Genomic DNA, 72,089 nt, shown 5'->3' on the forward strand with positions numbered 1-72,089 from the left:
TTTTCTGTTTGTAGGAGTAGGAGTATTGAGAAACTGTATTGATCTTATATGACTCAGGATTTCATTCATCAGTAACGCGAAAATATTTAGTATGTTTCACACTAGTATAGTATTATATTATCTGTGATTACACACAAAAACGTTAGGAATTATTAGTATCGTTACTTTAATACTGTTGTAGTTATTTAGTATGACTGAAAAAAGCATCTGCCAACCGTCAATGTGGTAGATAATATAGGTGGTAGATGGGAAACCTTTTTCTCAGTAATTAGGTAATACTTAAAAAAGTTGTAGAAAAAAATCACTTTTAATATATTTTGGGCAATACCTTATTGCCATATAAGCAAAAATTGCAGCGTATTTAATTATTTTGTAATAATGAGGTATTTCTATTTAAGTTTCAGATTATTTCTATTTTAAAGCAACTGTGTACTTTGAACGTATATGACAGTTTTTAATTAAAATAAGTGAATAAAACGATGTTATAATTTAATAAAGATAATGTACGTTGACATTTGTGAAGTGAAGTGTCATAGATTAAATAAACAGAAGTGGTAAAAAAATTATAATCTGTAATGCAAGTGAAATACAACGTGTGTTTGAAGATGCAGTGGGAAGGAGGGGGGGAGAATACGACGATCTGATTGGCTGCTTGATTATGACGTCAGAGTAGTTGTCAAAAAACCGCAACCATGGATAAGATGTCGGCAGGTAAAAAATTGTTGATAAAACTATCGTTCATTTAGTTTACTTAATAATACATTGAGCTATGGTACAAGTAGAACAACATTATCTTAATCAATGCATAAATGAAATGGAGGAGTGTAGTTTGATATAACATAACTATTTTTTATAATCTTAAATATTGGCAGGATAATTTATAACTTTTTGTAATATCTTAATTTAATTTATTGAGATACTCGAAACTGCGGGTCTTCAAAGCCCACCCGCATCATTACAGATTTCGTTAATTTAAACAAACGAATATAAAGTTCCTGAATATCTTGTGAGATCTTTCAAGTTTAAACGTAACGTTAAATAAACGCTACTTTATGTTATTTGTTTGAAACAATGAGTTTCAGAATATTCTCTCCAAGACTTACAAATTAAAATCACAACTGATAAGACAAACAACCATTGTTTAGTTCTTTCGTATTTGATTTCCGACTTACAATGTACTCGTGTAGACCACGTAGACAATAAGAAATATTATTAAATCATACTTTTTATTGGTATCTTTATCGTGACAAAAATAAACATTTACGAATATTGAATCACATACTTTCCTTTCTCAATATTTTGAATATTCGTTAAAGTAAGTTCATCCATTTTGAAACGGCTAAATCAATACATTCCATCTATCACATACTCCACATGCTCCATTCCATATACGTAATATTTGTATCTTTTCAGCAGGTTCAGCGGTGGCGATGATAGGAGCCAACCTTCGATTTGGCTCCGCGGGCGCCACCAACGCATCCATAGTTAACAACACGCGGTTATGCCCACCGGGGGGCGCTGCGAGCGCTGCAGCACTTCTAGCGCTGTCAAGCCTTGGCATGTCAGCGAATATCGCGCTGATGGCGGTTATTTTGAGCAAGAAACAATTGCGCCGGTAGGTTGTTCTTATTTTTTAGTTTGTGCTATTAAGTGTCACGAAGAAATCGCATCCATAGTTAACAATACGCGGTTATGCCCACCGGGGGGAGCTGCGAGCGCTGCAGCACTTCTAGCGCTGTCAAGCCTTGGCATGTCAGCGAATATAGCGCTGATGGCGGTTATTTTGAGCAAGAAACAATTACGACGGTAGGTTGTTCTTATTTTTTAGTTTGTGCTATTAAGTGTCACGAAGAAATCGCATCCATAGTTAACAATACGCGGTTATGCCCACCGGGGGGAGCTGCGAGCGCTGCAGCACTTCTAGCGCTGTCAAGCCTTGGCATGTCAGCGAATATAGCGCTGATGGCGGTTATTTTGAGCAAGAAACAATTACGACGGTAGGTTGTTTTTATTTTTAAGTTTTTGATATTAAGTGTTACGAAGAAATCGCATCAATAGTTAACAACACGCGGTTATGCCCACCGGGGGGCGCTGCAGCACTTCTAGCGCTGTCAAGCCTTGGAATTTCAGCGAATATAGCGTTGATGGCGGTAATTTTGAGCAAGAAACAATTGCGGCGGTAGGTTGGCTTTATTTTTTTTTATTTGTTGCTATTTATTCAAACTTTAAGGAAGAATTAACATCGAATGTTAACAACACAAATTTATGTCCCTTGCATTTACCCATGCAAGAGAAACAACTAAAATTGTGGAAATAACAATTTAATCTATCACTTAAAGTGCAATATAACAACTGAACTATTATAATAATAATAAATAATAAAAGCCTTTATTTATTCCTTTTCTTACATCTAATTACATTATTTATTTTTGTTAGTATTGTTAGTATTTACATTATTCTTATTTCTATTACAATTCTATTTTTAAATATTAAATGAAGTGTTAGTAAATATTTAAAAAGTATGCAATTAAATATATTATAAAGGACCGCTTTTTGCGGTAAAAGCCTCCTCCAATTTTTTCCACTCATCTCTGTTTTTGGCTACTCTTGTCCATAGGGCACCTGCGTGATTTTTCAAATCATCACTCCATCTTGTAATTGGTCTCCCTCTTTTCCGCTTTTTATAATAAGGTGTCCAATTAATAACTGTGTGTGACCATGTGTCATCTCTCAATCTGCACAGGTGACCTGCCCACTTCCACTTCATTTTACAGACATACCTCGCTACATCTCGAGCATTCGTTCTTTTTCTTATAACAGTATGTCTTATTCTATCTCTCAGTTTGATATTCATAAAGCTTCGTTCCATACCTCTTTGACAGATGCTAATTCTATTCACATGTTTTTTTGTTAGAGTCCATGTTTGGCATGCATATGTGAGACATGGTGTTAGACATATATCCATCGCTTTAGCTTTTAATGGGATTGGTAACTGACCTTTGAAAATTTCTTTCATAGCCCAATATTTGTTCCATGTTTGTTTGACTCTTCTTTCAATTTCTTTTTCGTTGCATAATCTATCACTTAAAGTGCAATATAACAACTGAACTATTACAATACTTAATTCATAGCACGTAAATTATATTCCATCATTCAAAGGGAACATGTAGTAGGAGTAAACAACCGCAGATGCTCCATTACAATATTAATTCCGTATGAACATGCCACAAATACATCGACAGTGAACGTGCCTTATCTTGTTCTGTGTCAGCAATTTTATCCACGCTAATATGATAATGGTATCAGACTTCGATGTATTTTAATTGGCAGTGGTTTTGCCGTTTCTGCGATTGTTTAGTTTATAATGAACTCGTTTACTGTTTTGTTTGCATTCATTACATGTTTTTGTGGTTTTTCAACTTCGATTTGTAGAAAAAATTCTGGCCATGAGTTATGACCTTCTCTCTTTAAGGTTTTATATCAGGATAAATGTGAGTTTCAGAGAGGATTTCTTATGACGAATAGTTGTACTACTCAAACGTTCTATGTTTTGTGCAAATATTATTTTTTCATTCAAAGGAGTAAATTTATCGGATTATGTATAGAAAGGGGTGATGAATGATTCTGCGATCTTTCCTTATCTGCCTTTTCAAAATATTATGTTAGCGGGGATGTTGTTCCTTAACATCCATTTTTCCTGTTCATCCCTATGAACAAGAATAATAAATATTTCTCACCCTGTTTTCCAAAGTAAATATATAGAAAATATTGAACACTCCAAGTTCGTTCGTAGATAGTTAAATCATTATGTCAGAATGTCTGAATCAGAAGCAACTCCTATAGGCAATTAATGTCGTAGACTTCAAAGGCTAAATGAAGATATTGTCTATGACATAATATCGTTCAGGTAGCAGTGATAATTAAAGCTGATCGACTTCTACAACTACAGTAATACTATAAAGAGGAAATTTTGTATGTTAGTTTGTTGGTACCAAATAAGGTCTGAAATTACTTTGAAAAGTCTTTCCATCAGCACTAGATATAAGCTATATTTGAGTATCCTAGTTATTTTTGTTCGTGTTTTCATTTTGGGTTTGACCAGCAGCTAGGATCAGATAACATCAAATAGCTACAGATACTACACTATACACACATCAAGAATTTATGTCGATTAGTTGCGAATGTGCCGCCAACTTAAATGGAATTGGAGACGTTTAGTTTAAGTGATTGCCTCTCAATTTCTCAATCGTATTAATTTGGATTAAATTTTACTTCAGAGCAAACAATTTTCTTAACTACTGCGTATATACCGGAGAGTGGGACCTAGAAGAGGTAGTAAGTTGTTTTAATTGTGTTTTTGTTGATTCTTATTTAGAAATTTCTATACAATAATAGTAGTTATAGTCCTGACTATATTTTTATGGCAAGCCTATAAAAATAAGTTTAGGCACAATCATATTTTATTTGATAAATATCATTCTAAAAACAGATAGGAGAAGGTCTATCTTATTTGGGATTCCAGACGATAACTATATTCATTAAGAAAATGTAGTACTAAGACTATAATTCAAGTCTATCCAATCTAACCAGAGCCCTGTAGACCGCACGTAACACATGTCAATATCGAATTTCGACCCTGCTCGCATCTCTAAGGGCATTCCTTGATTCTATTTGAATCCGTTATTAAATTATTGTCAGAAACGTCAGGCTCGAATGGAAATGTGAGGTATTCATTTGGTTATATCTAGAGTGCTGGAAGCGACCTTTGGAGTATAGAAGGTCTGATTGTCGCTTGATAAATAAATCTTGCAGAAGAGATTCATTATTTGTATAGATAATAAATAGAAAATAAATAATATTGATGGTAAGAAGTATCGGGAGAAAATCGGTATGCCTGAAGTTTAACAGTATTTAATATCTAAACTACTACTTGATTAGCATTCATATACTTTCAGATTACGTTTGATAATTTGTCTTACTTGCACATGAACAATATACGAAGCGATTAATTTTGTGTAATAAAGAATATTCCCTCAAGTAAGAGGTATCACTTCTGGATTACTTCTCGATTGTATAAAAACGTTTTTTTATTGGCAAAGATGAGCATTTTAACTGTATGTGTGGGTGAAGCAGAAGTGAAACGCTTTTGCTAATAAATCAGTCTAAATCTTGCCACGTAAGACAAGTCGATTGCATTGAACACACTCGTCAGCAGAAGAGATCAGTCAATCAGGTGGTTTAACGATTTTGCTCTCAGGATCTTTTATGTTAAACTAGCGGTCCGCCCCGGCTTCGCCCGTGGTACATGTTTACGTTTTCTCTACATAAGAACCATCCTCGTACTTCAAGGAATATAATAAAAAAAGAATTATCGAAATCGGTTCAGCCGTTCTTGAGTTATGCGCTTACCAACACATTTTGCGATTCATTTTTATATATAAGATGTGACGTAACATCAAGGAATTGAAACGTTTCTAACATAATAAGGATAGAGGTCAGTTCATGTTGATATTTCAGAATAAACGGAACTGTGATAATTTATTTTATGCTACCACAAACTGGATAATAATAATGCCAAAAAATGACCATACAGAAGCAACAATTTAACTACATTTTTATTTGAGTTTGAGTTTTAATCCTGTACATTGGTTATTCATGAATTAACGGCTTCAGTATCAAAATGGACAAATCTAGAAGAAGAAAGGAATCTAAAGCGTATCATTGTATGACAACATACTAAATAGAATCGAGAGTTAGCTACAGATGGTGCCAATACCGATCTTATATTTACAGTGGCAGATCAATATAATAATATGAGTATCCCAAACTCAGCACACGTAGCCTTTTGTTACGTGTGAAGTGTCTCTTGACATTTATGTCCTTTCTTAACAATACTAAGGTGAGATGGCACAATTCTTCTTTTCACTCAGCCATTTGAGGAATATTTCGGCCTATATTATAGAAATATGTAATCATGAATTTTTAAGAACTTGGAACAGATAAACAATTAGATTTTTATTACAATTACCGTTTGCTGTGAAATGTTTGAATACTCAGGTATTTTATTTTAAGATGATTTGCTTATGTTTCTTTGTATGTACCTATTTTTGATACAGATGTTTAAGTCCGTGTGGTGCGATCAATTAATAATTTTGGAACAATATATACAGAATAGATTTCCATCGATAGTTCTAAGCAAATAGGTAATTTAGATATGTAAATAAATAAATTGATCTCGTTTAAATATTAACAAATAGAAATATCTCGCTGCTTATTGTACAAAAATCCTACGCCATTTCATCGGAGGTCGATTGCAACGCAAAAGCAAAAGCCACAATAAAAATTACCAAGTACGTATACGTAAAAATATTTGCACCTGACATTTAAATGGGCAATGTTAATTGGTTTTACGTATTTCGGAATACATATGAATTGAGTTTTAATGCATATTAAACGATTCAGACGCGACCTTTGGGTTTCAAACGGATTAATTTTATATTCAAATGACGCTTAACAATGTGGATTGTAAATTATGATGTTAAACCCATGTGGTCGTCGAGATATTTTCTGTAAAAAGTAAAAACCAGCCAAGTGCGAGGCGGACTCGCGCACGATGGGTTCCGCACTCTATAATAGAAAACCATTTATTGTATGGGGACCTTAATAAATCTTTAATCTTTAATATCTGTTGTAATAGCGAAAATACGTCAAATGGTGAAAATTTCAGCTTTCTAGCCGTCACGGTTTATGAGATACAGCCTGGAGACAGATAGCGGAGGCTTAGTAATAGGGTCCCGTTTTACCTTTGGGTACGAAACACTAAAATTGTGTAACAATTTTATAGAAATGTAAAGAAGGAAAATTCACTTCTTAGAACTACATTTCGTCCACGTCTTTGTTCATGTTATCTTCACGTTATATTCAAAGCAAATCAATCGGAAACTTCTGGGAAATATACCCAGGAATATTCATAACCCTTTTCCTTACTCCAAGTAGTAAATGCTCTTGGTCTTATATTATATCTTCTGTTTTATCTTGTGCGGTAAAACGGAACACAAATATATACAAGCATACATAGTAAGTGCTTTCGAGTTTATGCTATAAGTAGGCATTTAATTCTTAAATAAGGCATCTGCTAGAGTGCTCTTAGTGCAGTCTATTGCTTTTAAATTATTGGAGTAACAATGGCGTAGTAGGAAGTGCATATTATAAGTACCCAGGATGTTTCCTGTCTGTAATTTATAAAGGAAAATAATTTGGCACCTCTTCACTTTAGCTGTAGGGTTTCCTTTGAGTGCCAGAAGCTTTTTATGGCGGTTTTACATAAGGTTACATAACTTAACCCAGATTTGAGGAGTATCCTTATATATAAGTACTAGCTGTGGCGCGCGGTTTCACCTGCAGATTATCGTGCAAAATCAACTATTTCTATAGATCATGTGTTATTCTAACATTTATTCTTGTTAAGTTTCATGCAAATCCGTAAAGTAGTTTCAACGTGAAAGATTAACAGACATCCGCTGGGTTCATTTGTGTAGTTTACTTTATGAATGTATCAGTTAAATTTAAATTAAATTTATCTTGCTAAAAACATGTCAATTAACATGAAGTACTTACTAAGCTGTACGCAAAATATAATAACGTAAGAATGAATCACTTCAGTCAATAAACATTCCCATGGCGTTGCAAGTAAATTAATCATTGTCAAGATGAAGACTTCTCCCTATAATTTATCATTCACAAGTTTCGCAATGCCATTGGGAGTTCTTCTTGTAATAAGAGGAAATCGTTGTCCCGTAATAAGAATCTTATCAAATACTAGCTGTGCCGCGCGGTTTCACCCGCATTACTCCGCTCCTGTTGGTCTTAGCATGATGATATATAGCCTATATTACTCGTGGATAATGTAGCTTTCGAATGGTGAAAGAATTTTTAAAATCGGTCCAGTAGTTTATGAGCCTATTCATTACAATCAAACAAACAAACAAAGGTTTCCTCTTTATAATATTAGTGTAGATAATTGCATAGTATTGTATTACTATGATTGTCCCGGTTTTGACCTGGTTGACCTGTGATAGTAATATTGTCTCTGTTTCTCGGTAAAGATCAGTTTTTGATCGGCAGTTTTTGAGTTAAATCGTAACAAACAAGATAGATAAAGTACCTACTACTTATGTTGTATGAAAGTGAACGAGAACATGATAGATTTGGACAGGGTTAAAAGTGAAAAGATGACCTGACGAAAATAACTTCTATAATTTTAATTCTGAAGTAAACAATTTTTTATCAACTTTTACGTGATATTTTTTCGGATTGACTCCGTTCATTTTACTTAGAAGTTCGAATAAATTTATATACATCTTCCGGAATTCTGGAGAAGACATTATTGAGTTCCTCTATCATAAATCTCAGGTTATTCCCGACACAAAAGAGGGACGGAAGAAAATCGCCTCATTTTGTTTCAGACTGAAGAAAATATTCCGAAAATAATATGGCTTTCTACAGCATTCTATAAATATTAAGTAACAAATAATTAGGTATGTTCAACTTGCCCCCAGGTACATTTAGTAAAATTAACGCGTGATGTGATGTGATACGAACAGATGGTTTTTGAGTAACAAACATCCATCCTCACAAATTTTCACAATATTAATTATATAAGTAGGATAGTACAAAATGACTTATTGCGTGATCTCTAGCATTATTTCTCTTTATATAACAAAGTTTGTGTTTTCAGTTGGTTTATCAGCTTAAACAAGTATCTTATTAGCCTCCCTTCGTTAGCCAAAGGTCCAAGTCAAAGGACAGCTTAGTCAAAGTTTACTAAGTATATTTAGTGAACTAATTATTATGCAGGATTTGAACATTAGGTTCATTGACCTAAGGCTTGATTCAGGAAGCCATTTTGTCAATGTTTATTGTTTACTATTGAAGAAATTTCTATCTTCAATGAATATACAAGTTAAATAGGATATCAAACAAAATATATAAAACTAGCGGTCCGCCCCGGCTTCGCCCGTGGTACATGTTTACGTTTTCTCTCCATAAGAACCATCCTCGTACGTCAAGGAATATTATAAAAAAAAAAGAATTATCGAAATCGTATATATCACTACATAGTATAAAACAAAGTCGCTTTCTCTGTCCCTATGTCCCTATGTATGCTTAAATCTTTAAAACTACGCAACGGATTTTGATGCGGTTTTTTTTAATAGAACGAGTGATTCAAGAGGAAGGTTTTAGTATATAATTTATTAGGTTTAAGACAAAGCGGGCGAAGCCGCGGGCGGTAAGCTAGTTATATATATAGATGATCTTCGAAATTACACATAATATCTACTAAATACCATGGTGAATTCTTTTTATTGTTGTCTAAAGATATCTTTTTTGCATTTTTTAAGGATTTGGAAGTCAAAAAAGTTAAGCACTAATTTACTCTCTGAAAATATATTTTCTAACTTTATTAAACTTCGTAGCTGTTTGTTGAAAGTTCCATCATATTTTATGACTTGAAAAGTTGCGTAAATTTGGAAGTTTTGTCTTAAAATTGGTAAGCATTTACATGTTTATAAGTACTTTATTTATGCAAAGAAACGTATATTTAACTTATTATGACATCCTATAACTAATAATATAAATGCGAAAGTTTGTGAGGATGTGTGTGTCCGATTTCCGGGATAAAACCTATACTATGTGTTAATCCAAATTACACTCTATATGTGTGCTAAATTTCATTGTAATCGGTTCAATAGTTTATGCGTGAAAACCATACATACATAATTACAAACCTTTCTTCTTTATAATATTAGTATAGGTATAGATTATTTTAATTATTCAATTTGTTACTGAATTAGTAAAAACGGTTTGTTCAATATCAAAGAGATTATACTCAATAAAGCGCATTATGATTCAATAGCTGCAGGTGAATGATTAATTTGCTAATTAATATATACGATCATAATATACAACGGGGATTTCGTGAACTGCAACACGATTATGTTGTCATCGATACAGATATTCAATGTTATTTTTATAACTTACTTTTAAATATGTTTGTTAAGCCGTCTTTTTAGTGTTTTGGAAAACAAGCTTTCTATTTCTTCTTTTTACACTGGCCAAGTGCGAGTTGACGGATGCAATTGGACTTATTGGTTTAAAAACATGCTTTTTTTGAGCAAAATATATAAGGAGCAGAAAAATGCTCGTCTAGTCTTGATCTCTCGACCTTTCATTTTAAATCACAATCTGTATCAAAGCGACCACTTATCCAATCATACCCTTTTATATTTTATTCAAGGGTCACAGATTATGGAATAAAACTATAAGTGGCACTTTGATACCTTATACACGCAAAAAAAACAAACGCTTTAAACCAAACCGATACAATTATCACGCAACGCTTACTAAAACTCTTATAAAATGAAAAACCCGTTCGTTGCAAATTGGATCCCGCTAATCCGAAAATTCGCAATATCCTGTCGATGATAGTTGAAAAAAATTAAATGTATTTCGTGTAAATTCTCTTTAAATTCACGTTTTCAAATGCAATTTTGTTTCTGATTGCTCGCAGCGTTTGTAAATAGTTATTTGCATATTGTCTTTTGCCGTTTTAGGCAGAATACATTTAAAACAATCCATGTTTTATTTAAAACAATCATATTTTATTTTATAAAAATATCAATAGTTAAAAAAAAATGTTATTAAGCTATTGCATAGCTTCTATTGCGGGCCTTAAGCGCGGGGACCGAGTCGAGAAATTCCGTAACTAAAAAACCTCACGCTCCCTACTCCGACGGGCGCGGAGGTGTGGCTTGAAGGCATGCTATGCAATAGCTTTACCGCGGCAGTCCCCGAGTGCCACACGTCTTTTTTATTTATCTCAATAGTAATTGCTGTGAAAAAAAGGTTAAGATACGGATGGGAAATCGTTTAATTTTGAATGAAATGAATTAAAATGTTTGTTACTCTTTCACGGGATAACCACTGCACGGTTTTTGATAATGCTTGGCAATGATATAGCTTAAGCATCAGAATAACATATGGAAATACTTGCTTTTGTTCATGGATTCGTCCGCTGGTGAAACCGTGCGGCACAGTATAATGTAAAATGAAACAAAAAGTAAATCTTCCAGTTTTAATCAAAGAACATTCCAAAGAAACAATTCATCATAATCCCAAAAATACCACTAGTAATCTGTACAAAGATTTAGTTGTTGACTGAAGACGAGACAAATTAAAGACAGGAAAATTGTAGAGCGTGGCACAGGTGTTGGATATAGCTTAGCCCCTGAGGATTTGAGCCTCGGATTAGATTGTTATGAAATAGTGAAGTTATGTGATATGTTTAAAATGTATATTCAACTCATAGTTTTTCAATGAAATGTGCGGTCCAATAGAGCAATCTTTACTTAGTGAAAATCTAATCCAGAAAAAAGTTAAACTATATATATGTATTATATAATAATTAACAGAATTTCTTTTAGAAGCAGTTTTGAATCGCAATAATACATGAAAATTAATTTACCACCGGTTCAGATAGCAGTTTCTACAGACAAGATGCGGCAACACAGTTTGTGGATTTTAAAAGCATATCATTTCTTAAAACTTTTCCATATAAAATAATAATGATACCAAAAATCTGCGTATTTAAATTTTAATATATCCTTTTTTAATACTTTTTACTGTATACATATATACAACAATACATACATACATACAAGAAATAAGTATACACATTATACTTATTTCTTGAATTCCTTAATATTGTACTTAAACTTATTTATTAATATTTTGTTCTAGATGGTCTCACGGTCTACTCTTCCACCAAGCGGTGGTGGACTGCGCCCGCGCAGCCATCCTGCTACCACTCGGCATAGCTGTGTTTCGATGTCAGCCTGTTTATAAGTGCTCGCTAGTGGAAACTGCTTTTCTGTTATTGGTAAGTTTATTTATAATATAATAATTCCATAGTTTTTTACATAAATTTTATTAAAAATGTATGATACCTACCTATCAAGGAATTTTGTCACCTAATAATTAAATTGTTCAACCGATTATGCTATATGTTTATATTATTATATGTTTGACTACTATGTTTTAGAACGTGTTCTGCTTTATCTGAGTTTTAGGAATATCATATAAGTAACATTTGTCGACATTCGACAACGACCGTCGTTTGTTAAAATGCTATAATTATCAAAGTTATAATAGAGCAGGCTCCAAGAAGATGTTCGTTTGCAAAAATTGCGGACCTAAATCTGACTTCTGATATATATTGTATAGGTCCCAGACATCCTATAGACAGATGTTGCCAACCAGTTTTGTGGTCCCCCTGCCCGCACCCCGGTAATTAAATATGGCATACAAAGAAAAAAATAAAAATTTCCAAAACATGCCGTGTGGGGTATCAAATGAAAGAGCTTATTGAGTAGATCACGAATATATAGCATACTATATACATTTCTTACACTTTCTCTAAGATTTTTTAGAAAATTTACGAAAATGGTCCATTTTTGAGTTAACTTTAAACCACTACAGATTGAAAACTCATGAATATATTTTTTAAATTATTATTTTAAATAATTAACGATAGTCCATTGTTTATGATTCAATAGTTCGTAATATTATAATATAAGTGAGCTATGTGGTGGATTTGATGAAAATAACTATATACTATATGAACTTGAAAATATACTCGCCATCTTTGAATGCTCCCCCCACTCCCCCATGCTACTATTTCACTGTACGAAATATTGAATCGTAAACAATGGACTATTGTTAATTATTTAAAATAATAATTTAAAAAATATATTCATGAGTTTTCAATCTATAGTGGTTTAAAGTGAACTCAAAAATGGACCATTTTCGTAAATTTTCTAAAAAATCTTAGAGAAAGTGTAAGAAATGTATATAGTATGCTATATATTCGTGATCTACTCAATAAGTTCTTTCATTTGATACCCCACACGGCATGTTTTGGAAATTTTTATTTTTTTCTTTGTATGCCATATTTAATTACCGGGGTGCGGGCAGGGGGACCACAAAACTGGTTGGCAACATCTGTCTATAGGATGTCTGGGACCTATACAATATATATCAGAAGTCAGATTTAGGTCCGCGATTTTTGCAAACGAAACTCCACTGAGAGTCCGGTCTATAAAGACATTTCACAAATTTTCAAACACGGCACGATCTGATCCCATACTAAGCTTTCGCTTGTATTATGAAAACCAGATGGCTGATAAATATACATACATAATTTTTAAATAAATACTTATTTATTGATTGGTTTATTTCAGCTACTTTCATAGCATTATGTCCTATGGAATTCTACTGTGGGGCAGGGCTGCAGATATAGAAACTATATTTATCTTACAGAAAAGAGCCATTCGCTCTATATATAATTTACGTGCTCGGGACTCACTAAGAGATCATTTTAAGAATACTGGTATCCTTACTGTACCATCACAGTATGTATTTAATAATATTTTGCATGTACACAAAAGCTCTGACTTACACACAAGAGTAGGAGATAGACACGATTATGGCACAAGGAACAAGAATAGAATTGAAATGCCATTTTTCCGATTAGCTAAAGTTAAAAATTCATTTATGGGTCAAGGTATACGCTTATACAATAGAATTCCTCACAATATTAAAGAGTTTAGTAGTTCTAAATTTAAAACTTACATAAAAAATGTACTAGTTCAGAGAGCGTACTACAGTATTCAGGAATATATGGACGATAAAGACCCATGGAGGGTTGTCGCGTAAAAACCACAGGACAGTTCTTTGGCATATTATGTAGTTAGGTAGATATAAGTTACATATTATGTAAATTTATTGACATTATTTAAAAGAGCAACTATGGAGTTTCTTGCCGATTCTTCTCCATAGATACTGCTTTCCGAATCGGTGGTAAATGTTAAAAATACTATGTAATGACGATTCGAAAGTGCTACTAAATAGTAGTCTAATTGAATAAATGAATGTTTGAGTTTGAGTTTGAGTTTGAGTTTATATAGATATTTAACACCCAGACACAGAGCAAACATCTATGTTCATCACACAAATATTTGCCCCGGGTGGGAATCGAACCCACGACCTCTGGCTTGGAAAGCAGGGCCACTACCAACCAAGCCAACCGGTCAGTCAAATTCAAGGCCTCGTAATTATTGTAAAAGCGTTTTATGTAAATACTGTGATTGAGATATGTCAACATTCACATCAGTTTCAATCCATCCTACTATATATATAGTAGGATGTATATAAAAATCTTATAATATAAAAATGAATCCCAAAATGAGTTGGTAAGCGCATAACTTGAGAACGGCTGAACCGATTTCGTTAATTCTTTTTTTATTATATTCCTTGAAGTACGAGGATGGTTCTTATGTAGAGAAAACGTAAATATGTACCACGGGCGAAGCCGGGGCGGACTGCTAGTAATAAATAATCCTATCCTATCCTACTTAATATTAAAAATGCAAAAGTTTGTGAGGATGGATGTGTGTATGTATGTTTGATACTCTTTCACGGAAATACTACAGAACTGATTACAATGAAATTTAACAGACATATAGAAGGTACCTTGAATTAACAAATAGGATAGGTTTTATCCCGGAAATCCCACGGGAACTATGCGGGTTTTTCTTTGAAAACGCGGGCGAAGCTGCAGGCGGAAAGCTAGTTAGCATATTATAATTGTTTCGCATAAATTTGCTGTTTAATTAATTCCAAAATTCTGTTAAAATAAACGACCCTAATATACTGTTGTATAATGAACTTGTTTGAAAAATATCGTGCGCAGAGAGGCGGAAGCTGAAAATCTAATTTTGTGTCCACAGTTGACATATTTTCCCCGTTTTAACCGCTCTGAATTTTATGCTACTATTTTTTGGAAGTCTTGCCAAAAAATGAGGTAGTAAAAATGAATGGTTTTATCATTTTAGTTTGTGCTTGTATCTTACATTTTAAGTACAAAACTGCTGATCTTAATTTGGTTACGGATTAAACAAGTCTTGTTTGCCGAACGATGTTTTATAATATTTAAAATTGTTATACCCCAATGGGCTTTTTTTTATTCGTAAGCTAACAAGCAAATATTATAGACCATATATATAATATATTGCCTATGTACCTAGCTATGCTTAGATATTTAAAACTACGCAACAGATTTTAATGCGGTTTTTTATAGTGTTTCTCGAGGAAGGTTTTTGTATAGTATAATTCGTCAGGTTTTAGAAAAATCGAGCGAAGCCACGGATGGAAAGCTTGTAAATAAATAATCGAAGTTACAGTACCTTCTCCAAAAATAATAATGCGCATGCAAATCTTCGCTAATTGTCGTATTTCATTTGACTAAACAAATTTTACTTAATTATGCATGAAGAAAATGCATTTAACCACTACACATACATACATATCGTCTTCGGACGCTCCGGGAATATGACAGTTACCGAACTGTGACGGAGATTTCTATGCGCATTATCACTTTTGGTTTTGGAGTACTGTAATGAGTTATTAAAATTATTGCTATAGAGGTACTATTTTAAGCCTACTGTTCTTGATTGGCTATTGCCTTCTGAAAAACAAACAAAGCGGGGCTATTCTCGGAAGTTCCTCACAGACGCGATTATTATCAGCCTGAAGAGTTTTAATTAACTCAGTCAAGGCTTTATACTGTATTTTTGTTTCTTGTGTGTCGTATTTTTCTTTTAGATAGCAATGACTAAAAGTTAGTGTAAATTAAACACTATTTTTACTTAAATGTTATTTTATCAAATCAATATACTATGCTATCAATACTAATATTATAAATGTGAAAGTAACTCTGTCTGTCTGTCTGTTACTCAATCACGCCTAAACCACTGAACCAATTTGCATGAAATTTGGTATGGAGATATATTGATACCCGAGAAAAGACATAGGCTACCTTTTATTGCGAAATATGTACACACGGGCGAAGCCGGGGCGGACCTCTAGTAAAGAAATATATTGTAAAAATCTATATTTATCAATCTATGTTCAGTCCAGGAGACAGTGCCTATACAGTAATAAAATAAATTATTTTCAAAATAATATTATAATAACGATAAAATTTACAAATATATTTGTATGATTCTTCTCAAAACCTGAACATATTATCTCTATACAACTTGGTCTACAAACACTCTTACATTGTTACATTTTTCTCTCTAGTTAACCATATTTTCTGTTTACAAACGAAGGGTGATTCCAATTACGTCAGTTGGAACCGCGCCAACAAAACAAAACCTCTTGAATAACATTAAAGCAATGTATCGTGCATTCAACTTTGGACTATTATGGAATTACTGTTTTAGTTCCCCGCCTAGCATAATGGTAAATCGTTAGAGCTGATTTTCCTTTGAAATTATAAACAGGGTAAGATGATTCTTGAGATGAAATATTTTCCAAGGTTGTGTATAAATATTAAGGATAATTTTTATGTGATAATTTTTAAACAGTTTTCTAATGTCGTTTTATTTCATATTAATTAAGATTTATTGCTATTATTTTTCCTATTTATTCACAGGCTTCAACAAAATTGAATTTCAGGAATATATAAACAGTTATGAATACCTAACGTTGCTTACACGATCGAAAGACAATTTTGGTAAACGTTGAACACTTCAGCCTATACCCTATAACCTTTCTTTGTTAGATAAATTTATTTATAGAAAACCTTTTAAATTTTCAATTTGATTTTATATAAAAGTATCATGTTATATTATATTAAACGACGAATTAAAATTGCTTCATATTAAAGTAACTTTTCACATAACTCCAAGTGATCACAATTTCGAATAAAAGCTACATTTCATACTAGTATTATATCCCAAAAATTTCGACAGTTTCACACAAAGTTTTCCAAGATTAAACCCTTTTATTTCGAGTGCACTTATCTGCTATAAGATGCTGTTTAAGCTTCACAATGCGGCTGATATTGGCAACTTGCCCTGTTATCATTTTGGTCATACAATACGTGACTATTCCTGTTTGTAAAATATGACATAATACGAAATAAGGAGTAACAAATTGTTTACCGTACTAAGATGTGTTTTTAAATATTGAACTTTATGCAATGTGAAGATAAGGTTTTAATTATCAAAAAGTGATAGCAAAAAGCTTGACTAATAATTAGTCAAGCTTTTTGCTATCACACGGGTTCACATGCGAAAAGTGCTTCGTGAGGCTTCTCGCTCTGTCTGGCCCAGTTTATTGAACTCAAAATTTTAGTGTTTAAACATATATGTACATGCAGAATCAATTAAATTTCTAATCGTAGACGTTCACCTGATTTATTGTTTTTGAAACACGAGTTATTTTTATATATGAATATCGTCATATAACATATTTGTATGCACTTGTACTTGCCCCACAATATAGGAATATGATTATTGATTATTTATTATTTCTGGGAAGTGAAATTTTTAATGCGCTGCAAGATTGACCTAAAGCATCAAAATTGTAAAGGTCAAAAATCTTACTAAGATTTACATCGCATTTCCAAGTAATAAAAAGTTCATAACGCGCTTGAAAATTCTCAAGTAAAAATTTGCACACTGAAGTTAGCTCATTTTAGTGTCAATGAAATCTCAGCAGAAAACTCGAGTAAAGTAGAAATTATTTATTTCGTAAACCGCCGACGTTGAGTTATTAAAAGTTTTTAGAAACTCATAAGATTCGTTAATTCTGAAACTTGCTTTAATTAGGACGTGAGAGGAAATACTTGAGTCCAAGTATAAAGTTAATTTACTGTTTTTAATTAACTTGAAGCTAGAATTAAGTAAACGTACTTGGACGTTATTTATTTATGTTGTAAGTGCTTATCTGTTTAAATAATTGTTGAAGAAAAAATATAATTTAAAACTAGCTGTTACGCGCAGCTTCGCGTGCGTTATCAAATTAAATTTTTATGCCTTTGGGGATAGAAGTAACAAAAATGCCTTAATCGTAGTGGCTACTGCATGCCAATTTTTATCCGATCGGTTCAATAGTTTGGGCTGTGCGTTGATAGATCAGTCAGTCGTTTGCATTTTATTCTCTGTATGTATGCTTAAATCTTTAAAACTACGCAACGGATTTTGATGCGATTTTTTTAATGGATAGAGGTGACTCATAAGGAATGTTTAAGTATATAATTTATTACGTTTTAGACAAAGCGGGCGAAGCCGCGGGCGAAAAGCTAGTATATTAGTTATAATATTATTAATATTGTTGATTAATACTACTGTTTAGAATATTGATCTCTTTTCTACATTATATTCTGGTTTTTATTATAAAAACTGGAAGAGTTAGCTACGAATATAAAATAAATATCTTCGTTAAGTATAGCGTAAGAAAGTTTTTTGAAGACCCTGCAATTCTAGAATATTTTACAAAGAACTTTTTATCACAATTTGGAACTTTTGAGTTTGAGCAGCTATTTCAGTCTGACGTAATTTCGAGTTTTGCTATTTACGTAATAAAAGTGTTGCAAAGGTACTTTTTGAATTATCTCGCTTAATTTATTAACTGTATTCTGTATTGTTAACAATAAAATAAATATTAAGTAAGTGTGGTATATTACCTCTATATACTACATAATAACAACAGGGATAATTTTTTTCTAACAAAATACACAAACACAGTTTTCATCTATTCTATAGAGTGTAGTTACGATTGACATTATTTCTTTAAACCACAGTATTACAATATTGTAATACTGTGTTTAAACCTTTTTAATGCTAGTGCAAATTCAGAAATAAATTTAAATCATTTTTTTTTATTTATTTAAAGCAGTAATAACAGCAAGTCCTTGCAATCTATCATGCAATCGAGGTCATGTTAACATGCAGTGAGCGCTGTCTACGAGAGATGAGCTTCACGACACATACCCTATCATTTACAATGAAAATCTGGGTACTGTCAGCAAAACAGTCAAGATGAAAAACTGAATAATAATCTAAATTGTTGGTTTTCGCAAAATAATCATCAATCGGTAAAGTGAGCAAAATAATAAAATCAATCAATCAAATTTTAACTAAATATTGATCTTATTTATTAGTTTTACAAATAAAAATAAGTAATTTTGAAAATCTTTAGTCATCCTGTTTTCAATTATATATTTCAGTGCTTTATCAGTGTTAAACTGTAGCCTAACTTTTTTTCATAAAAAAAAATCGAGAAACGTAGATTCCTAATTTCCTATGTACCTATTATGGTATTTCTCAGATAGCATAATATAGAAAACGATAAACCTTATCAACATGCTCTCACGTATTGTGACCGGTGTCCACCATGTTAACATGTACTAAGCGCTGTCTAGATCTTCAAGACAAGATTAAGGCATATACTAAGGCACATGGTATATAGCACTACCCTTAGCCTGCGGCTTTGCCCGCTTTTAAAGTAAATTTACGTAGAAAATAATTATTTCACCGCGGTAACAAGAAGCCTATGTCACTCTCTAGCCTCCTATCTCCAGAAATCATATTATTATCATAGAATCGCTCTATTGCGAAAGAAAGATAGACAAAGTAAGGATGTAACACCACTTATTCTTCAATGCATATACAGTTAAGAAATATAAAAATGAAGTCAAAAGTAATTGAAAAGATATACAATGGGCGGCCTTATGGCTAAAAGCCATTTCTTTCAGGCAACCGTCAGTCGTCAATTGTCAGATAGTATAGGTTCCACAGATAATACTATATTAGTAGTATGCACTAAAATCTCGTTTAAAAGTTATCACATCGTAATTTAGTTTATCCAATATCCTACCAATATTATTCCAAAGTTTGCGCGCGACGTTTAGAGTACTTTGAAGTAATATTATTAAATATTTGCTCGAAAATTTGTGGGAAAATAGATTATAATATTATTATGAAAAGAATAAATTATTTTTGGGAAAACTTATTACGTCAAATACTTATAATATTTGATTTAATTTTACCCAAAATCACTAGTTGAAATTAAAATGTATATAGGGTATAATTTGGTATGGAGTTACAAAATATTATTTTATACCAAAACACCAATTGTTGTATTCTATAGAAAATTTGGCACGGCTTAATCTATTTCTTTTTAAATCAATGTTATCCTTTTACAACATAATCTCCAATATGTTATTATAGGTAAGTTTTTGATTTTCAAACGAATTTCTAAAGTACGTGACCCTGTAACTATATTTTTGTTCTATACTAGATTTGTAAACAAATATAATTGTCAAGCCAATTAAAAATTTAATGTGAAATATTAAAGGTCAATAATTTGCAATATTCTGTCTTCACTCAGAGGCATTATAAAGCGTTAATTGAGAGACTAATTAGCGAAGTGAAATTAAGATGTGTCCGTATTTCATGGACTGAGTTTAAATTTTGAGGTCAAGCAATATTGGTTAATAAATAATTGTTTTTCTGCTTTGCATGGCTTTAGCTTTTGGCAAAGGAAGGAGTTTCTGAACCATACAGTATTCTTAAATTATAGAGAACGCATGAGAAACCTAACATTTCCAAAAAAGAAAACCACTATCACCACCATAATAAAGATTAGAAATAAAAACAAATTTTAATCCCTACTAATATTATTATAAATGCGAAAGTAACTCTGTCTGTCTGTCTGTTACTCAATCACGCCTAAACTACTGAACCAATTTGCATGAAATTTGGTATGGAGATATTTTGATACCCGAGAAAGGACATAGGCTACCTTTTATTGCGAAATATGTACCAGGGGCGAAGCCGGGGCGGACCGCTAGTTTAATATATTTATGAAATGTATTTTTTGAAGTTTAGACTGTAAGTTAAAAACAACCTCATATTTAATTAATTAAATTAATTATGATGACGTATGTTCGAAAAAGAAAATCGTTTTACACCATACATTTAGTGGAGATTTTCTTATTCTACTGAATATTTCTATTTGTTATTAATTTCTTAATATAAATCAACTTCATCCCCAGGTAACGGTGTCAACGGTAAACATGCTGACAACAGTGCTGAATGACAGTCCAATTTTCCCGGAGAATGAGGAGGAACAGGCCGATTTATCCGCACCATTGCTTATGGATAGCCCTCAGGTTATACTTAAACAATAATACTTAATTTTAATTGAATTAATAGCACATTATTATAATGTGCTATTAATTCAATTAAAATTAAGTGTCAATTTGCAATAGAGCGAATCATTTATTACAATACAGTGTATTTCACAATATTAATTAATTTAATCTAATATATAAAAATGAATCGCAAAATGTGTTGGTAAGCGCATAACTCGAGAACGGCGGAACCGATTTCGATAATTCTTTTTTTATTATATTCCTTGAAGTACGAGGATGGTTCTTATGTAGAGAAAACGTAAACATGTACCACAGGCGAAGCCGGGGCGGACCGCTAGTCTTATATATAAAAATGAATCGCAAAATGTGTTGGTAAGCGCATAACTCGAGAACGGCTGAACCGATTTCGATAATTCTTTTTTTATTATATTCCTCGAAGTACGAGGATGGTTCTTATGTAGAGAAAACGTAAACATGTACCACGGGCGAAGCCGGGGCGGACCGCTAGTAATTTAATATTAATATAATTATAAAATTCATTGGTTCCATATAATATGCTCCGCGGTTTTACCCGCAGTGCTCCGCTTCTGTTGGTCTTAGCGAGATGATATAATATAGCCTATAGCCTTCCTCGATGAATGGGCTATCTAACACCGAAATAATTTTTCAAATCGGACCAGCTGTTCCCGAGATTAGCGCGCTCAAACAAACAAACACTTCAGCTTTATTAGTATAGATGAAAATTTACGCAGATTATTAATTACGGCAAACCTAAGAACCGTTATTAAGAGAGTTCATTAAGATGTTAATTATGTTGTAGTTGATTTTCTAGGAATTAAGTCTAACATAAATTTAATTACGTGATTTGAGTTTTAAATGAGGTTTAATATTTAATTATGTTATTTAAGTTCTAAAAGGTTTTGAATCTAGATTTAAATTCTTAATAAGATAGCTAATTTTTAGAGGTTTTGATATTCTAATAAACATCAATTTCATAATTTGATATACATTGTAGGTACCTATATCATGTGTACCTACATCATCAAACGGAATAATTTTGTAACTCGATATTAAACTCGTATTAGCTATGATATCAATATGATTACAGTGAATATAAACGGTTTAACAATGCTTCTTTTGTCAAATATAACCATGATTTTTATTAAAATTTATATATTTGTATAACCTACTATAAAACTAATATTTGTTTGTTGCAGTGCGTGCTTTTCGGAACGTTCATGATATGGTTTGCATCAATAACCATCAATTTAGGGCCCACGTTTCTCTCTGGGGCCCTGGCCGCCAGCGCCGGCTCGTACAGTTCGTACGGGCCCTCGCCTTCGTGTCCGCTAGTTAGGGGCCCCTTCAGGCATTATGTACTCAACGCTCTATGGATAGGTGTTAACGCTGTGTGCGTAGGTCTCACCCTGTTTCACTTGAAGAAATTACACCGTGATCTCACTAAGGTACGTATGTTGTGATCGTTTGTATGTTTGAGTGGATATTGTTCAATCAACTGGAAAATTCAGAATTTATTTTATTGGGATGAAGATTTAAAACAAATACGTGTGTGTATTGTACATATTGAATAAAAAAAATAGTGTGTGTGAAAATAATACTAAATTTGTTCAACACTAATAAAAGCAGCAATATAAAATAAATGTAAAGTCATTTGTTTGATATTTATGTAACGAATACAGAATTAAATTTGTATATCTGGAAATTGGGAACAATATAAATTTCCGATGTACAAAAAAACAGTTGATTGAACATCGTTTGAAATTCACATCACTAGTGTTGCCGAACTATCGATAGTTTGACTATCGATAGTTGACCTTGAAAATAAGTCAGGATATCGATAGCACTATCGATAGTATCGATATTATCGATACTATCGATACTATCGATAGCGCTAATCATGGAATACTATTGATGAACTGCAATAGTATCGATAAAATCGATAGTATTGATTGCCAATAGTTGATATGCTATCGATACTGTCGATAGTATCGATACTATTGCTACTGAATATTGCAACTACAATCGATACTATCGATAGTACTGATACTATCGATAGTTTTGAGCTATCGATAGTAGTAAATTGTGCAATAGTATTGTTCACGATTTCTTGGTATAATGGGTCAGTCAATGGGCTTATTGGATTACGAATTAACGAACTAAAAAAAATGGATTGTACAAAGCGCCAATAGATAACTTGAAAAGTATTATAACCAAACATCTAGTTCTCTGTCATCCACTATAATATTATTGATAAAGCAATACTATCGAGAAAAAGGTCACTATCGATGGGACGATATTATCGATAGTATCGACACTATCGATAGTATCGATAGTTCGTTCGATATTGAGCTTCGATAGTATCGACACTATCGATAGTATCGATAGTTCGTTTGATATTGAGCTTCGATAGTATCGATACTATCGATGGTATTGCTATGTGTCGATAGTATTTACGCTTATAGGACTATCGATACTATCGATAGTATCGACACTATCGATAGTATCGATAGTGAAAATGAAAATGAAAATGAAAATGAAAAATAAATTTATTTCATACACACAATTTTCAAATACAGAAAGTGGATGAGTCCTCCTAGTAAGTTTACAAAAACCTGTGTCAGGAGGACCCGCTCTTCCTTAACTAAAGTTTACAAATATAATACGTGTGCAGATGTATATGTATAAGTGAGTGAATGAGTGTGTGTGTGTGTGTGTGTGTGTTTGTGTGCGTGCGTGCGTGCGTTCGTGTGTGTGTGTGTGTGTGTGTGTGTGTGTGTGTGTGTTTGGGTATGTTTAAGCTATTACGGAATATTATAAAATGTAGTGTAGAAGCGCCTCAGTATCCTCATAGGAAAGTGTTTTTAAATAATGAATAACTGTTTTTTTAAAATCACGATGATTAAGTCTATGTATATCCAAAATATTATTAATGCTATCGATACTATACCAAAATATTAATAGTGCTATCGATACTATTGCTTTTCCCCAACTATCGATAGTTAATCGATAGACTATCGATAGTGGACTATCGAGCGGCAACACTACACATCACCCATTGCTTTCAACATGGCTGCCGATAAAATGTAGCGACGAGTGTAGCCGATGAATAAATTATCGTAGAACACACAGTGCTACGCGATTCAACCTCCACAAAACACATAAACTGGTTGTACTATAAGATTTAAATTTTGTGAACATGGTATGAGCTCCAGCCGGGAATGCTTTATTGGGTGCTGCTGGGGCGAGTTGCGTTGGATAAAATTTAAATCTTATCGCATGCAGGCTAACGTAGAGGCAGTTCGCGTAGCTGGTCTAGTGACCACGCTAGTCAGCATGGCTGGAGACAACCGCCGGATGGATTCTCTACCTAACAGCGTTGGACCAAGGGTGACTATTGCATGCACAGCATGCCCCGATATTTCGTAGCGTATTATTTGATGCACCGCTGTAGGATGTAGTCGTTTCAGATACACGGATTCCACGCCCTTTGATAACCTTCTTTACTAAATAGTTTAAATAAATAATGTGATAAATTGGATGAAAATTAATAAATCAATGTTATAAATGAATCTAAAGCAAAATTTTTGTTTGTACTTCTAGCGCTATTTGGTATTTTAGTTATAATTTTCTAAACTTTTTCTTAGTCACAAAATTTAATCTATTTTTAAATATTTTTAAAATTATTATTGGATATTTCTTTTTCCATACAAAAATAAATAGATTTTTCTAAATTAATCAAATTTTTATACTATCTTTGACTTCAATTTAGCCCCACCTCCCGAAAATCTTTAACCACCAAAACATCCACATTAACTTCACACAATTTATAGACAGTAGATGGTACGCTAGCTGACGGGCAGTGTCGGAGCGCGAACCTGCCTCTGGGTGGTGGTCGACGCCTGCGGGGGTACCTCGCCCGGGTGGAGCGGGAGGGGGTGCGCCGAGTGCGAATGTTCCTGGTGATCACGGCCGCGTATGTGCTGTTCTGGGGACCGCTGTTTATCATCACGCTACTGCATCACCCGGCTCTGACGTCACATGTGGCGTATGAGGTAGGTTACTGAGAAGCAAAATATGAATTGTATTTTTTTTTACTTTAAATGTTGACTTAGTTTTATTAGTCATAGAGTCAGATACAATATGTAGAGTATAGAAAATTTCGCTTATACTTTTCTAATAATATTTTGTCATGTGTTATTTCAGTTTTTTTTTTAAACTGCAGTATAATATATAACTAGATTTTTTGTTAAAAACGACTATTTTGATTTTTAAAAGTAATTATTCCATGTAAAGAAATATTTCTGTGCGTTTTATATACAGAAAAACAGAAATAATTAAAAACATCGATAAAATTCACATCACGCTACGCTACGTGCGTGCGTAGCACCGTAGCACCTGTAGAACATTTTTATAGCTCGTAGGCTAAAAGCTAATATAGCTAATATTAGCGTGACCTTTAATAAACTATAAATCGTTCGTTCTCTCACGAGCCTGTGAATTCATAATTCTAAAAATGCTGGAGTGATAAAAGCCTTTTTTCAGTTTATAAAAATTACTGCTACGATGCTTCGGCGAGCTACAATGATCTTTCAACGTTATGGTCACTGGACATACCAGTTTCCTCAACATATTTACCTTTATCGTACAATTAGTAATAATTAATACGTTGAGTAGGGGTTGCAAAAAGTTTATTTGCAACAGGCACATGTATAAAAATCTTGAATATCATATGCGATTTCTGGCAGTGCATAAACCTCGGAAGATACAACCTCTGAGATACCACTACCTTTTACACCACATTTAAATCAATTATCTTCTCTAGCTTTACTTCCAAATCACGCTTCACATTTCGTACGTGCACGCGGCGGTGAACCCGCTCCTGTTCATGGCTCTGCACCGAGCGCTGCGCCGCGCCGCTCTGCAGCTGTGTTGTGGATGCTGTGTTCATTGGAGCCAGTTTGTTCTTGCGCTCACTGCTGCTGGTAAGACTTAGAACATTATCATTTTCTGTTTTATCGAAATTCATCACGCTTATTGTTAATGGTAAAACTTTACGTATAACATCATTATCACTAATACCATCTGCTAGTGTTGTGTTATTTGGAGTAAGTTTGTTCTTGCGCTCACTGCTGCCGCTGAGACTTAGAACATTATCATTAACTTCTTTGTCGTAATAAATAGCGTTTAAGATTGTTAATTAATGCTAACCTTTATATAGAACATTGTCATCGTTAATACTCTGCTTGTGTTGTATTATTTGAGGTATGTTGTTTTTTGTTCCTGTGCTCACTACTGCTGTTAAGAGCTAAACCATATTTTTTATCGAAATTAATTGCACTTACAGTTGTTTAAAAGACTTAACGTAGAATAATAATGAAAATCATCATTATTATTATTAACCCTTTCATTGCTATTGTAGTAACAAAGGTTTCCTTTCAGATTTTAACATTAAAATCTACATACTGGTCAATAAAAGGTTCGGCAGATGTAAAATTTAGGGATTGACAGCTGTTTTCCCGACTTTATTAAACAGAAAATTATACCTAGTTATTTAAGTTATAATAAAAGCACAATTAGAGTTTATAGCACTGTATCAATTGCGGTTTGCGGTTTACCAAAGGTCATTTTGTTACCAAACTAGAGTCAGCGAGGCAAATCTAAATTCGATTGTTAAGTCCATTGTGATGCTGTGGTTGTTTTGAAGACATAATATTATATAGTACCTATAACAATTAGTGTCGAATTAAAGGCGACTCGATTTAACTTTGCCTTTGCAAAGTCTTTATTAACTTATTAACTTTGCCTTTGCAAAATCTTTATATGGAAAAAGATGTATTTAAACTTCTATAAATTCACTTTATTATATTTAATACTCAAATAATCAAACTTTATAATTACTCAAATCATAGACGTATATTATAACTGTATATTATGGTGTCAAAATTTTATTTTTGTATCTCATAATGACCGATTTTATTGAATAAAATACTAACAGAAAAAACGAAAACATTCAGATTAGTTTCGTTAGAAATGAAAATTTTGTATTTTAAAATAATGTTCTATTTTTATGATGTGCTATGAAATTTCGCAAGCGTGGCATGATTAAAAGAGTCGTTTAGCATTTATTTTTAAGACAAAGCCATATTCATAATATTTTAAATTAAATGTATTACATAAAAATAAATGAGTTACGGTATACAAATTACAAACATTCGCACGGTTAAGGGCACACGCAATTATCAAGGTTAAGACGTGTCAAGTGTAAAACATTTTCACGATTCACAACAAAATTCATGTTATTTTTATATTTTTTCTACATGAATCAACAAACGGTTTGTTCTATATTTCTCTTTATAAAAATTTCAGATATTTAAACGTTTGGACAATTACGAGGGTCATAAAGAAACTTTTTGATTTATAAATTTGAGTGCGGTCAGTACTACATGACTTCAATGTATCCGATTCATAATAATTTAATGAAGTATTTGTATATTTGATGACATATAATCTAATATGATGTGTTTTTTATCGACAACGTTTTCATTTATTCAATTTTATTTTATTTATTCCGAAGATAGATATATGACTTGATGACACGATGTAATAAATCGGTCCTGGCTCAAACTTGAATGAGTTTGACCAGGATTAAATTAGGAACAATGTATGTTTTGACACTATTGTTTTAATTTTTATAACATACATTTTCGTGTAAATACATTTTAAACATATTTGTTACAATGGAAAATCAATGTCCATGTTCCATGTTATATTTTCCAAATCAACGTACATAATATGAAAACCTGCAAATGTTGTAGGTAATATAAGTTAAGTAACAGCGCTGCTCTTCGGTTTCGGTGTAACATGACGACTAAAAGACGAACCAAGGAAATATAAACAATTCTCCTGGTCAAGCTTCCTCATTTCGCGCGTAATACAATTACGTTAACATAACATTTATTTGCAGCACAATCCCCGCTTGCCCCATCGTCATTCTCACCAGCGGCCGCGTCCCCAGAGCCGCCCCCCGCGCCCCCGCCCCCGCTGGCGCCCCCCGCGCCCCCCGCACCGCACCCACACACGATGATGGTAATTACCTCTTATATGTAAGTGTTCACCTCATACGTGGTTTTTTGCACCATCCTGCATCCACCCTGTAGATAACTTGAGGAATTTGTGAAGCGTTTTGATGGGATTGTAATATGGATGTGCGTGTGAAAGCCACGTAACGTAGATTTCAATAAGATGATGGATTCTCAAAGCAAATGTACTGGAACAAGATAAATTTTAAGATAAGAAAAAATTTTCAGACCACATTGAAGAATATGTAGATAATCTGACAAAGAACTTATCTAGTGTCGTCTTCGTTTGTATACCACAAGACTTTATATAAATAAAAGTTTCTAGAGAATTTAGATAAATAATTGGATAAGCTTCCATAATTCCAAGGGTTATATCTTTAAATTTTTCATCATTGAGTTCGTCATCAATCCATCGTAGAGTTTGTGTTCTTTATATTTTTATTTCATCTGAACGAAATTTCTAAAGACTGGATAACTTTTAGGAATTCCGTAATGATGTGGTAAAAATAAAGCAGATGTAGTATCAAGCGTTCATCGATAATCAACCATTTTAAAATGTATCATGTTGTCCAAAGATACCCTAGATAGTTTTTGATAAATGAAGTGTATAATCCTTGTGGGATCATTGACAAAGGGCAGCTGAAATTGATTGATATGCGAGGCGGGATTGTGGGTTACCAAATTAATCAAGGTATATCGGCTACGGTATTTGAAGATCGTGCTTACTGGCCTCACGGACAAATCAATTCTGCTGTCTTTTCATTCTTTGAGCATAGTAGTATTAGATTACCAGGGTTTGCTTATCACCCTGTAGACTTTGGCCCTCCTTTCATAGTCCTACTTTTAACCACTTATGTTTCCTCGTGCAATATACGTATTCGTTTTCTATTTATTGTTCAGGTTGCAAGAAGTTATGATTTTTTCAATGTTGGCATCACTCCTCAGCTTCCTCAAGTGCTTAGGGTTTAAACTTTTCTGTGTTGTGTAACGTGTTCCTTGTAATCTCTTATTGGTAAACTATTTTATAAGATATTATAAATTATGTCTGATAGGTATTCCTTCGTGTTGCCTTGTCCTATGCTGAAATGCTTACGCGTTCTGTGCTGCATGTATTTATATTTCTTTACAAATGTCCTTTCCTTGCTTTATTGAGCCTTTTACTTGTTTGAAATCTTTTTTTAAATGACATTCGAAACAGACCCTTCCTTTTGGTCCTATTAATTTTAATTTACTTTTACACATAATATAATGCAAAGAAGGGATAGACATATTAAATAGGTAAATTAATGTCTTCGAAGGTTTCCATGTTTACTGTAATTTATTTTTCTGATATCTGATTAATGTATCATTCAAAAAGTTCCATGTGTAACAACCAAAAACCAGGGTAATTTAATAGTTGTCAATTGTTCACAAAAACAATCCTTTCCTACCAATCCGAACCATCCTTATTGATCCTTAATCCAGCCTAGTGGATATAATATCCTCGTATCGTAAATGATATCTCGATCTCAGAGTTGGGAAGTTGAGGAGTGTGATGCTGAGAGTATCTCGAGTGCGCGTGTACAGGGAGACGAGGATATGATGGAGTGGAACGGCAACGTGCGCCGTCCGCGGTCTCCGAGCCCCCTCCTCCCCGCGATCTGAGCGCACACGCCGCTACGAGTGGACGTTAGTTGTAGTGTGCGTTAGGTTACTCGGTTATCGCGTAGTGAGTAGTGTGCGTTCACCTATCATGAAGATTATACTTTCTAAACTGAGGAGGAGACTTTCTAAATCTAGGATGATACTTTCTATCCCGAGGATGAGACTTTCTATCCCGAGGATTAAACTTTCTATCTCGCGGATTAGACGTTGTAGTGTTGCACTTGTAGATTCATTGATGTCGTGTAAAGATTTAATTATCTTGTTAAGGTTGTTTTTTGGGTTGTTAAGTGATATTTTACGATTTCTATAATCAATGTAATGTTATTTTATTGTTTAAAATTAATGTTTATCAGTACTGTATTTTATTACAATAATTTGAAATGTATACTTATTGAATTATAAGATTATCATTTTGCAATCGATATGTATGTAAATAAGAGTAATTTATAATGTAGGTAAGATATGCCAAAGAAAAAGTTAATTTCGACAATTTTCGCAATAATAAATCTTATGATTAATCGTATTCTACATAAATAATACATGTGTATTTGTATTTTTATTTCACAAGCAAAAATTGCCAATTGTATGTAAATAATGTGCCAAAATATTTCTTGATATTTTCGCAAAATTATGAACAATTTAATAAGCATTTATAACAATTATTATGAAAATAGAATAATTATTTTATTACTTTAGTAAATTTTTAATATTTTCTCATATATGTAAATATTTTGTCATCAATTATTACGTAAAGTATATGTAATTATTTTTCCGACCCAAATATCGACCAATAGAATTGCACCATTCGACGTCACGTGGTACAACCTACATGGTATTATACTGATAATTTTTTGAAAATTTTCTCTGGTCGTTGACGTCAAACTGACAGGTTCAATTCAATTGTGAAATTATTGGCCGACATTTGGGACGGAAAAATCACTGGCGCTTCGCGCTCGTGATTTTTTAACCTTGACTAAAAACTTGACTCCTTCATTTGTTTGCAACGAACCTATCGGAAAATACCCGATAATTTTGAAGCTCTTGTGGTATTATAAGTGAATATTAAAAAATATTCGCTTTCTATTCGTGTAACTTGAAGAAATCCTATGCTAACATCAATCCTATCCTTACATTTAATATTTAGAATATAATAAAAAATAATTATATTAACACATTATCAGGTATCATCCCATAAATATATAATTCACTCTCATTAACATAGGAAATAATATAATATCTATTCACAAATACTATGAAAATTTGGTAATAAAATAATTATGTAAATTATTATAACTTTAAGTGTATAAAACTATGAAAAAGCTCAATTCTAAACACAATATGATAGGAAAAAACCTATAAAAATCTTATTAGAAAGTGTATAGTATATTTTGTTATAAGCAATCGCGAACCATTGACACTAAATTTGGAATAGACGATTTTAGAATACATTTGAATAAATAAATTATTTTAAGTCATTACATATTAACCGTATTGCACAGAAATTCAGGGGAAATATTTCCTGTGAAAACAACAATACTTTTAAAACATAATAAGATGTCACATTAAAATATAAATAAAAATGATGTATTTGTTCTACATAGTTAGACTTCATTTTGTGTAAATAATTCATCTATTTTAATTCAATTATCGCGTATGTATAAGAAATTCATTATATCGAGAAAATGGTCGTGTTAGAGGAAAATTCGAATTAATTTAATAATAGATTTCTAAGTTTCGAGAGGGCTGGAAGAATGAGAAGCCCTATGAATAAATTATAAAAATAGAAATAACTGGAAAATCATCTATGAATATGGCATTTAATTATGACCTAAACGGTACAGTAGTTAACGTATGAGCATATAAGCCAAGTATCCGGGTTCAATTCCCTGTAGAACACAAGAGCGATGGGACTTCACTTTACGGCAAATAAGAACTTATAGAATAATTCATCTTAAAACAGAATAGTGTTGCTATTTTCTGCAACGAAACTGCAAAAATCATAGAGTTTTTTTAAATCAGCTCCTTATGTTATTTCTCGAAACTTCTTTATCGGGGTTGGAAAAAAATTTAGTGTTACATTTTTTCGTTACGCGTGACATTTTTCCGTTACGCGCCATCTTTTTCTTATCCCTACCACGCGTGATTCGACGTATTTCTGTAAAGTTGCTTAGAGTAAATTATTTTTTGAAAAATAAGGTCATAAAGAAGTTTCACTTCTTACGTGTGTACACTAGTACACGCACACATTTTTTATTTTATTTGAAAATGCTTTATTTTCTTTACGTCGAAGTAGTGAATTTCCACTACTACATTAATTATTGTATGAACGTAAAAACTAATTTCAAATCGTCATGCTAATCTTCGTCGATTAAAATACGAAATCTTATAAAATGGAAGGGGTGCACCATGAACCCATAAATTAATAAAAATTTATGAATATTTTATAAAAAATTGTAAATTTATCGTGATGCACTTTAGATAGATCTATTCAGTGCACATTATTTTAATATTACGATTTTCCATCCATTTTTTATCCGTGAAGACTGATTTTATTAATTTTGGCTCGGATCTTAAGGTTAATGTAATTTATTTGTTGTTTAAATTGTTTATTAATTTATATTATTATGGTGTTTATAAGACTAGTATAATTTTGTAAGGTCTTAGGAGATTAACGTAAGATTTTTTTCTGATCATTTTTAATTTAGACTTTTAATCCTTTAGGCGCCGCTTACGTTTTTATGTGTCCACATTATATAACACAATTTTACTATGTTAAAATATATTTCTTATCATACACCATAAATAGAGTCAGAGAACACTATATATTTTCATTAACTACGACTGACATTTTTTTAAAAAGTTGCCCTATTTGTAGCTTGAGAAATAAAATAACATGAAACAATGACGTCACGAAATAAAATATTATTCTTCTTTTATATTGTTTTAGTTTTATTCTAAGCTCAATTGTACGTTAATTTCCTAAGCCCTAAGGGCTTTAGTGGTTAAAAGAATAGAAGAATAGATATGCAAGAGGGTTGTGGTCTGTAGGGCCCCTGCGGAGACAAACCGACTTCAATTGTTTTTGTTATAACTATTTTGTTCTTTGTTTTTAGTATTATATATTTAGATAACTGCTGGCCTAGACAAATGTTAAAAACGCGTTTAGAATAGAATATTTAATGTATTAAATAAGTTATACGTTTTTTTAACGATGCAAAAACTAACTAAACTTTGGTTGGGAAAAGGGGGGAATCATGGAAAAAAAATAATTTCCAAAAAAATAATTTTTTTCCCATGATATTCTGGTGTCAGGAAATTTAGATATTTTATATTCAATTTTGTTTAAATAGTTTGACTAATTTTCTGCCAGATATGTTGTATGGCGTTTTGTCATTTGTCTATGCTTGTGGTGTAACTTCAATTGAATTGTATAAAAAGTTGTTGAACTGTATAATATTTGTTTTCTTTGATATTTTGTATTATAGATAATAAGGTTATATATTTTCTGTGATTTCTCTTTGATGTGTCCTATTATTATTTATTCTAATATGTATTTAAAATTGTTGATTTGCGTATATTTGTCTTTACACTACTTTTATTTAAAAATGTTGTAATGTAAATGTTGTGTCCAGTTCTTTTTTACGTAATTCTTGTTTTTTATTTATTATAGATACTGTATTTTATCTTATATATTAAGTACTCCAGGTATATTTAAAAAAATAAATTAAATGTAATAATTAAAAAGACACTTAAATATCACAAATTTGATTATTACTCGAAATATCTTATGCATAATAATGTAAATATAATTAATTTATACAAACAAACAAATGTTAAAACAGGCGACTAATAGAAATTTATAAATTGTGTTCTTAAATAAGTAATTATATAAAAAATACGTTAAAATGAGAAAAATAAACGAATTAATACATAAGCACGTTGTTTTATTTTATACTAGCTGTGCCCCGCAGTTTTACCCGCATCGCTCCGCTCCTGTTGGTCAGCGTGATGATATATAGCTTATATAGCCTTCTTCGATAAATGGGCTATCTAACATAGAGATAATTTTTCAAATCGGACCAGTAGTTCCTGAGATTAGCACGCTCAAACAAACAACTCTACATTTGTATCAAATTTCATACAGATCTAATCGTAAAGTATCTTTCATCTGTTTGTCTATCATCTCTATAAACTTTATTGTACTGCATAATATAATATCGAAACTAAAATATAATTGTATGAAATAAAAACGACACGCTTCGCCTTAAGCTTATTTGACACCTCAAAAGAGGTTGTAGATGATTTGAAAAAAAATTCGAATGAAATGTGAGAGATGGTTTCTAACCGCCTAATCATATAAAAGGAAATATCCGATTTTTCTGTACAGAGATTTTCATGAACTAACGTTATTTTATACAAGAAAGTGTTGCAAAATTATCATCAAAAGCATTAAATTGATAAGTCAACAAAACTAGCTACTTTAAATCTTAGAGAAAAAAAGACGTGTGGCACTCGGGGACTGCCGCGGTAAAGCTATTGCATAGCGTGCCTTCAAGCCACACCTCCGCGCCCGTCGGAGTGGGGAGCGTGAGGTTTTTTCGTTACGGAATTTCTGGATTCGGTCCCCGCGCTCAAGGCCCGCGATAGAAGCTATGCAATAGCTTAAAAATCTTCATAACACGTTTGAAACAGAAAATATGATAAATTTAAACATCTTTTGAGAAACGTTTTGATGTAAACACAGTAAAGGAGTTAATTAATAATTAATTATGTAAAGACGACTCTGGGGTACGGAAACTTAACGATATCTTGGGAAAATTACTTTTTATGAACAACAATTTTAGAGAACAATATTGTTAGGCATTTTAATTATGAAATTATGAACATTAATGATTAAACTCAGTGTAACATAATGGATGGAAGGATTTCAATTTATTTCATTTGTTTCGACATTTAAACGATAAGTGACATATCACACTAGCGGATTGCGAGCGGTTTCAAAGCGGAGCGGGTGCGCAACGAATACGTTGCGGGCGCGCAACGAACACGCCGCGGTTGCGCAGCGAATTCGTTGCGGACGCGTCATTTTGTATACTCTCGCACAAAAGCCAGCCCTTCCGCCTTGCCTAACTTCCATTCAATATTTCCATCGTTTCTGTAGCACTCAATTTTTTAACCGTACTGTGGAAATGCACTTACTTAACAGTTAACTAAAGATGTAATAACAACTGGAGTTGTTAAAAAAAGGTGCTATAAAATTGAATTACTAGGACTTTTAGAATGTACCATACATTCCAAAAGTATGTAACGACTGACCAGTATAATCTCTCCCATAGCAACGTATGTTATAAAGAGATTTTGTGAACCTAATTATGAGCAAAGTGATAGTGAGTTGCTGGTTGCTTGATAAAATTTTCTATTCATTGCTATTTATCTAATAATAAGATAGCCCTGTTTTAGTTAAGGAGCTTTAACATTTATTTCACTAATGAACTTTCTTAATGAGCAATTAAGTTATCTGATTGCATTTCGACCAAGATTTAATAGATAAAACAATACCCTAAACATTAACATGTTATGAAACTCGTAAAAAATAATGATCTCATAATTATTATACTATCACAAGTTATAAGTAACAACCAGCACGGATTCCATTTTGTTAATGAGTGTACATGACTGCGACGTAAACGTTGCGCATCTGCCACGCGTCCGCAACGAATTCGCTGCGCAACCGCAACGTATTCGTTGCGCACCCGCTCCGCTTTGAAACCGCTCGCAATCCGCTAGTGTGATATGTCACTAAGGATACATATTTGAAAATTTTAATTAGTTACCTTTACATGTAATACGGTCTATTTAGTACTAGCTGTGTCCCGCAGTTTTACCTGTAGTGCTCCGCTCCTGTTGGTCATAGCGTGATGATATATAGCCTATTATAATTTTTCTCAATAAATGGGCTATCAAAAACCGAAAGACATTTTCAAATCGGACCAGTAGTTCCTGAGATAAGCGCGTTCTAACAAACAAACAAACTCTTCAGCTTTATAATATTATAGTATAGATTTACCTATTTACCTTCTATCTATATACCTCTTTATTGATGTAATCTATACTTATAATAAATCTGTAGAGAGGCCAATTCTGTACATGAAATATATTTAAAAAAAAACTATGAAGGGGTGATAAGGGATCGCTACTGATGCCAAAAATGCAATCAGTAAAATTTTTGTCTGTCTGTCTGTCTGTCTGTCTGTATATTCGTTATAGAAACAAAAACTACACGACGGATTTTAACCAAATTTGGCACAATTATTCTTCATACTCCTGGGCAGGTTATAGTAAAAGAATCATGTAAATCGGTGTAGAAACACCAAAGTTATACATGAAATACGCTATAAGTCATCGCGCGTGAATACAGAATCATGCAGCCATAAGGATTATTTTTGTGTATCAGTTGCCGCATTCGACGCGCTTCGCGGCGGGAGCTATAAAAAGGCGGCGGGTCTGAACCCGTTTCGCGTTGTCATGGCATCACGTGTGAACGGCTGAACCGATTTCGATAATTCTTTTCTATTATATTCCTTGAAGTACGAGGGTGGTTTTTATGTAGAGAAAACGTAAATATGTACCACGGGCGAAGCCGGGGCGGACCGCTAGTATGTATATATGTGTGGAGCTTGGAGTGTAAAAAAAGAAAGAGCAAAAAGTCAATCAATCACTGCTAACTTTAGGAAAAAGCGAAGATACATGCCTGATTTATGTTACACAAGGGAATTGCCGATCTTTTCTTGTAGTTCATTTGTGAAATGTGAAAGAATTTCTTTAATCTAATGTACCTAGTAAATGCTAAAAATATGTACTTTGTCCTCAGATCAATTCACATACAACATTTTATAAAGGTTACGAGTTTTTAATTTTTATATATTATTATTAAAACCAAAAGCTGTAAATTTTACTGCCAAAAGATTTAAAACCAACGTCTTACCTCATCATAAGATAAACCCAAAATCAAATATGTATGCATTCAACTTTCGTGCTTTTGGATCGTCAAAATGTATAATTAAAAAAAACAGTGGGTTCGGAAAGCAGTTTCTACAGAGTAGAGCTGGCAAGCACCTGCTTTGCTCCTTTAAAACCATGTTAATTTTACATTTTAATTCTTCATAATATATCATAATCATGATGCCAAAGAACCATCCTTCTATGTTCCTATGTTTGTCCGTCCTATGTTTATTAGCGAAACAATTTCATTTTCGTCGAAAAATAAGAAACATAATCTAATAACACATACCATAATTCGTCCGGTCTACGCAATTTAATCTACACTTTATTATAAACCGCCATCAAGACGACCACAACGATGGGCAAGCTTAATAAAAAATCTCGTAAACCGTGACATGGAGTGCAAAAAGTTAATAACGTTTAGCTCGTAACCGCAGGCTGTTATGAGTGACATTAATTTGGATTTGCTGGCTCAATCACCTTTTGCTGAAACGTACGGAATTTTTGTCAACAACGTCGTGGTGGGAATAATAATTACGGCTAAAGAGATGAAATTCGTCAGTCCTCTGTCTACGAATTTCATCTGAAGTGATATTTGTTATTCTCTTGAAGTTTAGAGGTTAGTATTTAAGAGAATAAAAACTAAACAAAATAGGTCTTAAAAATCGCGATGTAAGTTTTTCCTGGATAATAATATCGATACACAAAATGGATACTAACTTTTTTAATCTATGTGTCACACCAACTACTCCATAGAGTTCAGTCAAGCCGTAAGTGGTAGTAATTATGTAAAATTCGTCCGTGATAATGCATTTGACCCCTACGGCCTACCTGAAACTTTTAATCGCATCACTAAATGGCCTTGTTCTAAAAATTGCTCAAACACAGTTTAAACTGAAGTTTTTACAAGCGTGTTGTCAACACTCGCTAACTTCACTTGTATCCCAAAGGATTCTCAGCCATTGGGTTTTTCCTTAAACCCTGTTTATCCTAGAACTTTAATTGAATACAAGTTGCAGAGCGCTCGTCGACCGAATTAGTTCGTACTAAAGTTTTCAGCTAAAACTGTGAGGATCGATTTAGACTGCTTTGCGCCTTTCTCTTTGAAAAGGCTATTTTTGTTTCGCATGTTTTATGTATTGGGCCATGCTCGCAATTAAATCTTATCTTATAGAATACCAAATACCAATGTATGTTATGACTATTAATAAATGTTTATAAAACATAATATTTAATGGGCCGTGAAACCATTTGTAAAATGGATAACAAATTGCCTTGTAGACGAACAAGTAACGAACAAGAATGAAGTATGATATAGGTACTTATTACTTTTAAAATATGGTTTTCTATCATATTATATTTTTCATATCATATTTCATTATAAGCATTATATAGACAACAAATTCCTAAATTTTATTCTACATAAATCCCTACGGAATTCAGCACATAGCACAATATACGAAAATAAAAAAGATTGCCACCGTATGTAGTTTCTTTGAACCTTTTGGTAGCGTATAACATGGATTCAGGCATTTTTTCGTGTCTAATAAAGGAGACAGATGAAATACGCTTACATAAAATGTTTTCGTCGTGTACGGGATGAAATTCGGTAGAAATAATAAGGTTTTCGTGATGAATTATGAGCCATTTATTTTAAAAATTCTTGTACTTTTTACAACTATGTTAGCTGGACTTATGAAATTCTGTGATTAAAATATTCATTACGTTGTTCCTTTTTCCTTTTATGAAGTTAACTGAAGTGTGAATTAGAGACATGTTATTTATTCCTAGTTTTCTTTGTAAAAGATTTTGCTTTTTAGTATCAATTAATCAAGTAATCTTGGACTCATCTTCATAATACAGAATTGTTAACTAAACTACTCTGAAACGGCTTGACCGATTTTTATGTGTTTATTCGATAGGCCAAAATATATGTTAGTGAACTTAGCAGATCATTTTTAGCAGATCAAAAAAAAAAATGTGAGTTCTTATCGCGTGCAGTTGAGTTCTACAGTTCCTGATACTTTTTAGAAATAGTTCTGGCGTTTTTACCTTAAAAAACAACATTTGAAAAAATGATCTGCCAACTTCCCGTAGCAGATCATTTTTAGCAGATCAAAAAAAAATGTGAGTTCTTATCGCGTGCAGTTGAGTTCTACAGTTCCTGATACTTTTTAGAAATAGTTCTGGCGTTTTTACCTTAACAAACGACATTTGAAAAAACCCGTTCTGGACCCGGCTTAACGTGATGCTAAGACGTAATGCTACGACGTGATGCTACGACGTGATGCTACGACGTGATGCTACGGCGTGATGCTACGCTGTGATGCTACGGCGTGATGCTACGGCGTAATGCTACGGCATGTGTTACGGCATGATTCTACGGCGTGATGCTACGGCATGATGCTACGGCGTGATGCTACGGCGTGATGCTACGGCGTAATGCTACGGCGTGATGCTTCGGCATGATGCTACGGCATGATGCTTCGGCATGATGCTACGGCATGATGCTACGGCGTGATGCTACGGCGTAATGCTACGGCGTGATGCTTCAGCATTATGCTACGGCATGATGCTACGGCATGATGCTACGGCATGATGCTACGGCATGATGCTACGGCATGATGCTACGGCATGATGCTACGGCGTGATGCTACGGCGTGATGCTACGGCATGATGCTACGGCATGCTGCTACGGCATGGTGCTACGGCGTGATGAAATATGACATAAATAAATTTTCTAGTGTTTCATTTTACGCGAGTATTTGTATAAAGTATCAGGAACTGTAGAACTCAACTGCACGCGATAAGAACTCACATTTTTTTTTTGATCTCCTAAAAATGATCTGCTACGGGAAGTTGGCAGATAAATTTTTTCAAATGTCGTTTTTTAAGGTAAAAACGCCAGAACTATTTCTAAAAAGTATCAGGAACTGTAGAACTCAACTGCACGCGATAAGAACTCACATTTTTTTTGATCTGCTAAAAATTATCTACTACGGGAAGTTGGCAGATCATTTTTTCAAATGTCGTTTTTTAAGGTAAAAACGCCAGAACTATTTCTAAAAAGTATCAGGAACTGTAGAACTCAACTGCACGCGATTAGAACTCACATTTTTTTTTTGATCTGCTACGGGAAGTTGGCAGATCATTTTTTCAAATGTCGTTTTTTAAGGTAAAAACGCCAGAACTATTTCTAAAAAGTATCAGGAACTGTAGAACTCAACTGCACGCGATAAGAACTCACATTTTTTTTGATCTGCTAAAAATGATCTGCTAAATTCACTAACATCCTAAATATAAGTAAGTGTTAATTATAAATAAAACATTTTTAATTTTCATATTAAACAAATACTTGTAAACAATTCTTAAATTATATCGCTATCAGTGAATGCGGTAAACATAATTCACAAACGGTGCTATAAATTATTGTTTAATTAAGGATAAAATAAAATCATACATTTGTACACAATTTGTATTTGAACAAAACAGCAATTACGCTCCCAACGGATTTGGCGACTAATTATTAGAATGACGTCACAAAATAAATGAGTCCAATTTCATAAATACATTCCTGTTATTATTATTTATTACTTTAATTTGTATGTTATTGATAAATATTAAATTTTAGCCTATTGTCTGTTCATTTTGAAATGTATTAAGTATTAATTCTTAGTTGTTTTTTCTTTGATTTATGATAACTTTGATGACATAGGTAGTAGGTGCCTATTTGGTTAATTTATATTAGAGCTAAAAAACTATTTTTTTCTTCTATAAAATATATATAACATCTGCATGTTGATAGGGAAACAATATATTTATAAATTATAGAATTAACGTGAATTATTGGAATAAATAGTAACGATAAATGTTATCTCTTTATAAATTATTTCGATTAGTTACAAGCGCTCTAAAATCCTGCAATTTTCTCTGTTAATCCTATACGCCTATTTGTACTGATAGCTTTTCCGCATATCAGTTGTATAGGATTAATCCTTGGGTCTAAAGGTTAATGTGAAAGTTCAATGTAACCGATTATTTGCTAACTTTTCGTTTGAAATAATTACGGTTTTAACATGAGTTGGTGATTTAGAAAACTTGATTAGTGGATTATATTAAGGAAATGAAATTAAACACGAGTTTTATTGCCAAAAATATTTATATGCAAATTATACAAATTAATTAAGCTAACGTAAATGGTTATATTGGTTGAATAACTTAACTAAAAACGGCATATTGAATCTGCATGTACAAGCAGTTTAGCACAGGGATAGCTAACTAATCAGGGTTTATATTATGACTCTTCTTATCAGGTTTGTATTTAGTTTATATAAATATATACATAAGATGAAATATTGGAAATTCAAGTACTTGAATTTCCTCTTCTGTATGTATGTATTTCATCTTCATCATAGACCGTACTCTAGTATCAAAAGGGATGTTGTTTTGATATATTTCTTTTCAAATAACTTGACCGTTTGTACGAGATAACGAAGGACAAACTAAAACTAACTTGAGAGGGTCACTGTATTTTAAAAATAACTGTAGTGTCCTTATATCGTTTCTTATGAAATATAGTAAAGCATAACATTGAAAAACATTACGATGCCCGTATCATAGTTACTTACATTTTTTGACGTGACAAGTGACAACGTCTTATAAATCGATAAAGCCGGCTGCACGCACGAAAAACCATGACTCATGCAGCGTTACCTCGCTCTGAGGCGTTCCATGTAAGGCTTGAAGTGCAAGCGAGAGCGCGGAACGAGCGACAAAGAAGCACAATCGGACGTTGTCACGTTCAATTATCGTCAGTAAACCGACTTTACAGGCAATTAATTTTTTTTCGCTATATTTCCTGTCTGTATCAAGTACTGCACTTCGCGGTTTCTTTTTGGCTTAGTGTAATGATAATCGATTAATGGGCTATCTAACACTGAAAACATTTTTCAAATCGGACCAGTGGTTCCTGAGATTAGCGCGTTCAAACAAACAAACTCTTCAGCTTTATAATATTAGTACAGATGAAAAATATACAGTTTTATTCCATGTTGTACTGTATTTTTGTTCACTGTATTGTGTCATTTATAGGTACTTGATGTAAATATAATTACAATTTTTAATCCTGATAAACATTTTAAAAATATGTACGTTTTCAAAACGAAACTTACAATTCAAATAGGCGTTTGTGTATTATAATGCAACAATTATCCAACAAAAAAACCAAATTAACATATAAAAATGCATTCCGGAATAAGTCTAGCCGATTAAGAAACTTCTAGAAGCTAGTAATTAGTTCTAGTGCTAAAAGCGAACTTTTGTAAACTCGTTGTTTGTTAACACAGAAAGGCTTAGCCGGTTTTGCAGAGGCTTCGCCGCTGGGGTTTAGCACTTTCTGAGGGTATTTATTAAGAGCTATCGAAGCAATTATAAGCATTATGAGGAGTTCAAAGGTTCAGACTTAAATTTCCGTTAACTTTACGAAGTCTGAGTCTAAAGAATCGAACTTATTTGATTTGAATTATTTAATACTAGCGACCCGCCCCGGCTTCGCACGGGTGCAATGCTGATACTAAATACACTACAGAAAAATTGTGAACGTTGTATAGGTATAAAAATATAGCGGCCCGCTCCGGCATCGCACGGGTATAAAATACATAGCCGGGCGGCCGCAAACGCTACGTCCCGCAATTTTTAAATCTGTAATATCTTCGAAAATATTCACTTAAATCATACGGTGTAAAGGGCAATATAGATCTATACTAAATGAACAATGTATCCATGGTATTTAATTGGTTAAGGATTAATGCTGTATTGGTTAAAATCGCTTCGAAAATTAGCCATTATTTGTCGTAAAAAGTAAATGACAAAAAAAGTTATTGTGGGTTATCCATAAGAGATAGACATATACCATCGCGGACTTTTCTGTAGACCTTTTCAATGTGTATAATACTTAGTACATTATTTTGATAAAACTCGTAGGGTTCAGCCTGCGTTTGCAATGTAAGCGGAATAAATGTAATTTTTTACGACATCACATTAGAAACCTCAAAAATAACAGTACTTCTCCACTACTTAATGGATGTTATTATACATATAAACCTTCCTCTTGAATCACTCTATCTATTAAAAAAAAACGCATCAAAATCCGTTGCGTAGTTTCAAAGATTTAAGCGTACAAAGGGACATAGGGACATAGGGACAGGGAAAGCGACTTTGTTTTATACTATGTAGTGATGATAGTGAAGGTGTTAATAATATTAAGTACTAGAGGTCCGCCCCGGCTTCGCCCGTGGTACATATTTCGCAATAAAAGGTAGCCTATGTCTTTTCTCGGGTATCAAAATATCTCCATACCTACCAAATTTCATGCAAATTGGTTCAGTAGTTTAGGCGTGATTGAGTAACAGACAGACAGACAGAGTTACTTTCGCATTTATAATATTAGTACGGATTTTATATAAAATTCATTGAAGGTAAACTCATGACAAACATTTTATATTTTGAATTGAATTCATTTTTTTCTGTAGTTTAAAGTATTTATTTATGCACGTATCTTTACTTATTTAATGTAAACCTTTAACCGTCGTTTTGAAGTACAGAAAGAAACCTGTTCCCTATTTAAATAAGAAAAATACCACGAATCTTGCAAAGGAAAATTTCCACGCAATATTTTACCGCCCATCCAACGTCCATAAATATTGATAGCCTTGCCTCAAGACGGTTTGCATACGTAACTATATGGCATTGATTGCTTCTAACTCGATCCATTCACCATTGTGGTTCCTAGCCATTCAACTGAATAACTATAGTTTGGCTGAATGGGTAATACCTGAGATAAAGTGGTTATTCATATGTCTATTGCAAGAGGATTTGCTAGTCGTAGTTTTTTATTTTAAAAGACAGGTTTCATGAGTTTGTAGGCATTGTTTTTCAATTTTAAATTAATATTATTATACTCTACATTTACTTTAATGTGTTTTAAAATACCCTGGCTTCGCCTGAGTTTGAAGTATGATATATTAAGATATATCATAAATAAAGTTCACCAATAACATTATTATTGCGTTTCAAAGCTCTTGAACTAAGTCGATCCTTTTACAGAGGGTCTTGTTGATGTTCTATATTGCTATTTGCTGACCAGCTTATTGGGTTTGGACTTTGGACCCTGCCTTGTTTTCGATTCATGTGACCGGCGAATGATAATATGGTTCGTATGTTTTACGGTTAAATGTTAAACTGTATAGATCAGTTTATTGGGTTTGGACTTTGGACCCTGGTTTGTTTTTGAATTACATAACCTACCTACCAAAAGATATATTTTGTATGATTTACCTACTGTTAAATGTTAAACTGTTGTAAATAGACCAGCTTATTTGGTTGGACTTTGGACCCTTCCTTGTTTTCGATTCATGTGACCGGCCCAATGATAATATTATGTGTCGTATGGTTTACGGTTAAATGTTAAATTACTGTTTATACCAGCTTATATGGTTTTGGACTTTGGACCATGCTTTGTTTTCAATTCATGTGACTGAATGCCGTTTTGTCTTCTATAATATAATATTGCATTATTTACAGTTTAACACAAATAATAGTTAAATTATATCAACGTCGATATGTACTTAATTTATACATTGTAAATTGTTTATAATTCACAATAGCGAACACTTTATCTTCTTTATTTGTATTTTATTGGAAACTAGCTTTCCACCCGCAGCTTCGCCCGCGCAGTCAAAGAAAAACCCGCACAGTTCCCGTTCCCGTGGGATTTCCGGGATTAAACCTATCCTATTTCCCGGGATAAAAAGTAGCCTATGTCCTTTCTCGGATATCAAAATACCTCTATACCAAATTTCATGCAAATTGGTTCAGTAGTTAAGGCGTGATTGAGTAACTTACAGACAGACAGAGTTACTTTCGCATTTATAATATTAGTATAGAAGTATAGATAAATGAATTATTGTAATTAATTTTGTTACGTTGCATTTGTTTTAGGGCTAATTTTTCAATCCTTGGCTAAAACTTATTCATCGAATAATGTATATAAAACTACCATTTTAAAAACGTATTCTAATTGCCCGTATTTGACAGTTTACGTGACATTTTAATATTATCGTGTAATACTTTATTGGACGGATAAGTTTTATCCAAGCATTGAAAAATCGGCCCTTAGTATAGTTAGTTAAAATGTACGGATGGATTTATATTATTGTTATTTATAGTTGCTTTACATTCATTGTTGTATGAAACTTTGAGTTTCTCGATGTATTGATAAACTACAAACCAGTATATCTAAGTCAAATACGAATAAGTACAATATATTGCGAGGATGAAACTTATTCGAATTCAAATATTCTGTGCTTATTCAAGTTTTAGATGACTGGTATATTAATTGTTATTGTAAATTTATTAACTTCAAAAGAAAATATGTGTTGATTTTCACTAGGAATTGAACCCGCGAAATAACAGTCAATCTTTAATTGTGCTTATAACTTAAATAACCATATTATAATTAAACAAAGCGTAAATAAATAATATGAGAAATACTATAGAATCGGCTTCAATTCATTAAAAATAAAGTAAATAATGAAACATTAGAAACAGAAATAAAATTCTACATAACCAAGAAAAATTCCATGCGAATAAAAATGTACTCTTAGTAGTTTTATTTTAGTTTTATATCTTTTGACTGATTTAAAAAATGTTTTATTTAAAAGTGTTTGAAATTCTATTTGAATAAATCCGAATATAAATACGTGTTTATGTCTCGGGAAAGCGTTATTTTCTTTGGGAAATTTAGCTTTTTAAGAGGATTATTTTCAACGTTTAAATGTAAATACAATCTAGACAAAACACATTTGAAAATTGAATTTTCAAGCGGCTGTTGCGTTGAAAAATTATTTTCTTAGGCCTGTTATACATGAGTTATTTATTTGAATTAAAAACAACTAGCTTCGCTCCCCAGTTTCCGGCACCGCTTCTGTTGGTCTAAGCGTGATGATATACCTATAGCCTAACCTTCCTCGATAAATAGGCTATCTAACACCGAAAGAAATTTCAAATCGGAACAGTGGCTTCTGAGATTAGGGCGTTCAAACAAACAAACAAACTCTTCAGCTTTATAATATTGGCATAGATTAAATAAACAGAAATAAATGGGAATCGAACCCACGACCTCTGGCTTGGAAGGCAGGTCTACCAACCAAGCCAACCGTTCAGTCAATTAATTTCGTATTTACATTATTAATTATATTTTTATTTTTTGTCAGGATAGTAGATATGAATATCAAGCTTCAATCTTAAACAGAATAAATTTAGCGAATCTTGAGTAAGCTCAAGGATTTATAACTGCCAACATCTTGTATGAAAAATGATGTTTTTCAAGATGAAAAGATTTAAACTCTATTTTTAAACATCTCCTGTAACCTTCTTATATAAAAGTTTATCAAAGTTTTTAAGTATTTTGGTATGGATATAAATAACGTGGGTATTTAGATAGGAAAGATGGTAAGTTGTTTTTTGGGTTTAAATGTAATTACTGTAATATTATATTGCATTATTTTATTTCGAATTGTAACCAGCCCTGTTTTATTTCAAAATAATTATAACCGAATATGTATTATATTATTTATGTATTTACGTTACAAAATAAAGGGATTATACATATATTTGAATACAGATAATAGCTCCGACCGCATTTGCGTATCATAAATTAAATGTTCAAGTATAATATTTGTGAAGATACATATTCATATGTTATCTGCATTGGACATTTATGTTTTAAAAACAAAGTGATTAATTTACATAAGTGTATCAAAGGTTTTATGTGTTTTAAGCAATCTGTGTTTACACATTCCGCTACGTAGGTAGGTACTAGGTTCATTTGTGAAAATGTGATTTTTTTTTTCGTTAGCAACAATTTTAATGAATACTTAGTATCATAGTATAGCATGCTGCGTTCACTTCAGGTTGTTATTCACTTATAATACCACAAGAGCTTCAAAATTATCGGGTATTTTCCGATAGGTTCGTTGCAAACAAATGAAGGAGTCAAGTTTTTAGTCAAGGTTAAAAAATCACGAGCGCGAAGCGCGAGTGATTTTTCCTGAAAAACTTGACGACTTTATTTGTTTGCAGGGAACCTTGAGGGAAATGCCAGATAATTTTGAAGCTCGTGTGGTATTCGGGAGATTATTTTTCCGTCCCAAATGTCGGCCAATAATTTCACAATTGAATTGAACCTGTCAGTTTGACGTCAACGACCAGAGAAAACTTTCAAAAAATTATCAGTATAATACCATGTAGGTTGTACCACGTGACGTCGAATGGTGCAATTCTATTGGTCGATATTTGGGTCGGAAAAATATAGGATTTTCTAAAGTCCATTTGTATCATTAATAATTTTCTTATTAGTTATAATATGATTTATGTTTCATTAAATACAGAAAATATTGATTTGAATGCCTGAGTATGTCTTTTATCCTTGATTTGCAAACCATCATAACGAGAAATCTATCCTTACAATAATTTAATCTAACATTAGGGAAAATTTCTCAGAATTTCATTGTTTTCCCTAACAATAAAGTCGAGTGTAGGTCCTGTGTATCCAATCGCCCTATTGTCTTCAAGATGTTATGAGAGGAAATTAAACCATCATCTATAAATACATTTATCATTTGTGAATCGGAAGATGGGCCCTCTTCATAATGGGCAGCGTTGGGCGAATAGAGGCAATTAAGATAATGATCAGCCGTCATTGTAGATGTTTATTCATAATCGCCGTAATGGCGGCAAACATCGACGAGCATTTGTTGGGCCAACGCTGCCCATTGTGAAGAGGGCAAGACGATTAATGATTGAAACATGTTCTTTGCGAAGGAGAAATGTAAAGTGTTGTTATGATTTCTATGTTTAAGGAATTGTTATCTTATGTATTTTTTAAGTAAAAATTTCTAATGAATGTGTAAATGTTTATCGAGTATATTTTGATGTTGGATTCAAACAGCTTCAACGGATTCAACGCTTCATTTTATAATGTTTTTCATAAATTGCTTAACTACGTTTTTATTATAATTATAATTTAGACGTTACCATGTATATTACCACTAAATATAGGCTTGTTATGGTCGGATTCATAGGCAATCTTGCTTTAGTCCAAATTCCAATGTTATAAACATGTTATAAAAGACTTTATTTCGCTATATTTCCACTACAATGTATTTTATTCATGTTCAGCTATAAATTACTACAGCTTATAAGTTTGCGTTATCTCAACTATGCTGTCACAAGGACACAACACTTAGCCAATTATCAAACCAATTACAGGCTCTGTTTGTTCCAGCTAATGTTGGTTTAGGCTTTCTGTAGGTATTTAGATATTAGACTAAGTATGTAACTTAATGGCGCCAAGGAAATGATATAATCTATAAATTGATTTCTACAATTGTTTTCTGTGAAAAGTATCTAAGTATTTTAATTAAAAAAAATGTATTTAGTTAGATCAGTATACTAGAAATATGCTTAAAATGGTCCCTGAAGAATTGCTTACTTCGGCTTGTAATAGAAAGAAAGAAGAAGAAAGAAAGAAAGAAAGAAAAAACTAATAAAAAACTAATAGGAGCACTAGGTGTTGTAATTTTTATTATTCATGAATTAACTTTAAAAACAATTCAGGATTCATGTTACAGTAAACAATATCTACATATACAATATACATATTATAATCTATACTAATATTATAAAGAGGAAAAGTTTGTAATTATGTAAGTATGTATGTATGTATGTATGGTTTTCACGCATAAACTACTGGACCGATTTCAAAAATTCTTTCACCATTAGATAGCTGCATCTTCACTGAGCAACATAGGCTATAATGCATTTTCAAAAAAATAGAGATCCTTACCAAAAATGCAATAATGTAACCCAAGGTGTAAAAAATTCCTTAATAAAAATGCTGTCATCGCGTGCGCTGCGGAATCTATTGAAGATAGAACAAAAAAATGTTCTACGGTATTATAGAATGGATCAATATCTACAAGAAAGTCCGCAATACCATATGTCCATCTTCAGTAGTTATGTTACTACAACAACTTTTTTACGTTTTCAAAGTAAATAGAAGTGCCGTCACTAATCAAACCATGTTATCCATACACATATATTAATCCTTATCCCTTTAAATGATGTTTTATTATAGACTGTTTCAATACCAGCAAAATACTTTTTTAATTAAAAACATTGGATATTCCATTCAAAAGATATAACGAATTTTTAAAAGTGTCAATGTACAGAAATTAGTAGATAGGTATGTTTAATACAATGAGCAGGCGTAGTGCGGGACGGGGTGAAGGTGATTTTCATGTGATTAAAAATAATTAAACCTATAGTCCGACCTATAGTAGACTTTTCACTGTCACGATATCGCTATCTATGCGGGTGAAACCGCAGGGCATTGCTAGTAGTAAATAAACACGATTAAAGGTTTATAAGTTATGGATAAGCCGATAGAGGTCGGTACACATGAATGTGGGTCATATTCAATGCGGCTCAGTGAACCGGCTTTGTTGTAAATTACGATTTTCATCTTGTAATAATTCGTATGGGCATGTACCTAAAATAGGGATGATATTAAGTGTTCTGTTTAATATTTGATTCATTAAGGTTCAATTGAATATATCCTTGATATTGTAGCTAAGTTTAAAGATTATCAAATACGACTTAGCATGATTTAATCATAGGCGCCCGTTACACGCTCAATCTAGAATGTGATCCTTGATCATGATCATTGATCTCAGTCCAGATTGACTGTGTAATGTATTTGATTGACGGATCGTAAAATCTGATCAGAAAATATCTAGATTTTTAGAAATCAACGATCTCGATCCTTTGATCGAGATCCAGATTGATCGTGTAATGTAACATGCTGTCAAATTACGTCAGTCTGCGTTCGGAGCGAGATGGTATGGGACGACAACACACAGGTGTAACCATTTTTAACAGATGATCAAAACATGCCTCCTTCATCCTGTAGTAATTTGCGTAATCCTCTTCCTCTTCCGTACTATAAATTTCATCTAACAAGTTCGAATGTGTATAGATGTTCCTTTTTAGTAGCCACGGTGTAACCCAGCGTTTCCTCTTCACGCGTTTTTTCAAATAACAGGCAATAATTATTGCTGCACAAGATTTGTTCTTATTCAGATCCATTTAGTGGTTGTGAATGCGTGTGCATTTGACATTGTCGAACAGTGGACTGATATGATCTGGATTGACCATCTAATGTCGCGACGATCCACATAAAGATTCGTCAATCCGTCACCTGACTTGGATCGTGATCTGGATTGAGCGTGTAACGGGTGCCATAGTTTATTTGATCACGAATCAAAATATCTAATACCTCTTTACTCCGCTCCTGTTGGTCTTAGCGTGGTGATATACCTACAGCCTTACTCGATAAATGGGCAATCTAACAACGAAATTCTTTTTCCAATCGGACCAGTAGTTCCTGAGATTAGCGCGTTCAAACAAACAAACAAACTCTTTGTTGCAGCGTATATTATATGAAATAAAATATCTAATACTAGCTGTGCCCCGCGGTTTCACCCGCATTGCTCCGCTCGGCGCTCCTGTTCAGCTTTATAATATTAAAAGTATAGATTAACACCCATTACTATATATTTTTTGAGTTGTTGTATTGTCTCAGTTCAGTATTAATTAATTATTTAATCAATGTCATTGGATAAATAACTAATAAGTATTACTTAAAGAAAACAAAGGTAATCTAAGAAAATTCTTGGAATATTAATCTCCAAGGCTTCCGTCTTAAATTAACGAATGGCATTTTGATCTTAGACGAAAAGGGAATAATTAATTAGATCGTAATTACGGAATGAATTATTTGGAATAATGTTCTTTGAGTAATACAGGTGATTAACATTTTCGTTAAGAGGATCAATGTCTTTTGTTAATCGTCTTTAAATAAGACGTATTTTTCAACTGATCCTTTTTGTAGAATTACTTTAAGATTACTTAAACTTACTACTAATTTTATTTATTATAAATAAATAAAATAAAATTCTTATATTAATAAGAATTTTATTTTATTTCTATCTTTCAACAATATCGAAACTAAACGTCCTTGTTTGAACTATTGAGTTTAGAGATGATATAAGAGTCTTAATAATTTACCAGTAATAATTTTATTCTTTCACAAAAATATGTTATACTTACAATAAGTTTTTTTTATACAAACCATTATGTCATTATGTTTTTTCTAGCAATGGTTTGTCCCTTATAAGTATAAAAAGAATTCTTATTCAGTATAAGTACCTAGTAGTATTTCTGATACGCAGTTTGCTAAACTCAAGCGATATTAATCATCTTGGCCAAAATTCGATTAGGAGAGCTATTATTAACCGAAATTTGCTTATCATTCTATCTTATATAAATATTATAAAGCTGAAGAGTTTGTTTGTACGCGCTAATCTCAAGAACTACTGGTCCAATTTGAAAAATTATTTCAGTGTTAGATAGCCCTTTTATTGACGAAGGCTATAGGCTATATATCATCACGCTAAGATCGATAGGAGCGGAGCAATGCGGGTAAAACCGCGGGGCATAGCTAGTATTATATAAATGCTCAAATATGTAAGAAATAACACACAATTTTATTTCCTTTTGTGAAAAGGTTAAAATCTTTTTGTTGCACCTTAGCTTTGAAGAGAAATTGTTTCTTTTTTATCAGAAGCTTTAATCAGAGTCAGTCTCAGTTATGTTTGATGAAAATCGGATCACTGATTCTTGTGAAATAAAGGAAATGAATGGAAATGCGAAAATTCGAAGGAAAAAGAGGTTAAATTTGTACAATTTATAGACCTGATGGTCGTAGCGGTTTTTGATTGGTTTTAGATTAGCTTTAGCTTAGCTTTTGCAAAATTTACACAAATACTGTGCAATTTTTTTATTAATTTATCCCTAATGATTATTAATGTAGGTATTAACAATTAATTTTCTAACTTGATAAGTTTACTACAAAATGCTCTTAATCGTAAGTTAGAGAGATGTAGTTGTATATTCATCTTAGTTGAGATAATGAACGTAATTATAAAAATATACATAATCTCAAATTGTATAAGCTTTTTATAATTATTAAAAACTCTGTTTCCTTTTAATTTAAACCACAATTGATTCTCCCGACGATACCTATTTTTATCGCAAAAAAATTCAATAGCTTACAAAACAACAAAAAAATACCAAACGGTACCAAAGGTCAGCCGCAGTCAAAGTTCCGAACGTGACAACATCAGCTCAATTTGAGTGTGAATTTATCTTTTTTCCCGAACACTGGGGTCAGGCCGCTCAGGTTAAATTGTTCAGTTTTCAAGTATCTGTGGTTTGGGAATAGCGTTTAAAGCTTGCTGCATAGTAAATAGAATACACAGTAAGGCAACTTTTTCGATATGCAATTTTATTGAAAACGTTGCCTTACTGCGCATTCTATCTTGCGACAGATTGCTACTATGTAAATCTTTAACTTATCTTTTTGCTGTAATTTTTACTCGATGCGTGATTGAACGTTTTGTTAGTAGTTTACCGTACTGTACGTATTATATTTACTGTTGTTTACTGCAGACCAAAATTGCAGACAGTAGATTCGCGTGGTTGTGTGAGTGAGCTGTTTCGAACGTTTTGTTCGTGGTTTCCGTACTGTCCGTATTCTGTATACTATGGTTTAGTGCAGGGCGAAGTTTATTACAGAGGTATTTTCAGGATTTTTTAACGTAACTGCGCTAGAAAGGGATGTTTATGAGCACTGCGTTCTTTATGCGCTAAATGGTGGTTTATGTTTTTAATCCTATATTATGTTATTGCTTTTTTCTGTTACGGAATACTACTGCAATTTGTTAAATTGATTGAAAATAAAAATAGGGAATACACATTTTAGATTCTTTGTAGCTTTTCAAATATAAAACATTCTCAAAGTTTTCCAAAATGTACATAGATAGTTAAACTTAAATTTTAATAGAGTCAAAATTAAAAAAAAAATATGACCCCCCCTCACTCACAAAAAATATTCAATTGATTTTACAATTTTATCGCTCTCAAAGAGCCTAATATTCCAAATATTTTTTCCTCGTTTTTCCGCCCACCTTCATCTCTAATAATTTCATACCAATTCTACGCGTCAGTATTTTTAAGCAATATCTTAAAAACGTCTCTTTTTAAACTTGCGAGTCACGATTTCACAAAAAAGTAAATATTCATAGATCCATTACGCAAATTGGTGTGCGAATAAATGTAAGGTGGAGTGCTTAGACTTCGACCGCTCAAGATAAGGGCGTTTTAGTATTCCCCGCCCTGGTTTGGTTGGGGTAACTAAAATGGCGCTTTTTATCAAATGGATGAAATACTGTGGAAAAATGCGAGGAGTCTTAGCTGCAGATTACTATTTATTTGAACAAGATTTATGCAATAATGTAAATAATTTGTTAGTGAATTCTTGAATATTGTGGAGAATGAGTAGTGGTAGACGTTTTCATTATGTTTTATAAGGCGCTATATTCAATAAATATACTCAAATTAAATTTTGAGCCAAATTAAATTTTGTATACTATTTAATAGTGTTTAAGAATAAGATCGGATATCAGGAAAATTAAACTTATTAACTTACCTCGTCTGTATACGTAGTTGGCCATCTACCTGAATATAGATAAACAATGAATAAAGTTCTTAAAAATATTAACAACTCTATTAAACGATTTTCATCTGCTCTACTTACATCGAATTTTCCTATAGGTAATAAAGCCGATAAATACAAGACGTAAGGTGTAAATAATACTCTTTTTATATAATACTTTACATAAATACAAATGTATTTTACTTTACAAAAATTCGTATTCAAATAAGAACAGCAGCATTTTAACACCGCTCTGATACCTAGAGCTTGTTAAACCATACCAGATGAAAGATTCATGCGAAATGAAAAAAGGAGGCACGACAGGACTCACTGTTTCATAACTCATAAGCTGTGGTGATATGATTGCTTGTAGCTTTGACTCGACTTCACACTTAAGTTTTTTTATTGAGTACTTTTTTGTAGTAAGAAAGGAAGGTTTTTCTCTAAGGTTTACAAAACGATACATAATATCTAGTGTTTTGTTTGGGTCTTAATTTCGTTTAACTTAGACAATTATCGGGTGTTGCGACATCCGAAATATATATTTTTATTTCACATTTTCAATGAGGCATTATTATTCATATAAAAGATGAAAGCTTGAGCAATTTTTTACGAATAAATATAGGTAATATAATAAATATAGGTAGTATATAGGTATTAAATAGGATTGTGAATTGGTTGTAAACAAATGTTTATACCCCTAAGTCGTAAGAGTGTCCTGGCAGAGTCCTGCAAGGTCAGCTATTAATCTATAAGATAATATCACTAAATATAAGGCACTACTAGTATAGGTATACTTCAATATCTTCTTTCAAGACCCCGTTTTCGATAAAACCCAATATGGATTCCAATGATTGATTGGTACGAATAACATGGCATGTATTTCATTTTGGTGGCATAAAAATATTGATTGATCGTTTAAATAATAAATGAAGAAATACATTGTATATTATATGATACAATTTACAAACATATGAGTTTTTTTATTTAATTTATTCTAAAGTACAATATACACGTAGAATATTCTTAGAAAAAATTAAATCAGTTATGATAATATTGAAACAGTATTTTATAAATGAAAAATAAAAAATACGTACAGCTTATGATGTTGAAAGTTTGATTTTTGATTAAAATTTAGGATGAAACATGTAGGCAGTGTCCAATAGAGAAACGTAATCATTTTGTAATAAAGTTTTAATTAATTAGTTAATTAGCATTTACTAGAAATAATGTTCTCTAAAACTAATTTATCAAGGGAAATTACTCTGGAGTAAGACTTTTAAAAAGTTTTTTTTATCATGATGGTTTTTCGACGTAACCAGGAGTTTATGGAAAAAGCTAAATTCTTAAAAGAAGATTTATAACCATCATTAAATCATAATATTGTTCTAAGTGCTCTTGTTTACTGAACGAAAACAAAATGAATTATGAGTTTGTTAGTTTCTTATCTGTGAAAATGAAAATAATGTATTATTCATTTAGAATAAGTTTCCATGGTGATTAAATTTAAATAATACATCTATTATTTTATATTTTATGATCGCTACCTACGAAATATTACTATGTTCAAATCTATTCTTTTACAATTTCGTCAAGCTCCTATTATTTTTGTTTTGATCCTTAGATTCTATAAAAGTATTTAGTAATTCGTAGCAATTTAAAATATGATGATCTTTGAATAAAACATTCATCCTCATTTCAATTCTTTAGATGTTGTTTACAGTATAAATTTAATCAATTTCTAAGTGAAACGGACAAACAGACAGAATTTCGTACTTATAACATTAAGATGGACGACAATATTAAATTATATTTCTGCAACGTTTATGATTCAAGCCATCCCATACAAACACCTCAGAGGCAAACCACACTCGGTCAGATTATTAAATTTTACAGTTTAATATGTACAGAAGTGCCCCTGAATGAACCTTTACTTTGTATGAGTTTCAGTTTTGGTATTTTACGTCTAAACTAAATGAAGTTCGTTCTAACTTGGAATTATTAATAATTTCTTGACATGACAACTATTATAATTTGTAATGTAACCAATCGTTTTTATAATCGATTTTCTTCTGTTATTATCAGACAATTTTTGATACAAAATAAAAGAACATTTTTGAAAATGTGTATATATAATTATGATACAACCATTTGTGTTATATCACACAATATATACATATAATAATATGTAATTAATGTACGTGTATCTATGATTGTACCTTCTATCAAAATAAAAAAATGAGCGTTTCAGTTAACTAAGGTTAATTAATTGAAGTCTTGTTGCAGATGTCACATCTGTTTTTCGTCCGATATCTTTTACGGTTTAGTAGCCTTTTGATCCTTGTCAAAATGGGAATTCCTCTTGTCTATATTACAATCGTAATATATCTAATTGTAAAAGGTTCGTAACGTATAAGTTATCAGACATCATTTTATTGAGTTTCTTCTTAGAGTGTTATTTGGAAAACCTCAAGGCATTGTTTCTACGCTCATGCACTAACCATTAAATAAGGAAGGAGGTAAAAAATAAAATTGTAAAATCCATTCTTATCGAAAATTTTTACCTTCCAACATTACCTAATATGTGAATACAGACCTTTATATTGATCGCGGCCTTATCGCTATTAAAGAGCCCTTCAATATACAAAATACCTCCGTTAATTCTATTCCCTTAGCCAAAACTACTGCTATGGAATCGTAAATTCACTAATAAGATCCTTCAAACGTCAAGTACAGGCGATAAACCACGATTAGATTCTAAAATCTCAGTACCTACTTGGGATTAAAACGCTACCTCACGTCTTGTTAAAATTACTAATAAAGTACATAGTATAACGAGAAAAGTAAGTTATCTTCGAACAAAGGTACATCGCGCCGTTTGTATGTGCGCGAAGCGACGGCGCGGAAGCGCTTGGCCACGCCCCCAGTTCATGTACGTACACAAACTTGACGCACGCACACAATTACGCCGCTCGGTTCCTACTCATGGACCGGTCTCGTGAGGGCCGCGCCCGCGCGATTGCTGTGAGCGGTCAGTGTTTGTTTATTTATTATTTAAACAACAATGTGACAAGTGACAACCCTGCGCCTCGCGAGTTTAGGAGTCGGCCTACTTCTCTCTTTATACTATGAAAAGCACCTTTATCCAAGATCCAAGCTCACGTAGGTTTTGAATTTATTAACCCGTAGACATTTTGCGTTTTGGGTCGACTTCAAATTTAACGACCTTAGTCCTTAATGTATCAAGGGACGTTTTGTAACTGATATCATTGTAACAAATTGTTAGAATATAGTTAGTTCTATTTAATTTAATTCAACGTTTTGTTAAAGTATCTTCTACTTTAAATAAGTGTGTGAATGATTTTATTAAAAACTAGCGGTCCACCCCGGCTTCGCCCGTTGTACATATTTACATTTTCTCTACATAAAAACCATCCTCGTACTTCAAGAAATATAATAAAAAAAGAATTATCGAAATCGGTCCACCCGTTCACACGTGATGCCGTGACAACTAAATAAATACAAATTCCCATTATTTTTATCTAGATTCCTTCCTCAAATTCCGTAAAACCCTTTCTAGATACTTATGTTACAATTCTCTGGTTTCGGCTCACTGATCCTCAATCCCTTCGTCAGAGACAAAATAATAACGCTATTTTAGAAAATAAAGGTAAAAATTGTCAATCTCGAATAGGTTTATGTTTTAGCTATCTTACTTGGTTTTAAGGCCTCGTTTCTACTAGATACTAAAATGTTGCCAGGTTTTATTGATTTTTTGTGAGCATTTTAAACATTTATGATTATTAAAATAATAATAAGAGAGATTCCTGGCAAAAATCATATGTGTTAGTTTTTGCTATGCTTGAAAAATTTTTTAACAAAAGCAACGTAACTGGAATATTGTTGTCGCTATTTTTAGACATGGATTCAAACAGGAACTCATTATTTCATATGAATGTGTACTTTAAAAGCTTATAAAAGGTACATAACATTTCTGGTAACAAAACAATTAACCATATTAAAAAAGATTAAATTTCACAAATACATTGAATTATGCAAAATATTTTAGCAAAAGAGTAAAATTTTATAAAAACACAGAAAACCTTTATTATATGCTTACACTTATAGAAAAAAAAGTGTGTGCGTGTAACCTTTACGCGCGATTGAAGTAAAACTTCTTTGGCGTTGACGACATATATCACTGAAATGATTAAATATTAACTTAAATAAATAAATATTATATTATAATTTAATTATATTTATTATTCATGTGCTTTACAAAGATTATTTAAATGTTATATTAATATTATTCATTCGAAACAGGTAATTGAATGTCATCATAATTTCTTACGTACGAAATTATAGGTTTGTGGTAACTATAATGTGAAACATAAATTTTACTCTCTAAATTTGCTACTTTTCTTGAAAATACAGCATCTATCGTTGTACCGAAACGCGTTGTTGAATGAAGTCGAGAAGTATTCATAGATAAATCAAATTTTTCTTCTAAAAAATCAATTAACGGCTGAGATTCCTGAGAGCGAAAATTAACATTAAAATCTCCAGTTAGAATCATCGGTAATTCATGATAATTACTATTTAAAAGTCGAGAACCTTCAATTGTGAAGTGAAGTAATTGCTGATGAATAAATTTTATGATATTTGTCAGGCTAGTATTTGTAGAAATATAAATAACAACGATAATCACAGGTTGGTCATTCGTATTAACACATCGAACCAAGGCGATGTCACCAATTTGTGAAACCTCATCGGAAATTTGTGATAATATAGTTGGTGAAATATTTTGAATTGGTGTTACATTGTTCAGTGTATCTGTAGATGAATGATATACAGCTACTCCACCAGCAGTTGAGTTGGGTCGTTTGTATTGGGTAACGCAATAAAAATTTTCAATAAGAATTTGTTCGTCATTTTTCATCCAAGTTTCGGAAAATAACAGCAATGTGGACCTTTTTAATACTTTATCATTCAGATCAGAAACATGAGCACGTAAACTTTGGCAGTTGAAGGAAAATAGTGTAATGTTACTCTCATTTACAAGGTTATATAATTCTTCCTGTTGTGTTATTAGGCGAGAATTTGAAAGTCTTTCAAATTCACACTGTAAATCAACTATTCCCCCTGGACGCTTTCTTCCATGATAAAATTTGTTGTCATCGGTGTTTGAGACAATGAACAATCCATTTATATCAGTTACTCGTGATAATGCTACATATAACAGCTGCTGACTGTGACTTTTATTGTATTCATAAACGATTTGATCAAAAGTACCACCTTGAGACTTATGTATTGTAAGCGCACAAGCAGATACTAATGGAAAGTGATTTCTCTTTGCAAATATTGTCTTATTTCTATTCATTGGTACAGATGACGATCTTCGTAAAATTGGGACTGCTGTTCTACTAATGTTTAGAGTTTGAATATGATGGGCAGCTTTTTTCCTAATTTTCTCTCCTATCTTACCAGGAAACTCAAGCCATAAGCGTATGATGTTATCACTGTCATCACGTTCAATATACACTAACTTTCCAACACAACCGTTGGCTAAGCCATCAGATACATCAATATTGGTTGTAATAATGTAAAATTTGTTAAGAACTAATATGATTTCATAAGGCGATCCTCCTGTATCAATAACTGACATTTTATGAAATTGTTGGCGTACATATGCTTCTTGTTCAACTGAATGACAACCTATATACATATCTGTTGCTATGGATACTACTTTGTCTTCAGCAATATTTAAAATAGATTGATTATAATCCGCAACATGTTTATTTTTATTTTTAATTTACTTATTTTAAAAGTAATAAATAAACAAGTATATTTAGAGATTTTCAAAAAATTTTGCAATTTAAAATAATGTTTTTAAAACTGTTGAATTTTTCATTCACTTTGCTATTCACAATTGATCCGTTTGAAAATTTGAAAATAAATAATCCTAATTGATTATGATATTTGCCACTAGCTGGCGTATAAGTCAAGAAGCGTGTAGTATATGACATATACTTACAACCAATCAGAATTATTATTTTTAAATGGCGGAAACTACGCAGACTATAGTAAGCGTTACTTCCGTCAGAAAATAAATCTGAGTTACTCCCTAGTCGCGCCTAAAGAAGTTTTACTTCAACTAGCTTTCCGCCCGCGGCTTCGCCCGCTTTGTCTAAAGACTTAAACCTAATAAATTATATACTACCTTCCTCTTGAATCACTCTATCTATTAAAAAAAAACCGCATCAAAATCCGTTGCGTAGTTTTAAAGATTTAAGCATACATAGGGACAGAGAAAGCGACTATATTGTAGTGATAAAGACTCCTTATTCGCTCAGCGCGGCGTAATGACCCCGTCCATTGTGCTATTAATTCGTCAGATGTGTTTTTGTCATCACGTCTGAAGAAATATAGCGAACTAAAATACAATGTATTTATCTAGCTTGTGTATTCAGTTCATTTGTCTATTTGCAACATACTTGGAACAAACATTGCTTATTTTATCATAATATTTGGGAAACTATTTTATTAAATTACATTTTGCTAGCTTTCATATGAACTAATGTATCATCTTATTACAAATTCCACACATATCTATAATATAAAAATGAACCGCAAAATGTGTTGATAAGCGCATAACTCGAGAACGGGTGGACCGATTTCGATAATTTTTTTTTATTATATTCCTTGAAGTACCAGGATGGTTCTTATGTAGAGAAAACATAAATGTGTACCACGGGCGAAGCCGGGGCGGACCGCTAGTTAAATATAAAATTACACATTATAAAAACAAATACAAATACATTAATTATCCTTATGACAAGAGCGTTATAAATGCCATGAGCTCTTTGATAAGCGAGATATTATAATATGCATATTTGTTCATAAATTTTATCTATACTAATATTATAAAGCTGAAGAGTTTGTTAATTTGTTTGTTTGAACGCGCTAATCTCGGGAACTACTGGTTCGATTTGAAAAGTTCGGTGTTAGATAGCCCATTTATCGAGGAAGGCTATATTATATAGGCTATATATCATCACGCTAAGACCAACAGGAGCGGAGCCACGCGGGTGATACCGCGGAGCGCAGCTAGTTTGATATAAAATACGTCTCATCTGATTATCAGATAGGTGAAGGTCGATCTAAATTCGGATCTCAGACTATTGAATTAAACAATGACGCGTCATTTATTTAAACTAAACCTAATTCTTTAGGGAATACTGAAAACGTATTTATCTTGAGTGATCGGAGTCTAAGCCCCACCTAACGCTCTCCAATTTGCATAATGGTATATTTAGCCGCCTCCAGTTTTTGTTAGAATGCCATTAGAATGGCATTTGATTGATCAATAAACCATTTATTTAAACCCACACAGATACAAGTTAATTCCAGACGTATACAAGTAGCTATAACCTAATCAATATAATATATAACGCGAATCATGTAAAAAGAACGCTGGATGAAAGTGATGGGGTGTGTTTTGGCATGTATCGAGTTTAGCACGAAAGTTACTTGCTGCTTATTTTATTGTTGAAGTAGGCTCTCGAGTCATGGCTTCGTAACAACATATTTGTTATTCTTATACCACCTCATAACACCAAATAGACCAATAAATCACCAATGCGCAGCTTAACCGTCAGCGTTCTTTTTACATGACCCGACCTATACTACTGACGACGAAACAGATAAAATTTAATCATAATATATACTTATTATAGTCTGTAGGCCTTGATTCGAAACTTTTGCATTCCCTATGTGATCAATTTTATTTCATTGTAATAAATAGGCTATATTTATCATATAAAATTTAACTATATAGCCCTGTAGACAAGAAAAATCCAAGAAGCAGCATTCTCTAGCAAAAATATTACAATAATTTGTCTACAGCTTTATTGTAGAAAATAATCTATACTAATATTATGAAGAGGAAAGGTTTGTAATTATGTATGTATGTATGGTTTTCACGCATAAACTACTGGACCGATTTCAATGAAATTTAGCACACATATAGAGGGTAACTTGGATTAACACATAGGCTAGGTTTTATCCGGGAGATACGCAGGTTTTTCTTTGAAAACGCGGGTGAAGCCGTGGGCGGAAAGCTAGTAGAAAATAATTCACATAACGAGCCTTTTCCTTTACAGGTTTAAAATAAACCTTTGAAAACAAATCCGCTCCAAAAAATGCTCACTACTATCCCCAAACACATGTGACGTCACATAATAATGACAATTTGAATCCCGCCAAGTCTAGTGGGAACATCAGCATTTAGTAAAGGATTCATTGTCTGAGCCAGACGTTTTTGTTTGCGAAGGCTTCAGCAAATGTGGAGACAAAAGCTTTTTCATAAAGTACTTACGTAGTCAATAAAGTTTTTGCTATTTAGGAATAGACGGGGATTCATTTAAGTTATTACCTTAGTACAATTCGTTTTGGTTTAGTAATTATACATCATATTTAAACCAATAATTTGAATTCCGCTAGTCATTATGTTTAAAAACTATTTATTAATTTGAAACTTACAAAATAAATAGAAGAATCAAATCCAATAAATATATCAATGAAAGAAACAATCTATCTTACAAATGTATAAATTGCGTGATCGCCTCTATTACAAGAGATTCTTCATCAATATTATTATCTGTGATCTTATTGAACAAAATAGACAGACAATCAGAAATTTATTAGGAAAAAATAATCGCTAATCAATCACATGTAATACACTGTTTTTCTGAAATAAAGATATTTTAATTGAACAATAACACCACGTAACTAACTACATTTTTCTGAAATTATGTTTCAGCGTAATTATTTTTATTAAAAAAATAGTAAAGCAAAAGAAAAATACTAATAGGATGATGCATTAAAATAATGATAATCCACGTTCCATATTATTTCGCACCTTTTAACATTTCATTATAACTTTTACAGCAAATCCTCCACGTTTTAACCCCAATACATGCCATGTCATAAGCTAGCTTTATCTCACAATTTATTGGTTTTACGATGACTTAACCTGTCATGTACGCTTATCCACACAATTTACTGGACTATAATGTACTGCTCCTAGATAAAGATGTCCCTTTGACCGATACAGCTAATATAATGGTGCATTTACACATTCGTTCTAGCCAATTTCTTGTCAAACATTAGTTCACAGTATCATTGCCAATCACTGTTCGCACATTCATAAGTTACAGTAAGTTTATTTTAGATATTTAATGAATGCCCTTTGATAACATTAAAAAAACCACTGGCAACATATTAAATCTGTTATGAATATCTACATCTATTTCACTAATCTATTTTCTTTAGGGACAAGTAGGTGCACAGTCTTCTGTGTCCTGCCAGACAAAGACGTATTTTTTTCTTCGTCTCTAACTGGAATCAAACCCAAGAGCCTTTTAGCCTCTCTGGCTCTACAATTACGCGTTAACGACTGTACAAAGTAGGCGGTCAATTCAGATATGCGTGTTCGTTATTCGCCTCGCAATTCGCCCCAATGTGTAAATGCACCATAAGAAGTTTTTACGTGAAACGTTATGAGGAATCGCTGATCGATTATACCAATCTATCTTGGTGTACAAACATGGTTTTATGTGGCGCTTTAGACATTTGACAGGAGTAATGTATTGTTGTTTGCGTATTTATGACTGCCTCGTAAAATATTAGAAGCTAGGTATTATATGAATATAAATTGAAGTAAATGTTTGTATATCTGTGACCACGTCATATTGTATGGACGATACATTATTATTAAGCTATTGCATAGCTTCTATCGCGGGCCTTGAGTGCGGGGACCGAATCGAGAAATTCCGTAACGAAAAAACCTCACGCTCCCCACTCCGCCGGGCTCGGAGGTGTGGCTTGAAGGCATGCTATGCAATAGCTTTACCGCGGCAGTCCCTGAGAGCCACACGTCTTTTTTTTTCTAAATTACAGAACAATAAAAATAAACATATACGTAGCAAGAAAGTACCAACAGTCTATCTATTTTAAGGTATTGGAATATCTAAATAATTTCCATTCGACAAAATCAAAATATTTTGAAATAACAAATGTCTCTCCTAAATTATGTCCTTCGAATTCACAATAATCTTCAAACACGATAATAGATTTGATAATTTAGATAATCTAGCAGTTCGTTAAGCTAATTGGTCCATATTTCATCGCAATCACATCGGATCTCGCATTTATCCCTAGTATTAATGAAATTCCATTATTGCCAATATTTGTTTTCAGAGATAAGCTTAGCTTAGGCTATAAAATTGATTGTTCATTTGTTTACTTTTTATGTTATGGAAAGCGTGTTTTGTTGGTGCTAGTACATTGAATGCTATATTAGGGTATTTTTGTAAATGAGTTAAAGAATACCTACAATGTATATTATCTAAGTTCACAGTAACGAACAAATTATCTGCCTGCCTAATGTGCCATAATTAGAACATTTTAGTTTAACAGTATACACGTATAACGTTGTAGTATACCATATTGTGTAACAAAAAATAAGCAGTTTTTTAACATGGTCATTTGACACATGTCTAGGGTGCTCGCTCCCCTCAGAGGTAACACCAGTGCTTATGTTAAGGACTCATACCATTTTGTTGAGATATTAAAAGATCTAAATATCGCAAACAATGAGACTATGGTTAGCTTTGATGTGCAGTCTCTTTTTACTAATCTCCCGGTGACTGATTGCATCAATATTGTTAAGAAAAGGTTAGGGGAACACAATATGCCATTAGAATATGCAGAGATCTTAGAACATTGCCTTACATCTGGCTATTTATTGTGGAATGGTGAATTTTACATGCAGGTTGATGGGGTGGCCATGGGCTCTCCAGTATCACCCGTTGTCGCTGATATTTTTATGGAAGACTTCGAGGAGAGAGCCTTGGCCACAGCACCAGTCAAACCGAGACTTTACAAACGCTATGTAGATGACACCTTCACAATACTCCCTACTGAACATATACCTGCATTTTTAGATCATCTTAACTCCATACACAAAAACATCCAATTTACTATGGAGTTAGAAACTAACAACCGTCTAGCCTTTCTTGACATTTTAATTATGAGGGGACGGGATGGCATGCTCAACCATACAGTGTATAGGAAAGCCACTCATACTGATAGGTACCTCAATGGTGAATCTCACCACCACCCTTGCCAACTAGCTTCTGTCGGTAAATCTTTGTTTCAGAGAGCCCGCCACCTCTGTGATGCTGCCCACCTCAGCGGGGAACTGCAGCATGTCAAGCGAGTACTACGTAGCAACAAGCTGCCGGCGCCTCCACAGCATCACAGGAGTCGAACGAAGCCACACACAGTTGAAAGACAACCGGCCTACCTACCATATGTGAAGGGAGTTACTGACAGAATTGGAAGAATCCTAAGACGAGCTTCAATTAAAACTATATATAAGCCGCACAAGAAGATAAACCAATTCTTGAGACCAATTAAAAGTAATATTCCTCTACAAGAAGCAGGCGTGTACAAGTTAGACTGTGACTGTGGACTCTCATACATCGGCCAAACAAAAAGAAGCATTGCCAACCGACTGAAGGAGCACATTGCGGATATCAAGCATCGGCGTCACAAGAAGTCTGCGGTATGTGAACACACACTGGACAACAACCACTTCATAAGATTCGACCAACCACAAATCCTTGCCAGAGAAAATAAATTTTTTCCAAGACTGGTGCGCGAGGCTATTGAAATTAAAAAACACCCAAATTTCAATAGAGAAGATGGTTTGAAACTTTCTAACACCTGGGATCCTGTTATTAAGAATTTAAAACCCCATGTCAAACATACCAAAAGACTAGAAGACACGATCAGCCAATACTGCCAACATCCGGAAAAATACTCCACATACCAACTACGGAGGAATAGGTGGAGGTAGTTTACAAACAGCAATTTTTGAATGACCGTCAAGACGTATAACATCTCAGTCTCCCCGTGACCACGCTCGCTGTAAAGTGTTCGAAACGTCGGGAAAATAATAGAATGAATAAATCGCGTTTAAAATCCGTTAAAAAGTCTTTAATTTCTAAATGGTCATTTAAGATAAATATTCAAAGCATTCAGTTAAAAGAACAGTAATCAAATTGTAATTCTCGGAAAAGTTGCTATAAAATTATTAACGCAAAAATCCTTGACGTAATTACATAATTCGGTACAGTCATCTGCTTAATTACTTAATTTTTATAAAAAATAACATTAGCGATATCAAAGTGAGAGACTGATGAAGATTGATGAAAGAGGCAAAAGCCTTATACTAAAACCTTTGCCAACATTTTAATACCGGGTTACGTGACAAATGATTTTTTTGAGTAAAGGTTGTAGCTTGAGATTTTGGCGCTTAGTGTATTCCAAAGTCCTGATATACGGGTTTCTGTTAAATTATGTATTAACAATCGGAACAATGTAGTACCAAACTTATTAGTAGGTGTAGATAAGTATATTGTATTTTGTGGTAAACATTAAAAATATGTAATGACGATTCAAAAGCGCTTCTAGAAGTCTAATTGAATAAATAAATGTTTAAGTTTGAGTTTTGGATATAAAATATTTGTTCGATTAAGAATAAGTTAATAAATTTATCTGCCGTTACAAAAAAAAGGCAAAGATAGGAAAGGTTTTCAGATTTAACTCGCTATATTACGTATTTTACTATTATTATGTCTGTACAATACTCTAAATCTGAACAAACACTCCATTCACAACAAGAAATAAACACACAGTTCCAAAAATAAACCCCTAATCCGTATTTTATCATACAAATAGCTTAGAAAGCGAAGATAAATATATTTTCTCTTGTTTACCCTCTATTCAAATATCTGAACTTTTCTATCGAGTCCTGTGTAAACAGCTTACGTAAGATTTTGGCAAGGTCTGCGATTTAGTCTAGTCCTAGGGAATGATAATTTTTGTTTGTGAAATTCTATGATTTTTTCATAATGGGAGATTTATGATAAATTATGCAATTTGAAAGTTTGATTAGATTTTTTTGTTGATGTTTATAAGTTTTAATATTTTTTCGATCTAGTATTATTATTTATTTGATAGACTTTTACACACAGTGAATGAGGTAATAATGTAATTGTGCTTATTTTACTATAGAGATACTTAATGCGAATACTATAATTTATTTAATTGTAAGCAAAATTAAATAGCAGCAATACAACTTTTATAATAAAAGTGTTTTACAAAACCTCATTCAAATAAAAAATACTAATCCCGTGAATAGTCCGCAATCCCTTATTATATGGAAATCAGCCTCGTTTCATATGGGAAAATGCAGTTGCATTGTGAGCTTCCAATATCAACGCTAGAAGGCAAACGCACATACTCAATGAAATTTACTGCCAAGCGAATATCGACTCAATTCCCTTAGAATAAAGTAGAAATTAAACCACATACTCAATGAAGTATAAAGCCAAGCAAATATAGACTCAATATACAGGGTATAAAGTACAAATTAAAGTGTACGTGTAGTCTATTCACTGGCAGTTAGGACAAACTATATGAAAATTCAACACAACCACAGGATAAGAAAAAGTTTACATCCAATACTGGTTCGAATATTTATCAATGTTTGTTATTCATCTATGTTGTAGGTTTTTTATTTTCTTCAATCCTTTGAACAAGTAATATTAGATTTTATTTGATATCATCACACAGGCACAAAGGCTGCAAATTAGGTTGTGTTAATTTTTACACTGGATAATAATATAAATTCTGGCTTTAAAAGTAAATGAAAAATGTAATTATGTTACCTACTTTTTTCTGTGATTATTATGTATTGTAATCAATGCCATCATCATAATATTATATGAATGAACCTTTTCACAAGAATTTGAATTGTTTCGTAGATTCGTAGCTCAATACCGAATAAAAAAGGAATTTAAGATAAAAAGAAAACACAGTAAGAAAAAAGTCGCAACGTGGTCACACAAGGCTGCCTACTTACAAGATCATAAATCAGTCAAACGAGAGGAAGATGTATCTTCCTCGTATCCAAAATGAACACGGGACTACACATTTCGGCGTTTCCTATCTTTCATTTCAGGGTTCCCTAGCCAAAGGGTAAAGACGCTTATTACTGAGACTTCGCTATCTGTCTATCTGTCCGTCTGTAGGGCTGTATCTCATGGACCGTGATAGATAGACAATTAACATTTTCAGACGTAATGTATAACTGTAATAACAAATAATCAAGGTTAAGAAATGGTTGGCAAGGACATAACTTGGATAGGTGAACATTTTTTGCAATGGCTCTTTAGTTTAGATATTTGTACGGAACCCTTAGTCGCGAGTCAAACTCGCACTTGACAGACTGTTTATTTTAACTTCAAAATGCTTCACACTTCTAACACGAATGTATGAATAGAAGCCAATTCCACAGCTTCGTCTTTGTACAGATGGAAGCTACAAATGAGGGAATCTCGAATATTGGTCTGCTTTGCGCAAAATTTGCTTCACAGTTGGACGGTATAAAAGCTATTAGAATCCAACACGGCAACACTTGTATGAGTGAACATTACACCACCTACATATTGTTTCAATTAAATGTTCTTATGAAGTTGCGATTTATATTCGTTTATATGTGTCTGTCATATCTACCTATCCATACTAATATTGTAAGTGCGAAAGTAACTCTGTCTGTCTGTCTGTTACTCAATCACGCCTAAACTAATGAACCAATTTTCATGAAATTATGTATGGAGACATTTTGATACCCGAGAAAGGACATAAGCTACTTTTTATCCCGGGAAAATGACGCAGTCCCGGAAATCCCACGGGAACGGGAACTATGCGGGTTTTTCTTTGACTGCGCGGGCGAAGCCGCGGGCCGGGAACCTAGTAATAATATAAATAGCAAAATATGTTGATAAGCGCATAACCCAACGGCTGAACCGATTTCGTTAATTCTTTTTTATAATATTCCTTGAAGTAAAGAGAATATGGTTCTTGTAGACAGAAAAAGTAAACATGTACTACAAGCGAAGCCGGGGCGGACCGCTAGTTAATAAAAAAATTCCAACCAACTGGAAATGGTATTAAGGCGAGATTTATTATATTATTACATGGTTTTAAAAAAATAATACGTACATAAAAATGTCACCATTTGTTATTAGAGCTCAATTCAACGATTCTCTAACCTTTAACAAATAATACAATAACTTGGTATTTGTCCTTCAGAAAGCAAATGGAATAGCGACACCGGATGTTTTGACAGAAGATGTAGATATATTTTTAGAAAATAAAAATGATATTCTTATTTTCAATACTGTATCAACAATACAATAACAATTTGCAGACAATTTATGAATAAATGTTTTATTAAATTAGTGTTTTATTTACAGTCTGTAGAATGGTTTTCCTAATTATTTTCCTAATTTTCCTAGTTTATTCTTTGTTGAATTTATGAAATGATTGTTAATCATCTCAATAGATGGCGAGCGGTGTGTCCCTTCAGACACATAAAACTGAAAAAATAGAATAATTTCGATTGCTCTGGCGGGTCACGAGTGGCTGAGTTGGTCAGGCATCCGCCCCGGAATGGCGCGAAAGGATGCGGATTCGAGTCCCGCCTCGTGATCGAAATTTTTCTATTCTTTATAAATTTATAAGTTTATTCTTATGTGCATTGAACAACAACGTGAATAATTTATATTATATCATGTCATGCTCTACTAACGTAATCATCCAATACTGATAAAATTAATCATTCTTCATACTATGGAAAAGCTTTTCTATCACTTTCAATCAGAAACTCAAAGCAAAGATTTAAACAGAGAGATAACTTTGATAGCATTCTTGTATCTGCTATTGATAAAGTTAAAATATTAGTTTTTAGACATGTTTTTAAAATCAGTTTTAGTAATGTTTGACTCTATTTTATATTCGTCTTATTTTTTGCGGATTATTAAAAAATTAACAAATATAATTTAGGCCCTCTACACTATTGTGATTGTCTCTTCTTGCACAACGTAGCCAATTTTGAAAGGCTCTTATGAGTATTGTATCTTAATACTATTATAAAGGCGAAAGTTTGTAAGTATGGATGTATGGATGTTTGTTACTCTTTCACGTAAAAACTACTGAACCGATTACAATGAAATTTAGCACACATATAGAGGGTAACTTGGATTAACACATAGGATAGGTTTTATCCCGGAAATCCCACGGGAACGGGAACTATGCGGGTTTTCCTTTGAAAACGCGGGCGAAGCCGCGGGCGGAAATCTAGTATCAGATAAAGTATTGTAGAGATACTCAAGTAAATTTAAAGGCAGTTTATTGTCAGGTTAGCCGAAGCGAGCTATAAATAATTGCGGGTATGCCTTAGCTATTCCTTTAGGAGTGGAATTAATTGCTCAGTCCGAAGATGTACACCTCTCGTAATTTAGCCTGTTTTGAGTCTACTGCCTTGTATATATAGCTCTCGAATAGCTCCAGTGAATAAATTCTTCACAACTTTGAGCGGATGGGTGGAATAACTATGCTGATAAAGGGAAGAGGAATAGAATATTGCTTATTGCTAATATTGCAAATTTAAACCTAGGTATCCTAAAAATGCAATGTAATATAAACTACACGGATCGTGTAGTTTTTCGCAATCACTCGTTGAAGGTGCTTGCAGACATCATATTTCAGACTAGCCGCGCGTCGCGGTTTCACCCGCGTGGCTCCCCTCCTGTTGGTCTTAGCGTGATGATTTATAGTCTATAGCCTTCTTCGGTAAATGGGCTATCTAACACCGAAATAATTTTTCAAATCGGACCAGTAGTTCCTGAGATTAGCGCGTTCAAACAAACAAACTCCTCAGCTTTATAATATTTATTTTAGTAAAGATAAGTATTATGTAAAAAATATTGAATATCGAAAAACTTATGATAATATTATACAGTATTGTACGATATTGTTATACTCGTATAGCTCAAATTATTGAAAATTGGATTTTTCTTAGTCAGTTTAAGTTTTCATTAGATACTTCCAAAAAAATTATATGTTTTAGTATTATATAATATAGGTAATCACTGATCAGAAAACCTCTTTCATATTGTTTAAAAATAAATATACCTAACCAAATGTAGCGCTCTTAAAAATGTACAACCAAATGAACAAAAAACCTTATCGTCCAGTTGTCAAATAAAACGCTGCACATTCTCTATTTCCAAAGAACATTTGCAGCCAAAATAACACCAAAAATCCAAAACAACAGAAGCTTAAAATGTTTCATAAAATGTCCACTTTTATATGGCGGAGTTTTGCATATGAGAATTTTTACATTATAATTTTTAAAGCTTTTGCCGCTACTGCATTGTTTAGTGCACTTTATATTTTTTGTAATTTAATACCGCTTGCAGGAAGACGATACTTAAGTTTGATAAAAATAAACTTATGGCAAAATTTCATAATGTTATGGTCCATAACATAACTTCTTGAAGATCTTATTCAATGTTAAAATTAACGACTCTATTCTTTTCATGCAGTAGAATTTTAACTTTTAAAAGTTATTGTTATGTTATTGTTATGTTACTTTTGCATATTCATAATGGAACTAAATAAGTATTCCAATAATGAGAAGAGAGACGACTGTTGAAAAGAATCATTTATTATTTTTTCTATCTTAATATATATAAATCTCGTGTCACAATGTTTGTCCTCAATGGACTCCTAAACCACTTAACCGATTATAATAAAATTCGCACACCATGTGCAGTTCGATCCAACTTGAGAGATAGGATAGTTTGAACATGTAGGTACCACGGGCGAAGCCGGGGCGGACCGCTAGTATTTTATAATCTTCAATTAAATTTAGTATTGTAGTATTAACAAAATCATTCAACCAACAACTTTCAGTTTAAATACATCCCCTATTACATTCACACACATTCACACACTCACACACACACTCACACACACACACACACACACACAAAATACACACTCGTTCTGTTCCCTATAATACATATATCTAAATAGTTTTTACATATTTCTCTTTATATTATAAGAAAATGTTATTCGTGTAACACTTAATTAAGCATAATGTACTGTCGGAAGAGCGAGATGTCCTAACACAAGCATTTAATAATTGCTTAAAGGATGTCTCAATGACTGTTAAAATGTAATCATATTTGTTACAGAATAAATATTTTTGATTTTGATTTTTTTTATTACTTACAATAAAATTCTGTGTTCTTACCCATATACTTTTCGTATTCAAATAAAACAATACATTTCCAGAATGATAATTGAAAATAAGGTCGTTGAAAATAACGTATTGTCTGCTAAATGAGAATTCAAGTTCAATAAATGATTCCTTGAACCGTGAAATTTCCAATTTATTTCTTTTGTTAATTCCTCGAAGGTTTCATGAAATGAAAACCTAGCCTTTATACTTTATATCTCAAAATTTGAGCTGATCCACCCGATCTGTGATCCTTTATATAATATGTGCTTTAGAAATTTATTTTGTTATTTTTTTTATTGTAAATACGCATTTAGGTATTTATTAAAATAATTTGCTTGTGCAAATAATAATGCGTAATATAATGATAATAATAAATTATAA

General features: G+C 32.7%; 2 protein-coding genes across 4 annotated transcripts; both read left to right on the forward strand.

Annotated features, from left to right (window-relative positions):
• The first annotated feature begins 692 nt into the window (after nucleotides 1–692).
• On the forward strand, nucleotides 693–29,808 carry LOC149904866 (uncharacterized). 3 transcript variants are annotated; one of them, XM_090106760.1, is made up of 10 exons: nucleotides 693–711; nucleotides 1,414–1,615; nucleotides 11,800–11,938; nucleotides 20,966–21,082; nucleotides 22,282–22,530; nucleotides 24,368–24,472; nucleotides 24,916–25,137; nucleotides 25,908–26,067; nucleotides 28,050–28,171; nucleotides 29,677–29,808. In XM_090106760.1, the coding sequence occupies exons 1-10, from the start codon at nucleotides 693–695 to the stop codon at nucleotides 29,806–29,808; spliced, it is 1,467 nt and encodes a 488-aa protein (XP_089962886.1). The 3 variants fall into 3 exon arrangements, with proteins under 3 accessions (XP_089962886.1, XP_089962887.1, XP_089962888.1); XM_090106761.1 differs by having other exon boundaries at nucleotides 29,731–29,808; XM_090106762.1 differs by lacking the exon at nucleotides 24,368–24,472.
• A 34,232-nt stretch (nucleotides 29,809–64,040) lies between these two features.
• LOC149904867 (uncharacterized) lies at nucleotides 64,041–65,544 on the forward strand. The gene has a single exon (XM_090107386.1). The coding sequence runs from the start codon at nucleotides 64,041–64,043 to the stop codon at nucleotides 65,406–65,408; it is 1,368 nt and encodes a 455-aa protein (XP_089963512.1). The 3' UTR covers nucleotides 65,409–65,544.
• The last annotated feature ends 6,545 nt before the right edge of the window (nucleotides 65,545–72,089 follow it).

The sequence above is a fragment of the Colias eurytheme genome, chromosome 11 (assembly GCF_061535395.1).
Source record: "Colias eurytheme isolate Ceu_HAF_F1 chromosome 11, ilColEury1 Martin Lab GWU primary, whole genome shotgun sequence".
Taxonomy (NCBI): Eukaryota; Metazoa; Arthropoda; class Insecta; order Lepidoptera; family Pieridae; genus Colias; species Colias eurytheme.

What these genes read in the sequence shown, in the direction of transcription:
- LOC149904866 (XM_090106760.1), top strand. An exon ending in TCTTGCGCTCACTGCTGCTG is followed by an intron (nt 26,068 to 28,049) that starts GTAAGACTTAGA and finishes ATTTATTTGCAG; the next exon opens with CACAATCCCCGCTTGCCCCA. An exon ending in CGCACCCACACACGATGATG is followed by an intron (nt 28,172 to 29,676) that starts GTAATTACCTCT and finishes TCTCGATCTCAG; the next exon opens with AGTTGGGAAGTTGAGGAGTG.
- LOC149904867 (XM_090107386.1), top strand. Translation starts at nt 64,041, where the DNA reads ATGTCTAGGGTGCTCGCTCCCCTCAGAGGTAACACCAGTGCTTATGTT.